At 39.1% G+C, this 72,089-nt stretch overlaps 1 protein-coding gene across 3 annotated transcripts; it reads left to right on the top strand.

The window, feature by feature from the left end:
* The first annotated feature begins 20,782 nt into the window (after positions 1-20,782).
* BOD1L1 (biorientation of chromosomes in cell division 1 like 1) lies at positions 20,783-57,473 on the top strand. 3 transcript variants are annotated; one of them, XM_041459521.1, is made up of 25 exons: positions 20,790-21,332; positions 21,736-21,860; positions 23,088-23,278; positions 24,442-25,047; positions 25,518-25,664; positions 26,976-27,145; positions 28,013-28,136; positions 28,492-28,636; positions 29,261-29,336; positions 30,205-36,331; positions 38,397-38,458; positions 39,832-39,901; positions 42,302-42,447; positions 43,342-43,429; positions 44,498-44,577; positions 45,194-45,278; positions 46,246-46,319; positions 47,585-47,660; positions 47,741-47,775; positions 49,556-49,601; positions 52,457-52,491; positions 52,597-52,681; positions 53,129-53,282; positions 54,951-55,094; positions 56,228-57,473. In XM_041459521.1, exons 1-25 carry the CDS (start codon positions 21,144-21,146, stop codon positions 56,334-56,336), a joined length of 9,189 nt encoding a protein of 3,062 aa, XP_041315455.1. In that variant the 5' UTR covers positions 20,790-21,143; the 3' UTR covers positions 56,337-57,473. The 3 variants fall into 3 exon arrangements, 2 of the variants coding, with proteins under 2 accessions (XP_041315455.1, XP_041315529.1); XM_041459595.1 differs by having other exon boundaries at positions 20,791-21,332; positions 42,404-42,447; XR_005954520.1 differs by lacking the exons at positions 47,741-47,775; positions 53,129-53,282; positions 54,951-55,094; positions 56,228-57,473 and having other exon boundaries at positions 20,783-21,332.
* The last annotated feature ends 14,616 nt before the right edge of the window (positions 57,474-72,089 follow it).

The raw sequence follows: 72,089 nt of genomic DNA, 5'->3' as shown, positions 1-72,089 counted from the left end.
CTTCAAAAGTATTGTTTGCTCTATTGTGGGAAAAGAAACAATTCACTGAGGAATGGAGCTGAGTTTTCTGCCTTGTCTGCTCTGTATTCTTTTCTAGACTGCATCACTCTTATTTTCTTTTTTTAAGTACAGCCAATTCCTTACAGTGTCTCTTCCTTAGCAATTTTTCTTCTGCTGTTTATTGCCAACGGTGTTCTTTGCTATGTCCCTCTAGTCTTATTTACAGCTGGGCTGGGCCAGTGTTGTTCCAACTGTTCTAGCTGAGGTCCTGGGTGACATGACAGATGGTAGTCACACACCCCCTGAAATACCACATACACATACATGTGTACAAGTTCAGTGTTTGGTTTTGGTAGGAGTTTATACATCATCTGTACAACTGATCATGCCTCTTAGACAAGTACAAAGACTTGCACTTGAGGAGGAAGACAGTAGGTTTGGGATTATCCTCATCTGCTGTGGGTTCTTGGTCTAATCTTAGACAGGCTGCCAAGAAACCTCTATTCTCAACACAGACAACATAACCTTTATCTGTAGGAAGTTCTGTTTTGCTGGAGACATAGAAACCTTGTGCGCAGTCCTTATCACAAAGCTTTTGTTAGCTGTGTGTAAACTGAACGCCAGCTATCAGAGGTCAGAAGCATGAGGTCCAAAGCCTTTAATTTTATTTGGACTTCTGCAGGTTGGTTTGCGGAAGAGAAAAGATATTATGTTGTGTGGGTTCATGTTGTTTTCTGCAATGTGCTGGAATGGTCAGAGTGCCAACCCTCTCCACACTTCCTATATATTTATCAGAGATAACATCCTGCTACACAGTGCTTCTTTTATTCTGGGGTTCCTGTATGCAATGAAACAAACAGCAGCTAGGAAGCACAGATATATCTGCCAAATACTGTTTTCTTCTTCAAGTTCTGGAAAATTTTTTAATTTGATGAACAAATATAGATGTGATTACTACTTTAAGACCTTTTATTTCATTTGAGAGCTGGAAGTTTATGTAAGAATGTATTTAGGATCTGTAGTGGACTCTTTTTTTTCTGCATGTTTTGCGAAATGAGGCAGTCAAAACTTCATTTTTTCCCTTTCAGTTCTCCCTATTAAAGTGGATGTGGAAAATTTGGTTTTATGTCTTGTTATTGACAATACATTAAGGTCACACACAATTGGTAGTTTGCTCATGAATACCACATAACTGGTAGAAGCACATTTTTAAACTGGTGTCTTCTCACACCACTGGAATTCTCTTGCAACGCTGGAACAAACTTCTGATAAAAGGGAGGCACTTAGGCAGTTGCTAGACAAGAGCTCACAGCTGTACAAAGTAATGGACCTGTGTCCACAGATTTCTTCCAGATGACAGTAAATGCACCAGTCCATGTGTATTTTTCTTGGAGTTACTGATATACTATTTTTCACAAATGAAAATATCTATGAATCCTGTCGGTAAATCAATCAGCTATAATTTTCAGCCTCAACAGCAGTACAATGAGATAGATAAAATACCTTGCCAATCCAATTTCTTGATCACAGCTGACTGTCTTGGACAATGCTGTGAGGAGTAAGAAAACAAAGCATTCCTATTTCATAGTAATGCCATGGTTCTTTAATGACAGTGAAGATTGTTGCTGAGAATCCTCTTTATAACACTGACTTCACACATCTTTATCTTAGGATATGTTTTTCAAGTCATGATTATCTAATCATGCATTCATTCAAGAACTTTGTCTTCGCACGAAAAGATATAATAATTTTATACAGTTTTAAATAAAATGTGGAACTACAACCATGTATTTTACTTTTGCTTGCAATGCCAGAATACACAGTTATGCTAGCTTTTCAGAGGAAGCACAAATTAAAAATGCATATTATGAAACACATTTCATGTGAACAAATGTCAAAATGGCATACAGTTTCACCACTTGACTAAGATAAAGAATTAATTTAATATATTAAAATGAAACTACATAAATTACAACAGAGAAAATATCGACAGAATAGCAAATTCAGATTATTATCATCTGCTGTTTTACAGAGATTGCCTAAAAATGAAGGATTATATATTCTTGTTTTTCTCCTACTTCAACTCACCATCCATCCCACTCACGGTTAGAAATCACGTTTAGTTTAAGAAAGATATACTGGGGTGGCAGATGTAGTTCACACAAGCCTATGGGTGAGCTGTAATGCAGAGTTGTCAAATCTTAGGAGCAACACTGCGCATTACAACCTCAGCATCACACAGCCCAGCGCCGAGACTGCGGGGATGCTGCAGGGTGAGGGTGCACCAAAGGTACAGCCCTCTTTAAAAGCCCTTCACTGTACTTCAGTAATACAAATTACAGTGAGACAGAAAGGAAAAGATAGCATAGATTACCCTGTGCCACATTAACAACATTTCCTACAGCTGTGGTTTTTTTAAAGGGTAAGCAGGATCTGAAATTGGTTGTGCTTTTAAAGATGAGAAAGGGCTAAAGCATCTGCACACATACAGCAGGTAGCTAATTTCAGTCCTTTTCCCTACATATATTTGGGAGAAACTAACATAATTATTAATAGCAGAATCCCCATCTTGGAAGCTTTTTTCACCACAATGAAGTGTGTAATAACACTGTCTCACAGACACTAAATGCACATAGGACATGTGAAGAAGCTAGAGAAAACAGTTCAAATAGGAAAGCACACTGAGTTTAGCAGCTGTTTTTCTCAGCCTGGATCCCATTCAATCCACTAAATAAGGGCATAAATAGTTAAATAATAGCATCTTCTGAAGGTGCTCAGCTTGCTCCAGGGTGACCCAGAACAGGCTACCCAGCCAATGGCCATTTACGCCTCCCTCCTGATCCACTTACCGAAATGTTCCTCCCCACTGATAAAAGCAGTTAAGCATGATTTTCCTTGCACCTGCTTTGGGGACTTGCACAGCTCTGAAACCAGTTCAGCTACACAGGGGAAAGGCTATAAGAAACTTGGGTTTCATAGTTTAAATTTTTTAAGCATTCATTAGGGTCAGGTGAGATCGGACCTCATCCTAAGAGAGAACAAAAGTAAACAATGATAAGACTGAATGAGATATGAGTATTTAGGAAAAAGAGACTTCATCCTTACAAAAGGGAAATGACAGAGACAGAAACTGCTTTCTGCTGGGAAAAAAAAAATGCACTGCATATGCAAAGCTGGAAGATGCCTAGGGGAAAAGACAAAGTTGATATCAGTGTGAGTGGCATCTTGGGGAAAACCCCAGCTGACAGAAGGAGGCTGCATAGAGGGAAGAGTGCTGGGAACTACTAGACAACTGACTGGCACATATGTGCTTTCTGGTGATTAAAATAAGCCATTTAAAAACAGACCTGCCTGAAAAGCAAAAAAGTAAATTACATTATACTGGATGGCACAGCTACCAGATGGTCCAGTTACCAGCAGCTACTAGATTTTGGGTTTGTTTTTTTAAATGCACACATGCACTCACACGAGCAAAAGCTCATGGGCCAAACTGGACTGTAAAAGCCATCTGGCACTGCCTGTGTAAGTTTACTACACTGTGAAACCTCATTCTCTCAGACATTATTTGTGGTTAGAAGACTAATTCCACTTTCAGCTGGGCAACTAGAATGCAATCTGGAGCATAAGAATCAGAGGGCAACAGAAACAAAGAGAGAGCCGTAGGGTAAATTTTCAGCTGTGAAGAAGCAACTTCCAAAAGGAAAATGAACTTTATTCTCTCAGTTCCTAAAATGACTAATGGATGGTAAAAAGAAAATTGCCTCCATTCTTTGCTAAATCAAATACTGTAAAACACACATATACACCTTTACACATGGCAGATCCACAGTCCTCTTCCAAATAGGATTTGTATTTTTTACAGTCACCTACCGCTTTAGTCACCTCCTGTGCATTAGGACATCACAATATTAGATGAGTTTCTATTCTCTGTTTACTCATCTATAATTCCAGTTCAATTCCATTTCCCTGCTCTGGCATATTAAGGTAATCAATGTGTAATCAAATCCAGGTATGTCCTAAAAATAAAGAAGTATCTGCAACCATGCACAAATGACATTTGATATGTCATCACAAAGCATTTATAAAATATGCTTATAGCACTCATATTAACACCTATGCACCTTTTTCCTAACTTTTAAGGAAGGCATTTAACAATGACTATTCCTAAAGAATTTCATTCTGATAGTAACTAGGAATTATTTTATAAAACAATCAAGGCAATAAGAAAAAGTTGAACATGTACCTATCATTGCACTAGAGACAATATCCTTGCCCTGAGATCTAATCTGGCAAATAACTCAATACAGTCAGAATTCAGCTTCGTTCCATTAAATACTCTCCTTGGCTATAATTTTTTTTTTTTTGTCGTAAAGAAGGAAAAAGAAACTAAATGCAAACAACAAATTTCAGATCTACAAATATGGACCAACAATCAGTATAGAGATAGTTTTCTACCATATTAAAAGCTACATCTGCATCATATGTGTTATGGGTACCTTCCCAGCTGAGGATGTAATACCAGTGCTTCAATACTGATGCTAGACCAATGTCCAGAGCTCAAGCTGAGGTTCAACACACAGTACAAACACAGCCCAAAGTAAATGCTTGGCCCATGTTTATTTCCAGTCCTCAGAATTCGTTCACGAAGCTGTGAATTGTGTGAACATGAAATATCTCTGATCTTCAGAGCATCCTGACAAAGCTTAAAGCACTGCAACCAAGGGACAAGCTATGTGCTCCACCTGTGAGGGCAGAGACTCAGGCTTGTTGAATTCATCTATATAGACTTGCCCTTGCTGTATGTCACAAAGAAAATTCTAATAACCTAAATTGTGGCTGAGCACATTTACACAGGCACTGGATGTAGTTCAGTTTGTTTCCAATATTCTGAGATGGCAGTTTAGAACTCTGAATTAGAAGGTTATAAAATTTATGAGCCTTCAATATAAGAAAAATGCTTGTGAAGGAGATAGTGGAAGCCTCAAGCTCCCCCCCTGTAAGTCTACTAACTCTTTGCAACCAATTCAACCCAAAATTTTCCTAAGAGAGTAGCAAGTCCAATAAAATGTTATAAAAGGCCAATTATCACTATATAACTCATTCTTAAATTAATTCAAGTTACAGATAATGCTCTGGTCAAAAAAGATGACACCTGCAATGCTTCTTAACCATTTTCTCCTCAGAAACACTCTAGAAAAGTAAAGCAAATAACTAATGTGAAAGCTAGGATAGCTCACTGGGATTTCCATAATCCCCTTTCCTCTCCTTCCCATCTTAAAAGCATTGTTTTCATGCTTGAAAACATCTGCTGAGGAGGCTGATCCACAGAGCTTCAACCCAATTCTCTCCAGAGGTCAGGGTAGGCTCAGTCCCACATCTGATTATTGCCTATATTTTAGAACTGAGATATCAGCTATATATAATAAACTAACTTTAAAAAGCAGAAATATCAATATTTTGATTACAGCAATTTGATTATAGTCAGGCTGTAGGTATTTCATTTTACAGCAGTAGAAATACTAAGCTTTCATTATGATAATTCTGTGGAATTTAGAGAGAAAGATCTATTCCCCAAGGATCTGTGAATCCCTTCACCAAATGTTAGAGCAGGCCTCTGAATTCTAAAACCTGAAACCCACTAAGTCTTCACATGTACTTATGATGCCTTTAATGGAATTTCACTGATGGAGGATAGCTCTTCAAAACTTCTTGTTGTAGGACCAGAAGATGACAAAGGTATTTCTTTGCTTGAACTCCTGAGAAGCTGTATACAAAAATGTTCATGAGTCAGACTGGAATTTCTCAGCCCTCTACCAGTCCCACCACAAAAATGTGGGCTGGAGGTCTCACTTCTTCAACTTGTAACAACCCCTGTCATTTAAAAAATACCGTTTGCAGCAGATTTGGTGTATTTTGATGATTTCTGGTTCATTTGTGCTCATTTTCTGATCACACAAACTGAGAGACATTCCTTTGGATTTTTAAGTTTTTGACAAAACTAATCCTTGGGGTGCACTGGTAATCTTTTAGGTAAGCCCCAAAAAATCAGATCTGAGCAAATTTTCCCAAGGAGGACACAATCAGACGTGCCATAGCACAGAATGCTCTGTTCCCATGGTCCTGGAATCCTTGGTTACTCAATGCACGACCTCCTATTTAAAAGCAAATGCTCCCACTAAAAGAAAACACATACATTCACAGTTAACCTACCCTTCTGCAGGCACCTGCCTCATCTTTTCTACTTGCAGCTGCATGCATTTTCTGGAGGGAAAAGAAAGAGTTAAAAGAAAAGCAGCCTAATCTCCACTCACACATTTGTCAACTTCCCCAAAATAGCTGCAGAATTTAAGCATAGTATGCCATTTTCCTCCCTGACAGGTTAATCCATTTATTATTCATCCATTTAATGAAAATACCATGTCTCCATGCTACGAACAAAACAAAACCTCCAACAACATTGGTTCTCTTTAAATCATATTAATAATCTTGCACAATTTGATTTGTCTTTGAATTCAGCTTCATTTTTAACTCCAATTTAGAAGCAGGAAACCTATTCCTTCAGATTTCATATTGCTGCCTCTAGCCACATTTATGGAATGTTTTCTGCAAAATTATCAGCATTTCATTACCTGCTTCTGCAACAGCCATGTATCTACTGTGAAAAGGTCACCCAAAAGTTAATGAACCTCATGCTTATTCAAGCTGCTCTTCTCCGGTGGGACAGAAATTTTTATGAAACTCTGCAAGGCTCATCTTGCAAAGTTTCCTGAATATGCTCTAAAAAAAGAATAGTTAGTAAGTCTTGGAGAAAATCTGTCTCCTTTTCACAGGCTCCATTAAGCTTTCTGGAAAAACATGGGGCTTAAGCTCTCAATGGCATTACTTCTAAAGGGAAGCTACAGCAGTGTTTTGAACCAGTCACAGAACTATTATGACCACATGGCTACACAGAACAATCATACTCCTTTTCAGGATTTAATTCTTCTGCAGGATTCCCTGTCTTACCTGGAAGCACCACCTTTAATACAAAAATGTGGGTTTTTTTACAGATTAATCACATTAATAAACAGGATTCATGATCCACTCAGGTAGTAAGCCTAGAACTTTCTAGCCCAGCTCCAGCCAACCAGCATGGTTCCCTATGTTTCATTAATGAAGAGAAGAAACAGGAATGGCCCCATGAACAATATTTGATTATCTCTCTGGTACTTCTTTCTCCGGTATTGATGACTGTTGCCACGGTCTCTGCCTTCCAGTTCCTTCAGGCAGCCTCTACTCCAGCAGTTTTCACTTCAAGATCATATCAAAAGCTTGCTTTTATCAAGGGGTGACATGAGAGAAGTCCAGCACAATCTATTCTTTCTGAACCTCTTTTATTATACATCATTTGCCTTGATTATGTCCCAACACCAGAGAAAAACCTGTGGTCATTTACTGCATGTTCAGCTGGAGCTCACAATACTCTGAAACATCTTTGTGGAGCCTTACACTGTCTCAAAAGTAAAACACTGCTGTGACTTAGATTTTGAATCTGATCTACTACTTAGACAGAAGATGCATCTGAACAAATTGCTGGGAAAAAAAGACTATGAAAGGATGATGATGACGAGGATGAGGATTATTAAATCTTTTGAAGACAATTTCTTGTACCAAGGATGACATTTAAAAGGAAAATACAAAATTAAGAAGAAAAAAATAAAAGTCAAAGGCAGTTGTTTTGGAATAGTTTCTGCTTTGCATTACAGGCAAATTGCTCAAATAAGAAGAGGGATGTTTTGTCTTTTACTCTCAGAGGAAATGATTACAGCACTAAATGTCTGTAAGCAACTACAAATAGAACAAGACTTGAGTTTAAGGATTGTTAAGTCAACTGAATGCAAATTCTGCTAGACTCTGTGGAGTCTGGATTTCATTCACTGATATCCAGAGTTTCTAGTTCAAGTGAACTGTGATTTCCACTTGCATTGGCCACTCAGTTCAAACAATGTCATTTGCAAAAGAGACTATGTTGTCTAATGCTTTCAGCTCACAGTTAGGAACTGGTGTTTCCCAGCTGGATGAGGTTATGGAATTGAACAAAAGGTATGTTCTGATAAAAAACCAGATTAGCAGCAAGGGAAAAATGTAATAGGACTAGATAGATAGATAGAGAGAGAGAGAGAGATAGATAGATAGATAGATAGATACTTTTTTTAAGGGGGGAGGATGGAGAAAGACAAGTAAGTTTGTAGAAGCTATAAAAGCTTCTGGTAGCCACTAGGAAAAGACTAGGCAAATCCAGAATTTAGGTCAAAAAATCCATGGTGTTTCTCATTAGCCCAGAGATGGCAACCTTGTCTATTACATCTCTTGCCAGTGCACCTCTCAGTTATTGGTTATTCTTGGATCTGAATAAAAGGAAAAAAAAATCCTTTCTCTATCTTATCCTTGAAATGTCCAAATTTCATCCTAGTACAAAACAAGAAATTAATTTGGAGTGGAAAAATGGTTCCTTCTCCAGCTGCATTACCAAATCCCAATCTCAGCCCTCATGGAGGTCTCCCTGGGGCTTCAGCCAGGGCCACTTATTTCATGGTTTTCCTAACAGTAATATGGGACAACAGCACACAGAATAACTGAAGGTTAAGTGTTGTCTGAAGTACAGCTTGGAAATGACTGGCACTTGCAGATGTCTTAGGGCCAGGACTCAGAGGCACAGCAGGGCTTGGCAAGGTTCAAGGCTTGAGGCATTGCAGAGGTCCATGTGCATGATCACAACCACTCAGGCTGGAAGGGACCTCCAGCAGGCCCCAGACCAACCTCCTTAACAAAGCTGGGTCAGCTGTGAGATCACACCAGGGATTTAGCTACTCGGGTCTTGAAAACCTCAGAGGACGGAGACTGTAGAACCACTCTAGCCAAAATGTGCATTTAAAATACATGTTGTTCAAGTGCTGCCTCAGAACAGTAGTTATGCCAGGGCTGAATATCCCACTGGTTTTAAGTCAGCAACCCTTCCTGCTTATCTGTCTTGACAGGAGTTGTCACCATGGCATCCAAGCACCTGAAACAACTACCTAAGGAACAATACCAAAATTGCAAGGCAGCTCCCAGCACAGCTATGAGAACTCAAGGACAACACAATACCCAGTGCATTTGCAGGCTGCCAAGGCCTAACAGGCTGCTCTTATTTCTCCCTAAACATGGGTGACCCCGCTCCTGCATGAAACCTCCAGGTGCCTGTCCGTGGTGAAAGCCAGCAGCGCTCCCCAGGCTGCCAGCAGATGCTCATTACTCATCACAAGCAGCACCACTGTAGGTGGAGCAATGAGACAGGTCATAAACAAAGCAGGTGACGCTCTTAAAAAAAGGCAACTCTCTTTGAGAAGTTACACTAGAAAATGTCATGAACTGCACTTTTTCCTTATGCTGTAACTACAAACTGCATAAAGCTCTTACCTCAGTCTTTAACTGGAAAATAATGTTTCATACTATGCTTTTGACCAGCAGACAGAATGAATCTGTGCAGGTTCATTTGTTCAGGTGGACTGCATGCTTTCAGCATAATTATTTAACTTAACTGTAATATAATTTCCTAATAATCCTCATCAAATTTCCTCAAGCTGCCAGAATACAGACTGTATTTAAATAGCAAATTCTAGATATTAATAGTCCAGAGCAAATGGCAGTTAAACAATGAAAAACCTAATTTTTTCTTGACACTGCCAATAGACAAGCAATCATGGTATTTTAGCTTGCTTATGTATCTCAGACAGAAAGGCTAAGATCAAAATACCTGTTGTGAAAAGACTTATACATATGACTCTCCCAATTTCAAAGAGAAATTCAAATATTCCACAAAGTTAAAGCAAAAAAAAAAAAAAGTATTCAATCATTTTCATATGAATCTATGACTGCTGGTATGACACTTTGGTATGCAAAAGAGGTCTCAAAATGGGGCAGGGAGAGGGAGCATCAGTACTGAAAGAACCTTAGAGCTGCTTTGCAACACTGCACTTACACAGCAGAGAGCTCAAGGACTTGCTGACCTTGGGTACAGTTACTGGCCAATTGTTCCTCAAGGAAAGGACGTGACATTGCTTGGACCTAATAAGCGAGGCAAGCACTTAACAACAGGCATGGAAAAGACCTGCTTCCTTTTTTCTCATTCCATTACCTGTTTACAAGATTAATTTAAAATATTAATAAGTAACATTAAGTCTGGATGTTTGAACATGAAGTTTATGAGGTCTGAGTACTGGCATATTAATTAATGTCTGTGGTTCACAGTAAAAGATGATGCACACAATTCGATTTATATGGCTGAGTTTTGAATTGTGGGAGTTTCTGTCTGTAGCTGAGAGCTGGGAATGGGAAAGGAACAACTATAACTTATAAAGCAACAGGCTTTCTAAGCTCTGCTTTTAGAAATGCTTCGATGACTAAGTAAGCGTTCAAATGTTAAGAGAGATTTGGAATGAGATCTCACCCCGCTGCCAGTCAGAGCACACGACGCAGAGCAGAGGCAGCACTTCGAACAGAGCTGGGGCTGTGGGGCACAACTTTCCCAAAGTTCTCACCGAAAGTAGAGATTGCCACCTCCTGGCCGAACCCAGGGCAGCGCCGGGGACTCGCAGAGACATCCAGGCTCAGTCGAAATTGTGTATGGGGACCTTATAAATGCCTCAACCACAGAGGCAAGCTTCAAACCAGAGCTCCTAAATACCAAAGCTAATCACTGATGGATAATCCGAAGGAAGTCAAGCTACATCAGAGCAGTGCCTCACACTTTAACAGGGAGACCAGGCAGCATTATATTGTGCTAATTCCTTTCCATACTGTCAAGAGGGAACAAATACTCAAGGAAATACTTGCTTTGTTTTCTTGCTGAAACAAAACAGTCTATTCAAAGAGACATGCATTGTACACGCTACTAGAAATATGTAAAAATATAAACCCTAAAATATAAATTTTGGTATTGTCTTTTCTTTTTTATTTTCCCTTTCTCCCCCACCCCAATTTTGGGTTTTTTTCATTCAGGGTTGAATTGAAAGCAAAATGTTACATTTCTCCAATGCAGTCCGATGTGCTCAGGGGCAACTGCAAGAGGCCACTGGACACTGGACTGCGCCTCATTTGTCTCTGAGAACAGAGCCAAATAACACAAAGTTAAAGCACATATGGAGACAGATTACTTTCATATTCCCCCAATATGGGTCTAGCACCATGTCGTCAGCAGCCAAGCTCTGCATGTTAAACCCCAGTGCAGGAACCATACTGAACTGCAACTGGCCAAAGGAGTCCCTCCCTTTCTCCCCCAACTCAGGAGCAGCTGGAGAGCTGCCCTGCAGGAGGGGTCTGGGGGTGCTGCTGGCCAACAGCATCTCAGTGTGAGCAGCAGTGACCCCGGCAGCCCCGAGGGCAAACCCACCCTGGGGTGCACCAAACACAGCACAGCAGCCGGGCAAAACGGGTCACTGTCCTGCTGTGCTCAGCCCTGGGGTGGCCTCACCTGAGCCCTGCGGGCTGTGCTGGGCCCACAGCTCAAGAAGGATCTTCAGGTCTCTGAATGCATCAAGAGGAGGGAAACAAAGCTGCTGAAAGGGCTGGAAGGAATGTCCTGTGAGGAGTGGCTGAGGACTCAGGGCTTGTCTAGTTTGGAGAAAAGGAAGCTGAAGGGCAATCTCATTGCTCTCTGCAGCTTCCTGAGGAGGGGAAATGGAGAGGGAGATGTAAGTCTCTTCTCCCTGGGATCCAGTGACAGGACGTGTGGGAATGGCTCAAAGCTGGGCCGGGGGAGGTTCTCACTGGACATTAGCCATCATTTCTTTACCAAGAGGGTGACCAAACACTGGAACAGGCTTTCCAGAGTGGTGGTCAATGCCAAAAGCCTGTCAGGGTTTCAACAGCCTTTGGACAGTGCCCTAAACAACATGTTTATAAACTTTTGTTCAGCCCTGAACTGGTAAGACTGCTGGAAAAGAGGTTTTTTGTTGATCCCTTCCAACTGTAGTATGCTATTTTAGTCTAGTCTATTCTATTCAAAACTGTATGTTAAGCAAAACCAGGAGCTCCCAAATTGTCAGAAAATAATTTATTATTGTGAAAAAAAATGTTGCTGCAATAATGCTCAAAGTGAAAAGAGCTTTCTGTGCTGCAGGCACAAGCACATATACTGAACCTGCTGGTCTCTCACTGCTAACTTCTATTCATGACTTCTAAGCAAGTTACTTACTTTGTAATTACATTATTTCATGTAGGTAGGTATTGGCCATTCTCCTGCCCTCCTTCCTAGCCAACAGATTATCAACCACTAAAGAAGCTGTTGAAGTCTGTCTCAGAGCTGCCATTTTGCAGCAAGTGGCACACAAATCCCAGACTGGCTATTATATGTGTGTTGTTGATGAGGGCATAAGAATTCTGCCTGATTCAGACTCTTGCCAAAACGTGTAAGTCACACACCAATGCACAAACAAAGTGATTTGTTGTAAAGGTGAATTTAGGGCTGAGGAAAGTTGGAGGCGCTCAGTGGATTACAGCCTATGTCTTCTTACAGAGAACATGGAAACACTTTCCTCAACAACAACAAATTTAAGTTTTCTGGATATTGGAGGGAATGGTATAAATGGTATAAATGTTGGAGAGCTTCTTTCACTGAAGACAAGGTTCAAATATATGTAGCTATTGAGTTACACAGGTGTCCTCAATGGAAGACTTGGACACAGCATCTTGGAGAAGACACAAGGAGAAAAAACTAAGAGAACTGTCATCCTGCAAAAAAACATGTGGAGACCATTGCTACAGACTGGAAGAAATTGAATTATATAGTCCTTGTTTGGGAAATAAAGACATTAGATTGAAAAAAAAAATCAACAGAACTAAGCCTGTACATCAGCAGAAGAAATAAATAGTGGCAATAAATAGACCTGCAGATACTTTTGGTGGAGACAATAGTATGCCTGAACTGTCTAAAGTTTGTCACTTTAAGTCAAACTGCAGGAACTGTGAAAAGGGGGCTAAATGAGAAAGCACAAGAAAATAAACAATTGGAAAGTTTTAATGAGTTTTGCAGTCCTTTAAAAAACATGAAAGACTGCTGGAGATTTACAAATTAACAAAGGCAAGATAGAAAAGGAAATCAGGTGCATGTTAGCAGAGATAAGAGCAGCATGCAGCCAAATAGCAAATACTTGAAGAAAATTTTCACCTCATTATCTTTAAACCTCCAAGAGAAACTTTGCTCTTTTACACTATCACAATATGAAGGCTAAAAGTAAAATTGTGCTTTGAGACTTTAAATAGATCATGACTCCCTAGCAATTTTAATTAGGATGCTTCTGTTTATACAAATGTGTCTTTGGGGAGCTCAAATGAAGAATAGAATAAGCCTACATGAATAAATGGAATAAATTTGGTATCCATAACTTAAATTTCCTTTGTCTGCCCAGGAGCAAAAGGACCCAAAAATGCATAAAATTAATATTTTTAAATTAGCAAAATCCCTGTTCATTTAATACACTATTTGCATTTTCCTAGCTTGCTCATATGCTAGTGCAAATAGACATCTTAAATGGCATTGCAAGTACACACAGAGCAGTGTCTCGACAGAATGTAATTGTGAGAAGCAAATTCTAGCTGCACTTAAACAGGAGTTTAAAATTATAGGGTGTGGGGGGAGAAAGAAAAAAGGAGGGGAGGGAAGGGAAGGGAAGGGAAGGGAAGGGAAGGGAAGGGAAGGGAAGGGAAGGGAAGGGAAGGGAAGAAGCTTAAATGAAATTCTTAGACAGCAGGCTCTCTTTGCTATTTTGTGACAGGATGAGAATCTTGATATTAGTTTTTTAGAGGAAACACATATTGGAGGCCCTTCCTTCCCTATTCACTCTGCCTGGTTTAATAGCAGAGGAGTAATATATAATATACAATCCCAGGAGAATCTAGAAATACTTCCACCTGTGCCAGAGTTTTGGATTACTTGTCTAATAAATTATTTTAATCCTTCCCTCAGGCAAAGTGAGAAATTTGGCATATGGCAAATCTGTCCTTCCCTCCTCTGCCACATAAAGGTAGAATCCCACTCTGATTTACATGAAGTGCTCTACCACCACAACTAATGAAATCATGTCAGAAAAAGTCAAGGCATAATCTAGTGCTACAGATGTTTCTCAGGAATAGTAGATTTCACAAATTTCACTATTACTAGCTTTTATTGGGTTCTGAAAGTTCATGTATCTTTCTTCTGACTCCCTTTCTCTTTTGAGATACTTTATTGCAGGCTTGTAAAGCAAGTTCTGTTATGCTGCATAGGATTTTAGTTTATGGGGAGTGATCATATTTTTTATAATCTTGTCTCTTCAGACTCTTCAACAAGAGATAAATCACAATTTTGGCTAAAACAAGCATGTACAGAAGGACATTTTAATTAGAAATAAAATAAAATAAAATCCAAATTTTGCTAGGGAGATCTTTGTATCAGTTCTTAAATAAAACTGATATTAACAATCACTCAGTAATCAAAGTTGAAAAAAATACCTTCCAAGCTGATACCAGGAGAAGCACAAAATCATGATATAGAGAGTCGTTCTATTCATATGAATAGACAAATTTTGGGACAATTTAACAGACTGATTTGGAGGCAGCAGTCCTAAGATCCTTTCCTCTTTAGCTTTCTCAATGGCTACACAGCTTCATGTTCTTGCTCCTTTTTACTTTAGAAATCAAGGAAGACTAAAGTATTCTAAAAAAGCTACTGCTTTTTTTCATTAATGGACAGAAGTAAATACAATCAAAATTCTGGAAAATTTCAGATTGTTTTCTCACATGAGAAATCAAACAGTCCTGGGAAAGGAATTCAGACTTATGGAGAGTCAAAGAAACAAGTTTTCATCTATTTTCAACACCCAGAATGAGAAAACTGTCACCACTGATCATTTCCTTTGATGCCAGCTGCCCTGGCAGGACTAGAACATTTTGTTATCAGTGATAAACACTGCAAAACATCCCACTGCATGTATCACCTGAGGGTAGCAGAGCAGTCTGAGGTCCAGTGAGAGCTGTCCTCGTTTCTCAGGTTAGACACCTCAGCTACCAGCCTCTGAACCTGACATACATGTTTTCAGCAAGCCAAAAACCACCTTGTCCCCCTGCAGCATGCAGAAGTATTCCCTTCCCTCTACCAAAGCATCTACATTTCTAACTCCAAAATCAATCTACTGAAGTGCAACGCTGCTCTCTTAAGAATTCCTTTTACTGAACAAGCTCTATGACATTAACAAAGCCAGTCATGTGATGATCACTAACACACAGCAATAAAGACAACAGGACAAAATCTGTCCTATTTGTGATACCCAAGGCACAGAAAAGGCTGCACACAGAGCAGTCCTGCCCTCTCGTCTCAGAAGGGGCTACAGCCAAGCTGGCCGGATCCAGCAGCTCTGTGACAGCAGAGCTGTTTCAGCCACTCATCTCTCTTCCAGCCAGCATTATCTATAAAACAGGGAAAAAAGGATCTTGCAAAGTTGTCTTCTTCCTTTACAGCCTCGCTAGCTCCTTTTTACTGAGCAAAAATGTATTTTTACTAATCCCATTGCTGAAGTGAACATGACACTTCTCCATTTCAGGAAGGTTTAAAATCTTGCTAAGAGCAAATGAAAGCTAAAATCCCAAGACATTCAGGAGAATAAATTTTAAAAACACTCTCTTCCTACTGTACAATCAAAATTGGGATGTGTGAATGTTGGGGCTTAGCATTGGTAATACTGTTAATACTTTTTCTTGACTTTCTATTCTCCTCTGGTTAAACAAATTAAATAGGAAACATTGCATTTCTCACACTCCCCAGCATGAGTCTGGAATTGTTTCCCCTTGTCTGACTCCTGTATCAGTTCCTATTCAGAAAGCAGCTGGTCTCTGAATAGATTCTGAGCTGGTTATCTCCACACACAATATATCATAGTCGATCCAGGCTTCAATTATTTTTTTTCCCCAGGAAACAATTATTTTACTATTTGTCAGTCTTTCTCCAACCCCTGCCCCATAACTTTTGAAACGGTTGGCCAATTTTAATGAAACCTGGCAAAAAAGCACAAATCTTAAGGCATTAAATTCATATCATCTTTGTGCAAATCAATAGGTGAGGAGGAAAGATTTTGAGCAAGCATTATTATTTCTGCTGTTTCACTGAAGGTTTTTTTTTCCTCTTGCTTTTCACATTCTTCAGAACAAGTCCCAAGGGCTGTCCTTGAAGTGCAATAGCTTGGGGGTACTCCTCTGGGTAGGCAGTAAATCTCAACTCCCATTCAGACACTCCATCTGGATTTACAGTGGTATCAGCCTCAGGTGGGCAACACACTCCTTTCTCTCTGCCCCTGTGACAGAGAGACAAGCAAGGATGCCAGGCATGTGCTGAGGGATCCAGTGGGACCTGCAGCAGACTGGCAACGGGCGCACCTTTACTGCACCTGAGCCACTGCCCCAGTTTGCAGCCAGACCCAGCAGGGTGGGGTTTCACCTACGGCCCTTCACACCGGCCCCTTCACACACCCCCCCTTACCAGTGACTTCAGACAGCGTTCCCTGAGTGCTCAGCAGCACCAGGAACCAAGCATGGGAGCAACAGCAACAAAATGACCCACCTCCTTCCCTGCCTCCACCCCACCTCTCCTAGAAGAACGCTGTTGATATGTGACTCACCATTCCTATTCCTCCAGATCTTTGGCACTCCCAACACAAGAGAACAAGACAAAAGCCCAAATTATTGGTTTTTATTTTTGTTATTTTCCTAAATAACACTTTAAAAAATTTCCACAGAAAATACTATTTTTTAACTACATACAATAACTCTTATTTTTACTTGAGGATTACAACCAAGGTTGCGGAAATGATGGCATGAGCAATTTTGAGCACCCTATTATTTAGTAGCAAAGTCCTGCTTTGATCCATCTCCCTGCTGACTTCAATGGAACTACATCAGGTATAAATTAAAGCAAAATTCAGTCCATCAGCTCTACTTTAAGCTTCATGCATTCCATTTAAGCAATGCCTCCACCTTGATTTCACCTTGCTGTAGTCAGCAAAGAATGCTGATATAAAATGTGTCATGCTGTTGTGTATCCATTCACTCTGCTTTCATGTTTAAGCTGTGCCATTTTACCTTACCATTAAAATTACATTTAGGCAAAAGTGAAAGAGTGTAGAAAGAATGTAATCTCTTGTGCTCTCTCTGGAGAACAAGCTTTCATTAAGTTTTCTCTGTCTCCCTGTACACAAATAGCAAAAACATGTATTTTCCAGTCAAAAACAAGCACCAAAGTAAAAACTCTATTAAAAGGAGCACAGTAACTCCTTCTAACATTTTTCACCAGAATGGAGAAATAAAGTGGTATTTCTCCAGCATGCAAGAACCTACATTTCAAAAAAGAAAAGAAAAAAGGCAAGGAAAAAAAAAAAAGAAAAAAAAAAAAAAGATATGCTGAGATCATCAATCACATTAGCAGGAATGTGTCCGACTCCCTAGACACCAATAACAATCCAAACAATATTACATCCATTAGTCATTGTTTGCTTGTGAAGAGGTAAGAAAGCTGTAGTGTGCCTGTCCCTTCCCTCATTGCCATGGAAGTGAACAGCACAAACGTTGAATCACCAGCCACAGGCATGGCCACACAGACGGGCTTTCCTCTCACAGGCAGGTCAAGGCTCCATCTGCCCTTGAAGATTACTTTCTTGGTTACAACAGCAACAAAAAATCAAGTAACACTGTGCATTAAAGTTATTTGTGACAGTGATCTTTTTTTGGTCTCAAATGTCACCCTCCAAACAGGCTCTATTCATCTCACAAAACTTGGGCATGCAGAAACTCAATTTCTTGGCTTTGACAGAGACATAAAATAAGAAAAATGGAGAAGAGGCATACCTGTACCTTCAAAATAATGTACTTTAAAAAGCATTATGTGTGAGTTTGGTGTCACACTGAAGTTATGAAATTGGAAAAAATAATCCTAACTTTTCAGATAAAGTTCTACTCAGATCTGTAACTTTAAATGTTTCTACCATGTTAAGATATATAAAATAAAATGAGTTAATGTCTCTGCATATCAATAAAAAGCATTAAAAAATGCAGGTTGATGAAATGCGACTTAGAAGACTCTCTAAGTCTCTCAACTTTTTCTCAAACTTTAATCAGATGATCTTCCTAGCAAATACAACCAGTTATATTACTTACTGAACATGAAAACTTTAGTATTTTTACAAAGCACTTCAGTCTATCTATTTAACTTGACAATTTGAGGAGCCACCAAATGACCATCTCTGCTGAACTTAAGCATTACTGACAATTACCCTGCTCTCCCTGCTGGGAGAACCAGTGTCTCATGGTAGTTCTAGTTTTGCTCAAGGAATCTGTTTAGAAGTGACCATAAAGTTCTAGAGATGTCAGTGCAAGATCATGACTGCCTTCTCCAAATAAAAGATTTCCTTTCATCACTTTAAAATGCATTGTCTAGTCACTGTTTTCATTTCTGTCCTTGCCAAAGGCTTGCCTGTGGAAAACACTTAGGACAGGCAGCCTCCCATTGAAGCAAAATACATTCACTGTTCTACAGATAATTCACTTAAGCCACAAGCTTCACATTTTACACAGGACCTAATTGCCAGCCAAATAAAAAATATATATACCTGTTCAAACAAATAAAAACATGACTGACACCTGGAAGGAAACATGGTTACAAAGCCAGAAAGAGCACTTCACGCATGCACTATTAAATAACAGTTTATCCAAATGTTCTTATTTACATACCAAAAAAAAAAAGGATGACAGAATCATATCCTCCATTTATGGCAGTCCAATAACATTTTATCTACTGCAACTATTTCCACGTTAAGGATATGGACATCACTCCAGTCACATCACAGCTGAAGGTACAGTCCGTGCCTTGGCTACATTTCAGTCTGCAACTACAGCATTTCATGCTGCAGTTTAGCTGGAGCCACATATGCTGTTATTGATGAAGCATAAAACCTCAGCAATGCTGGCACCATTTCTCTGCTGCTCCAAAACACAGTGGACTAGACTGTGATTACTAGTGCTGCGCCTAGGCATAATTTTGCCTTTTTTTAGAAAAATCCCGCAACAGTAAGCACCAGAAAATCTGAGGCTTTCTCTAACTAGAGACATTCATAAAAGTATACTGTTTATGCACAGGAAGAAACAAAAATGAAATATGCATCAGGCAATGCACATTCATACAACAAATCAATTCAGCATCCACAGTTCTGGGGTTTATCGTGCCATAACAAACATACCAATAAGCTACACACTAAAAGATAATAAACCTCAGAGAATGGATGGTAACACAGATGGTGCAAGGCACAGACATGTTACCACATATGTAGAGGAAGAAGTGAGCAATTCATCCAGGACAGATCTCTCGTTGGTGTTGGGCAGCTTTAGAGCTTTTATTATCCAAGAATCTGCTCAGGCATTTCCGTTATTCCTGTTGAAAAGCCTTGATTTTTACTACAGAACTCAAAATGTTACTAAAGAGCTCCCCTTTCTGTGTACCCTTGTCTGTAAAAGACTACAGTGGTTAAAGAGGAACATCACCTTTGTATGCTCAGTACTGACTGCAGTACTTTTAACTCTGCAGAGCACAAAATTTTGCAACAGAGTTCATCACAGAGGAAGGGCATCTCCTATCACTACCAAATTTGTTCAGATTAATCCTCGACTCCCATGCAAAGTGAAGGACTTTTACCTTCTTTTTTTACTTTCTTAATCCAGCTGTCATCTGGATTTCAGATACTTCATAAATTTAGATTCATTATCAGCATACACAGCATGAACAAAGTTTTTGAGAAAAGTGTTTCACTGAAAAAAGGAAACCAGAAAACATCAACTAACCTGTCAAGTTCAGTTACCACTTTTATCAATTATGGTATGAACTGAACTCAAGAGAGTTGAAGTCTATGAACACTCATAGAAGCAGTTGGGCATGTTGGCCACTCTGAATTTGATGCTTGTGGTAGGCATCCAGAGAATAAGATTTCTGCAACATTGTCTAAAAATGAAAGTGAGCTATTGCCAGTGCTTTAATTATGCTACTACAAGTAACAGTATTTCCAAATTCATCATAGTTATTCATCATTTTATTCCTATTTCTGCTTCAGGTGAAAATCATGCTATTTGTGCCCCCAGTTAGACAAAAATGAGACAAAACATGAGACAAAAATATGTTAATCTGAAATCACAAGTTGCATGGCTTGCTGACGTGACAGCAATGGCCGAAATGGGTCTGCCCAGCCCTAGAGTCATTCTCATATTCAGGGACAAAAAGCAAGCCTAGAGCTAGAAAGATAAAAAAAACACCTTCCCAGTCCTAGTAGCCCAGAAAGCAGGCACATTCTGAGCCACAAGCACCTTCCCTGAATTTTGTGACTTGTACTTTCATGTACTTGTCCAGCCTGCAGCCATGTAACAATTTGTTCCCGCAATATCATATACATGTAATTTCTGTCTCATTTCTTAGTATTTCCTCAGCAATTTAAATATTGCTTGAAGTTTAGGAACTGCATCTGGAACTACATCTGCTACTTTACTTAGAAGACATTAGGAAACTTACTGAGACTTCTTGTATTAAATATATGTCAAAAATATTTAAAATATAGACTGTCCTAAAAGAGAATGCAAAAGCAACTTTAGTCATAACCAGTTGGTAAACACATATAGCAGGGGCTACGGGTTAAATTGTATCACACAGCACCAGGTCCAGATGCCTCAAACAATTCCAGGGACAGTGGTTCCACCACTTTGCTGGGAAACCCATTGCAATGCCTGACCAACCAAACAGTGAAAAATGTTTTCTGATATGTAATCTGCATCTTCCTTGCCTCAGCACATTGGACAGTTGTGACCGTAACACTGACAGATGAAAAACAATGGCTAAGGAGGTAACCAGGAAACAAGAAATTGCTTGAAAACATTTCTTTTACAAGAGCACATGAGAATACACTGATATGTAAAGGTGGCAAGCTCAAATTCAAGTTAAGTATCATCTTCCAGCTGTTTCCTCCAGGGGTGCGGCGGCAGCCGCCCCTAAGGCCAGACGGGGCGGGAAGGGAGGCAGTGCCTGTTGTCAGTGAGAAATAGCCCCCAGGCGTCCCGAGCGGCCGATGCCGATGCCGATGCCGATGCCCCCGCCGCCGCCCCCTCAGCAGCCGCCGCCGCTGCCGGGGGCCGGGGCCGGCGCGGGGGGCGGCGCGGCCGAACCCGAGCTGGTCTCCATGATCGTTAACCACCTCAAGAGCCAGGGGCTCTTCGACCAGTTCCGCCGCGACTGCTTGGCCGACGTGGACACCAAGGTGCGGGCGGGCGGGACCGGAGACACGGCGGGCTCCCAGCGCCCCGGGCTCTGGCAGGTCGGGGACGGGCCTGGCCCGGGGCAGCGCGCTCGGCGGTGCGGAGCGGCCGCTGGGCCCGCGCGGGGCTCCGGCTCCGCTCGCGGCCGGGGGGCGAAGCCGGAGCCCCGTGTGCGGCGGGGAGCGCGGGCTGGCCGGCCGTGCGGGCACGGGCATACGCACCTGGTTCGCGCAGGGTCCGGCGGGGCAGCGTTTAACGCGCTGCCAGCGCCGCGGGGCAGCGGCTGCGCCTGCACTGCGCCGGGGGGTCCGACGGGGCTCCCTGCTGTACCAGCCTGGCCTCCGGGAGGATAACCAGCCGCTTACATGATCCTTCCAGACCAACGTCTCTGCTGTTGCTTTCTAGCCTGCCTACCAGAATCTGAGACAGCGCGTTGACAACTTTGTTTCCAACCATTTGGCAACTCATACCTGGAGTCCTCATCTCAACAAGAACCAGCTGAGAAATAACATTAGGCAGCAGGTTCTCAAGTAAGTGACAGCTCTGGGATTTCTCTGAACATGGCCGTGTACTGTGATAGGTGACAAAGGATCTGGGTCAATGTAAAGTAAGTTGCTTTCTTCAGAGAAACCTCTGAAGAAGTTGGGTTGTTTTCCCCTCACAGTGTTTTAAATGTAATACTACTGGAGGTAGTAATTCAGCATCAGTATTAGTCAGAATTAGACTAAAGATGTTCTTTGGTCCAAGTTCATGGCGGGGGGGGGGGGGGGGGGGGGGGAAACCTCGATTTTGACTTGAGATGTAACCCCCTAGCTAAAGGCTACCTTTTCTTTTAAGGGAGTTGTTAATAAAATTGCAATTATCATTTGTAGAGCTGAGGAGAAATATTTCACTGACTAAACTCTGCAAAGTATAAAGCTAATGTCACAGAAAAACAGATTTAAATTTAGCTGGACAGAGAAGAGGTTTTAAGAACTGGTGTTGTGTTAAAATTATGTCAGACACTTTAACATGTATTACATTATTTTATTAAGGTTCCTCCAGTCTTTCTTCTCAAATTTTAGACTCACAAGAAACATTAGGAAATTTCTTCAAAGTGCCATGAGTTTGGCCATTAAATTGGGTCAAACCACGGATTTGGGAACAAACTTAATCACTTGTGCTGTGGTGGAGGACTGTTTGGTTTGTAGGGAGGGGAGCAGCCGTTCTTTCTTGTTAAAGAAGCAATGATGACAAGACGTAGCGTATGTTGCACAGAAGACTACAGGGGTCTAAAGAGATAAGCTTCATAGCTGTGGGGTTTTTTTCTGTTTTATTTTACTGAAGATTAAATGTGTTCTCTAAAGCTGCAGAACTTGCCATCTAACACTGGGCAGAAACTTAGGGTAGTGATGAGTGGTTTACTAGTTTTTTATGCCTCGTGCTATCTATAATTAATCTTTTATTTTGCTATGGTAATTGCTAATACGAGGTTTCCTCTAATTTTTTTTCCAAAATATGGTTTTTGCAGTTTGATAGCACTTGTAAGTTTAACACTAATGATGTAACAACAAGCTGCTTGTTGTATTAATTCTATGTGCTTGGATTGTTTTCTCTAGCACGTTTTTTTCTTATGGGTAAGGCACAGGCTAAGTGCATAGCTATGGGAATGCTCAGAAAACATTGGTGTTTCATTGCAGCACATCTAAATTATCATATTTCATTAGTATGTTCTTAAAAACTAATTTTTCATACTAATTCATGTAACTTTGTTCCAGGTCTGGAATGTTGGAATCAGGAATTGACAGAATTATTTCTCAGGTTGTGGACCCAAAGATCAACCACACATTCAGACCTCAGGTGGAAAAAGCTGTCCATGAATTTTTAGCCACATTGAATCACAAAGAGGAGGCTGGCCCCAGTACATCTCCAAGTGAGGAGAAAGCAGATGCTTCTGTTACAGTACAAGGTATTCCACTATTTCTCTGAGCAGTCTATTAACAAAAGAATGGGTTTTAAGAGAGCAGAATCATTGACTAAGTTTTCTGCTACCATAACGTTGTTAGTATCAGTATTAGCAAGCTGAGCTGCAGACAGCATGCCGAATCACTTGTCTCTTACTCTGTGTGTAAAGGTGGAAAGCACAAGACATGTCACACTGTCATGACCATGTCACTCTTTCACTTCTGCTTGAGATTATGAGGGATCAGTTTATGGTGGGGAGAAAAGTTGGTCTCAGTATTATAGGATCAGATAAGACATAGAGCTGTAAGAGAAGAATGATGCAATTTTATTGTCTGTCAGTAGAGATTAAAGATTTCTTTAAGAGGCAGTTACCTGTGCAATTGCTGTGTGTCATAAAATTGGGATGGCTAAGGTTCTAATATTACCTGTATTAACTCCTAAACACTTCTGCAGGTGATTGTCCCTTCTTTCCTGTTCTAAGAGACTCCACAGCCATCTATCTATTTGTAGCCTTTATTTAAATCCAAGCCTTTTTCCTGTGAGGCCCACTTCCTTTAAAATGGGTTAACAAGCCAGCTGCAGTTCTCAGCTGCAGTTAATGCTTAGTTGTCCATCTTCAGTGCTGGTTCTAAAATGATAGAAAAGTGATAAGGTATTTCTGATAGTCCTGTTGTTATGTAGCCAATATGCTGAGTCAATTTTTCATGACATTTATGGAGATATTAGAGGTGTGAGCTACTGACTTTCTCTTGCAGTGTATATACATATATATACATAGAATGTATATTATATGTGTAGTATTTTAGCCAGGGTCATCATGCTACTGAGGATGTTGGTAAAATTGAACAAGGGCTGTGTTCAGATGTCCCTTCCATTGACAATCCTCACTTTCTGTAGGCAGAGCTCAGGAGCAGTGGTGTGTCACAGAGCTGAGTGGATCTCTAGTAATCATATGGTGCTTGGTGTAGGAATGTCTTGGAGATTTTTGTTTGCTTCTTTTTTTTTAGCCAAAACCTCTCAAGGCAAAATTAGTCAAATATTTTAGTTAGGTATATGTATTTTGTAGAGAGTGCTTGTTTTGTTTCTTTTCACATGTTTAACCTTCTGTCAGAACAGAATTATGGAAACCAGGGTGAAGTAAAACTCTGTTCTTTCTTATTATTCAAGGTGTCTCTGCTACAACTCCAAGTGCTAATGTAGCTAGTGATGCAATGTCCATTTTGGAAACAATAACTTCTCTTAATCAAGAAGCAAGTGCTGCCAGGGCTTCAACAGAGGCCTCCAATCCCAAGAACAATGACAAAGTTTCTAAAAAACTCTCATCTCAGCAGAGTGTGGATGGTAGCACTGATAAAGAGAGAAATGCAGAGGACTTGTCAGACAAAGAGAAAGCAATTTGTGACCTTTCTGGAGAAGGGGCTGAAGCACTTGCAAAGTGTGAAGATTTAAATGAGCTTCCCTGCCAAAGTGAAGAAATAAAAAATTCAGCAAAGGATACTAATACGTTTACATGTAAAGATATTCAACAGGAAAGTGAAGATGTAAAGAGTAAATTATTGGAGAAATCTGACAAGAAACCAGAGAGCAGCGAAAAAAGTGAAAGAAGAAAAGAAAAGAAGGAAAAGCTTGACAAGAAATCTGATCATTCAAAGAAAAGTGATGATACTACGAAGTCAAAAGAAGAAAAGCAAGCAAAAGAGTCAGAACAAGTGAAACACTTAGTTACAGAAAAAAATAGCAATAAACATAAAACAACTGAAAGCACTAAAGAAGGTATGGTGTGGGCAATGCCCTTCCTCAAAAAATGGATAAGGAGTGAGGTTTTTAAGTTCATTCAGGAGTTGAATCAGTATATTTGGAATGTAAGTTTTCTGCTAGTTCTGGAAAACTGGTCTGCTAATGACAATTGGATTTGATCCATCTCTCTTAGCTGAGGTACCTGAATTAGGAGTCAGATTACTTTTGATTTCTCAGGTATGTGATTGGTCATCTTAATATGGCAAGTTCTCTCAACAATTTCAGTCCTCGTTTAAAGTTTATAGTTCTACCTCAGAGTGATTTTTGTTTTGAATAAACCAGACTTAGCCTGATTATTTCATTACAGTGTTATAATTTTGTTTTCTTATTTCTAATTCTTAATATAGTTTTGTTTTCAGTGACAAAATTGATGTTTTGGTAGGAAAAGTGTAAGAGACTCAGTGTGCTGCTTTACAGCTCTTTGTTTTTACTTTTTCCTTTGCAAGAAAATATGTTAATAGACTCAGATATGGATGTACTCAGTGACATCACGGTCAGCTCTGTCCATACCAGTGACCTTTCTTCCTTTGAAGAGGAGAGCGAAGAGGAGCCTGTAATTTCTGACAGTACTGAAGAGGGGGAGATCACATCAGGTATAAAATAATTAAATTGTTAATGAGCAATAAGGAGTATGTAATGCTTTTGTTGAGTGTACCATGTCATAAATTCGAGCATTTGCAATATTGTACCTACCTGTAAGAGAGGCTTTGAATGTGAACTGGATAATATTTGTGCAGTTGCAAAAGATGAGGAGTGGACTTACTTTTTGAATATTTTTATTCATATAATATAGTATATTCTAAACATTGTAAATCTTTTTTTTATGCTACAGTATTACATAGGTGAGAAAAGCACTTAATGGTGAATGTCACTGTTCTGCGGGGTTTCTTTCCCTCCAGCTGCCATGAACTTGGAATAACACTGGAGTGCTTTGTGATCCCAGGGTAGTGGTTGTAGCTGACTTTGTAGATCAGATTGGGTTTAGAGCTTTAGGATTCAGGAGCTTGGCCACAGTAGAAAGAACAGGAATGGATCTAGCTTTAAAAGTGCAGAAACGCCAAGTTGTTTCACTGACTGTGTTGCCTTTTTGTGTTCTCCCTGTGTAGTACAGACTTCAGACTCTGATTTCTGTAGTTAATAAAACTTTCCACTTTATAGTGCAGAATGTCTTAGTACCTGAATGAGTTCTCTCTGGTATGCTCACAACCTACCTTTTCTGCTCTAAAAATATAATTTAGAAGCACTGAATCATTTGTGTATTCTCTGGCTTTAGTCTTACTTTGAAACATGGCAGATTGTGTTCAGTTATGACTAAATATTTATGAAATGAAGGCAAGCCTTAAGTATGTTTGATGAATACGAATAATTTGTACAGTACTGCGCTATTTCTAGTAATATTAATAAAACTGGAATAGATTAATTTATTTTTACTTAATACTTAGATATGTGCAACCAACAGTGTGTTTTGTGTATGTATTTCAGTAAGCCAACTAGTTTTTATGTACTCAAATACTGTACTGTTTTCTTTGGTGTGGGAAGAATTAGATTTTAATACATAGCAGAAATTATATTGACTTCTCATGCATAGCTAACTCCTAAATACTGTGTGTAAAGGGGCAGTGGGATTAGAGGCAAGAGGAATAAGCCCAGTTGTCGTATCCTGGTTTATTACTGGGCTTGTCATGCAGTTTTTTGGCTGAATGATGTACACAAACACATCAATGCACTTTTGATTTTTTCACAATCTAGTGATATTTTGATACTAAGGATTTAATTTAACTGTTTCTGGTTTTAGAGTAAATAATGGTGGATACGTTTTGAGTAGCTTTGCCTTCTCTAAAGTTATGTTGAAAGCACTGCCCTAATTTATCATTATATCTCTACACTCACCAACCTTTCCTTAGATGAAGAGGAGAAGAACAGTCAAAGTAAGACGAAGCCCCACGCAAACGAGCTGAGTGATGGGAAAGCCAAGCCCGTTCGCCACGCTTATGTTCGCAAGCCTTTCCTGTACTCCAAGTACTTCAGTGACTCTGATGATGAGAGAACCGTAGAGCAGCGCCGGCAGTCCATTGTGAGTCCGGGTTTTGCTACTGCTCACACTCTGGCCCCAAAACTTTTTAGAGCAGAAACTCCACTGCTGGTTTGGTGGTGGTTTGTGCAGGGGGAGTCTTCAGTTTCTTCTTCCTTCAGGGTTTTTTTAAATCTTGTACTACAGCTGCTCTTTCTTCATGTTTCCATCATTATGGCATGATCTGCTTTCCAGTGCAGCACTTTGCTCTGCTGGTTATAGTTTGAAGGCTCCTGGCAGTGAAAACAATGACAGAGTTTTCCATCTCCTTCCCCTCCCCCCAAAATACTGTGACAATTTGGATGAAAAAAGTAGCCCATATCTACCTGCAGCCTGCCTTCAGCAGGATTTTTTGGTAGATCAGGCTTGTGTAGAGTACTGCAGGCTACTTCATTACCCCAGCTCTTTACAAATGTAGTCCTTGCTGACCATGAAATCAGTAGTTTGTAGCAAGTCTGCAGCTGCTGAGAATGGAAACAGAGATTTAAGCATGTGCACTCTGTTCTGTGGCAGAAGGGCCAGCACAGAGAAGAGGGAGCAGCAGTTATATTAGATTTTTTGTTAGCCAGATACATATAATAAATATGTATATATTGTATGAACATACTGATAAAACATATGTTCTTTGAGAAGGTTGCATAGCTTCAGTCTGCAGTGTTGAGCAGCAAGGAAATTCTGGAACTCAGCTAATTTAACTCCACAAAAATATTAGAGGATTCCATTAACTTTTATACGATTTCGAAGGTGTATTTATGTTTTAGTTTTCCTTAAGCTATGTTCTGTTTTCTGTGGGGTTTAGACTTATATTTGTAGTCAAAGAATGGTCTTTGACCTAATAATAAATTGTTTTCCTTGGTTTTGTATGTCTAGGCCAAAGAAAAAGAAGAGAGACTCCTCAGAAGACGAATTAACAGAGAGAGACTTGAAGAAAAACGTAAACAGAAGGCTGCAGAAAAGACAAAATCACTAAAAACTGGAAATCAGAATGCTAAAGGTATGAGAAGAAAAGTTGTGAGTAGCCCACACCACCCTGCTCTTGCTTACCCTCTGTAGGAAAAAAACATTCAGCTTTGAATAATGGTCATATAGGGCTATAGTCATTTCCTTCCCTTAATAACCCAACATATCAACAGTGATGTAACAGAAAAAATTATAATGCAAAGAATTAATGCAGAATTTCTTCTTCACTTTTTCATATATCCATTACACTGCTTAAGCTTGATTAACACCTATCTAAGTGCTATTCTCTGCTACGCCTTAGTACTCTCTGTACTGCTTTCTGTCATGTTTATAGCTGAAACACTAATATAATGATGTGTATGTATTTCACCATTTGTGTATTATTTTAGGAAAAAGTGGCTTGCAATCAGAAGAACCTTCATCAAAAAGTCTAGAGTCAAAAACAACTGGTACCAGCATTAAGGATGTGCTTAAAGAGCAGAAATTTTTGGAAAAAAAAGTGGCCCTGAGCAGAAAAAGAAAAAGAGATTCAAGGTATTTATGTATTTGCTCAAAAGGACTTAATGTTTTGAATATTCATTTTTGCAGATTGGAAAGGTTCTTTTCAGCTTTGTACTTAACCTTATCCATTTAAACAATTTTTTCTTAAAATATTTTCATAGTATTGTTACTAATAAGCATGAAATGTTTCAGCTCAGACTGCAGTAGCAGTCTTTGTGGTTTTTCATGGAATGGTAATAAAGGCATGAGAAAGGTGCACAAACATGTAAAAGCTCTCCAAATAGGCAAGTCAGGTTGGCTTCATCTTTCGATAGATGTTTCATGTAGATATGTACCTTTGTACATAAGTGTCTCTATATAGGTAAATATGGGGCAAGGAGAACTTTTACCCATTTTACAGGGACAACAACAATAGTAATGTCATACTAATACCCCTTAAAAGCACTGGTATTCAGGGTACTTTTGAAGCTGATATATATAATTTTAGAAGAGAAAAAAACCTGGGTGCATAGGTTAGTTAGAAGTTTGTTGAGCATGCTCTGTATTTTTAGTGGGCATTTCTTTCTTGCATTCAGCTTTGAAAGTGGAAAGTTTGCAAAGTAGTGTTAGGCTGGTACCAATTAATTCTTTGTTAAATTGTCCAAATACCTGTTGCAGGCATGCTGAAGAGAGCTGCAGAAAGAAAAATGATCCATCTGAAGAAGATTCTAAAGAAATGCAAAAGACAAATGAGGTAGGTGTCTCTTAACTATAAAACTTACAGTCTTCCTTTTAATTCTGATAGTACTCTTTCATATGTCCGCACCAAACTGCATATAATTGCATTCGTTCTCAATCACAAGTTTTTCCCTGCCTGTTCCTTCAGTTGTGTTAGTGATCTGACATCACTGTAGTAATGTTTTCTGAATTCCAGTAGCCACTGAAATGTGGTCTGTGTATTCAGTGCTGGTGCATGTTGTAGTAGAACCTGCGATGCAGTTTGAGCCCTAATCTATGAAGCATGCTGGGTTTTTAAAAAGAGCAGTGTCTTTTATGTGCAAAGACTTGAGCTTGATCTGTTTTAACTTCTCACTGGAAAGTTAAAGGGAAACTGACTGTGCTCCAAACACAAAAGGAAAGAAAATTTTTGTGGTGAGCATTTTATGAATAACATTGTTTAAATTAAAAAAAGGTGGGAGTAGAAGTTCAAGTAGAAGTCTAGATGTATCTTTTATAGGTTTTGGTGTGTTGTTTAGTTTCAGATTTTTAGTTCGTTTTGTTTTACCAGACAGCATAATAGGTATTTAAAGTAGCTTACAGAGTACTTGAAATTGATTGTCTATTCAAAAACCTTTTAAAGTCATTCTAGAAAAATTACCTTATGAAGAAAAAATAATAAAGTTCAGACAGCTTAAGGATAACTTCTGCTTTTGATTTTTCTACTATAGCAGATAGCTGAAAAGAAAATGGCAATTTTCATTTCCTGGCTAAAATGAATTTTTATTACAATGTTAAGTGTATTCCCTAGTGTATTCAAGAATTTGTGCTTGCCAGTTATGCTCAGGCGCGTGAGGGAACTGTGTAATGTGTACTTATATATATTAAAAAAATCTCTTTTGTAGACCTGTGAAAAAAATTCTTCCAAAGAATTGAAGCACAATCATGGAAAAAATGAAATCTGTAAACAACTTAGAAGACTTTCGGAATGGGGGCATTCAGCTGAGGAAAGCAAAAGTGATTCTAAGGCAGAAAAAGAACATAAAAGAAAAACTTCCACTTCTCTTCAGGCTGAAGGAGCTCAGCAGGACAGCGAAACAAGGGATCCAAAAAAACAACTGGATAAAGCAGAAGTCAATACTGAAGAACCACAGAAGCAGAAATCCATATCTAAGAATGAAAAACATCCCAGAAAAGATACTGACACAGATATTCAACATATGAGAAATTCTGCCAAAAAAGAAGCCAAGTCTTACAGAGATAAAAATGAAAAGGAAAGAACTGCTTTAGAAGATAAGTTTCCTTTAAAGCACAAATATAAAGGAGATGGGATTCACAAGTCAGGTGAAGATGTTGAACTTCATTCATTTGAGCGAAGTTTGAAAGGAGAGGATGGTGGCCAGAAACATAATCAACAAATAAAGGTTTCCTCTGATGACAAATGTGAAAGAAAAAGTAAACATCGAAGTGAACGGAAAGTATCAGTAACAGGGAAAGATGGTAAAAACCCTTCTGAATCAACCTTAAAAGCTGAAGAATTGCTGCGGAAAGAAAACAAAAAGGACAGGCATCTCTCAACAGACAAACCAAGAGCAGAATGCAAGACCAAAAGGTCTTTGAGTGATTCTAAGCCACAGAAGGATTCCCTAAGTGCCTCAAAGCAACCTGGTTCAGCATCACACAGAAGGAGTGAAAGCTACTCAGAAGATAAACATGAAATAGAATCAACTAACTCTGATAGTAATGTAAAACTTGAAGATGGTGTTCATAAAGATAGACGAAGATCTAAGAGCCTTGCAGAAGACAAGATTTTATTGAAGTCCAAGTCAAAGAGTCATAGTAAACAGTTCAAAGCATCTGAAACAGAATTACAGGAATTAACAAAACAAGACACTGGACAGAAACTATACAAAGATAAGAGCATGGAAGACAATGATTCAGATAAACAGCACAAATCCAGGAATGAAGATAAAAGTTTGGAAGAGAGTGGTGCTGAGTTTCAGCTTGCAAGTGGCCCACAATCAACTCAGGGATCACAAAAAGACTTTAGTCACAGAGTTAAGTTACATTCTGGAGAAAAAGGGGCAGTAAAAGAGAAGTACAGAGGTGATAAAGATTTAAATAATTCCAAACTAGAAAGAAGGTTCTCTGCTGAAAGTCATAAAAGCAGAAACTTAAAGCACAGCAACAAGGAAATAAAGAAGAAGGAAGAGAGCATCAAATTGGAAGATAAAGATACTAAAGAAATGGATAGTGGGCATGAAAGATTATCTAATGTCACAATGGTAGTGGATAAAAAACAAAGCAAGAAGGTATCCTGTGAAAATAGAAAAGGCAGTATATCAAACCAAGATTTACTTAAGGAGGAAAAGCAATCAACTGGCACAACTGAAAGCAGCCAGGTTCCAGCCCCTCAAAAGGCAGCTATAAATAATGATGACTTACATGCTGGTCATGAGGAAGAGCTGACTGAACTTGATTTGAAAAAAACAAAAGCACAGGAAGCATCTAACATTGATGGAAAAAACATTCAAAACTCTCTCCAAGCCACAGATGCCAAGTGTGCAGTAAAACAAAAAGGATCTCGTTCTATCTCAAATAAGGAGTTAAAACACAGCTTGGCAGGTCCTGAAGCTTGTGAATCACAGTTTCTGCCTGCAGCTGAAAAAACTGTTGAGCAAGAAGATTCTTCTAATAAACAAGTTGGTGCCTTAGACCCTCTGTCCAAAAAAGCTTCCATGGCTCAAGGTCCCAGTAAACAAGGGGCTTATAAAACAAATATTGTGTGTGAAACAAGTGGTAGAACCTTAAAGAATGCATCCAGTAGGGATCAGGCTTCAAAGGATAGCAGAAGACCAAAGAATTTAAAAACTGTGATAAATTCTAATTCAAATGATGTTCCTTTAGCAATTAATTCTTCAAGAGAAGATGCTGCTGATGCAAAGTCCATGGATATGGAGATCTCAGATTCTACAGATTCTTTAGGTACCATGTCTAAAGAATGCCACAATTCAGATGGGACTTCCTTATTAGAAGATGCTTTGCCTTTGAAGAATGATACAGCACAGGTTGTATATATGGAGCAAGACCATGTAGTGCCAAGTTCTGTCATGAAAGCTGATGGTGACAACACCATCATGGCAAACAGTATGGAAAAAGTTAATGAGGTGTCCCGGCCTGATGAACAGGCAGTGGAAGACAGTACAGCTGGGTTACATAGGCGAGAAGATTGCAATGAAGCAGCAAAGTCAGAAAGCTCTCAAAATAGGAAGTTGAGAAGAAAAGAGGAAAACTTGATGTCTGGCATAACTGAAGATCATGGAAATGTAACAACAAAAGAACTTACCCCAAGAAGAAAAGGAAGAGACTGCTTGAATATAGATCCTTCCACAAAGGGAGAAAGAAGCTCAGTGATGGATAGTGTGGAAAAGAACAAGGTGCATAACACAGATGATATGATCCAGTCTTCCTCTGTTTTAGTGCCTGAAGGAGGTCCTGAGGAAAGTTTCAAAGGCTCTGTTACAGCCAATGTGCAAGAAGGAACTAATGTGGTTGGCATGGAAGACAAAAATGAAAGCAATGCTGTAGGTACCAGTGCAGGAAGTAGTAAACTTAGTTTGTTGTATAGCAGCCTACAAAAAACTCCTGCCAGCGTGATAGGAACTAGCACAGAAAAGATCATTGAGAGCACTGCAATGGCAACTAGTACAGGAGGAGAAGGAGCTGAGGGGACGTCACATTCTGGAAAGGATGGTGATGCTACAACCACTTGCTCAGAAGAAAGTGAGGTGACAGTAATCTGCACAAGCATAGAAGCTGATGAAGGTTTCACAACAGGCGTATGGGTAAAACCTAGTGAGGACTGCAGTTTTGTCACAGGAGCAGATATTGGTGACTGTACTGTTGCAGCAGCGGAAGAAGGTGGTGGCAGTGTTGTCACTGAAGGATTAGCAGAAAGTGAAAGCTTCCTAACAAGTACAGAAGGAGAAGAAAATGGTGACTGTACCATGGTTGCAGAAGAGGGGGGTAAGGATTCAGTGAACCCAAGTGGAGTAGAAATTGAAGACAGTGTAAACAGTGCTGGGACAGAAGAAAAAGATGATGCTGTGACTAGTGCAGGCTCCGAAGAAAAGCAAAAGACCTCAGCTTGTGTGGATATAGGCAAATTTGAAAGTTCTGTGTCCTGCTTAGGTGAAATGGAGAGTGATGGAGCTGTAACTAGTGCAGGGACAGAAACAGGTGAAGGGTCAACAACTGGTGATAATTCAGGTGAATTTAGGGGCAATGTGACAGCTGGCCAAGTAAAAGAACATGAAGGTACTGTGACTTGCACAGGTGCAGAAGAAAGAGGTCATAACTTCATCATCTGCTCTGTGACTGGTACAGATACCCAAGGAGAAAACACTGTAACTGGTGCATGTGTTGCAGTGGTCACAGACAACGATGCCACAGCTGGAACTAGTAGTGACAAATCTGAGGATACTGTAACTGGTGAAAGTGCCGTGACCAGCACAGGCATAACCCCAGAAGATGATGCTGAAATTTCAGCAGTCTGTACAGGGCTAGAAGACAGCAACGAGGGATTTGTAGTTTGTTTAGAAACTGAAAAATGTGAAAGTCTAATGGACAGTACAAGGGCAAAGGAAGAAGCCAGTATCACTACAGTCAGTGTAGGTCTGTGTGATGATGAAGGTTTTGTGACTAGTACAGGCTCAAAAGAAGAGGATGAAGAAGGTGAGGACATTGTGACCAGTACAGGAAGAGGAAATGAAGAAAATGAGCATGCTTCTACTTGTACAGGAGTGGAAAGTGAAAATGCACTAATTTGTATAGGTGCAGAAGAAGGTGAAAGTTCTATTATCTGCATAGTTGCTGAACAAATGGAAGCTGAGTCAGGAGTGGCTGGCACAGATGTAAATAAGCTTACTGTTGACAGCATGACAAGTGCAGAGAAAGGAGCTCATTGTGGCACAGACTGCAGAAATGATAAAGGCATTGTTGAAAGCAGCGTGACCAGTGCAAGTGCTGCAGACGAGGGTGCCTTAGCTGCACAGACAGGAAAGTGTGAAGGTACCTTGCTTCCCTCAGATGCTGGGGAATGTGAGGGTCCCATGACTAGTGCTATGGCAGTGCAAGATAAGACACAGTCTGCTGCTGAAGACAAACATGAGAATGCCATGACTTTCTTTGACAGCAGAGGACTTGATGCCTCTATAAGCAGTGCAGTTCCAAAGAAGGATGAGACTTCTCTTACTCCTGCTGACAGAGAAGTAAAGGTAAAAGGTGATGCCATCTCTACCAGTACAGTGGAAGATGCTCCTTTACATTCAGCCACAGATGCTGAAGAAGGTCCGCTTGCTGTTGCAAGAGTAAATGAAAGTGGGGAAAACTCTATGATGTTAACAGACACTGAAGACACAGTGCCTATGCCAAGCACAGCTACAGAGTTTAAAGAGTGTGTGAATACTTACAGCAGTAAGCAGGAGAAAGACGAGTGCACTATGATTTCCACCAGTATTGTGGAGGAATTTGAGGCTCCAATGTCAAGTGCAGCTGTTGAATATGATGGTCAGCTCCCCTCTGTGAAAACAGAAGAAATAAATGAGAATACTATTGTATCCGTAGATATGGAGGTATATGAAGTTCCCATGCCTAGTGAATCCAGTATGGGAGGAGATGAAAATGGTGATGATGGAAGTCACCCAACTGCTAGTGGGAAGGAAGAAAAGGATGAGTGTGCTATGATTTCCACAAGTGTTGTGGAAGAACAAGTAATCCTAATGTCAAGTGAAGTCACAGAAGAGGTGATTCAGCACATCTCAGACACTGAGTCAAAGAATGAAACGCTAATGATCTCTACAAGTACAGCAGAATGTTTTGAAGCTCCTATGTCTAGTGTAGCTGTGCAAGATGAAAACAAACTCACTGCTTCAGAAACAGAGGGAAGATACGAAGCTGCTATGATCACTACAAGCATGACAGAAGAATGTGAGATAGTCCTGATCAGTGCAGCACCACAAGCTGAAAGTCAGCTCATCGTAGCAGGAGATGAAGGTCCTATTCTCTCTCCAAATGCATCAGAGGAATGCAGGGTGGTGGAGACCACTGCAACTGTAGATGAACAATTTGGACTAACTGCTTTCAATGCAGACGGGAAAAGCAAAGGTTCTGTGATTTTTGTGGGAGAATGTGGAGCTCCTGTGCTAAGAGTTGCAACTGACAGTGAAGATCAACACACTGCTTCAAATATAGAAGATAAGGAGGAGGGGGCAGTGATCACTCTGAGCACAATGGAAGAATGTGATAGTCTCTTCACCTTCACAGTCATAGAAGAAAGTCCACTTGCTGCTGAGAGTACAGAAGTAAAAGACAAAAGTGAAGAAATTTTTAATACTGCTAACCAGATTGAATGCATCCTTTCAACTACAGACCCAGAAAAAAGCACAAATTCTTTGCTTGTTATTGGTAGAGAGAACAAGACACATGAGAGTGGGGTGAGGACAGAATCAGCAGCATCTCAGGCCACAGTAGACAGTGAAATCACAGAAACTGATGAAAATGCAGTGAACCTCATGAGTGTAGATGAGGGCCTTTGCGTGGAGATTAGTACAGAGACTGCTGAGAGTCCTTCCCCAGAGGCAGGTGAGGACGATGAGCAAGCGGAAGATGTTTTGCAGGAGGATGTTACATCGGAACTTTCCAGTACGGTTTCAGAAGCAGCGAAAGAGAGTGAAGCTGTAAAGAATGTAAACTGTAAATTAAATTCAAACGTACTACTGGAAAGTGACTTACCTGAAATAAGGACTCCCCTGCCTAAGACACAGGCTCTTCCCTTAGTTTCTGCAGATGAAGTGACTGTAAACACCAGCCATGGTGAAGTAACAATAGAAGCAGAACTAGGGAAGAAAAGGGACCTCACATCGTTGCATGTAGAAAAGCTATATGACAGTGATGACAAAACCAACTTGGTCAAAACAGGTGATACTGGCATTGAAATTACTTTTCAGAAAAGTAATGCAACCTTTAATTCAGGTGAGGATTTCTTTTTTTTAATTCTTTATAAGTTGTCAAACAGATGCATTTTGCCGTTATAGTTAGAAATAACTTGTACTGTTGAAATATATATACCTCACTTCTTTGTTAGTTGCAAAATGGCTGTTAATACACTTAAGAAGAATTGGTGACAAATAAATAAGCATGTGATTCTGGGCAAACAAGACCAACTGAGTGCAGTTACCTGAGCTGTGTTGGAAAAAAAATATTACAGTGCAAGAAATTACTAAAATACATTGACTTAAAGTTGTCAGCCAATATATAAAGTTGTTTGTAAGGGGAAATTATTGTGGAGGTACACATGGATTTTGTTATTAATGTGTTATGAAATTCAAAAAGTTTTTTAGGAAAGCGGATGCATTTCATTTTGAAATATGTTCATCATTTTAGAAAGGTAACTTCATAATAACTTTGAAGGTTGAGATTGGCCGTCCTTAGTCATAACTGCAAATTTTCTCTGGGTTGTTATTTAGTGGTCGTGTTCTGATTCACTGTATTACACTTAATTTTGTCTTATGAATACACTTGAAATGGTTCTGCTTTGTGTTACAAAGGAATCAGCCAGTTATCCTTAATAAGTATCTTAAGTGAGCAATAGATGTCTATTTTAAATAGAAAATGGCATTATTTTCTATATTCATACTCTGTATCCAGATCTATTTTTCTACGCTAACAATTGAAGTGAATCTGCATGGTTGCTGGTTCCTAAAATACAGTGTAATGAACATCCTACTATTTTTGACCTTGCATCTCTTTAACCCTCTGAAGTTGCTGAAGCACCAATTTTTCTAAACATTAATGAATTCTGGAGATGCTGTAATGAAGTCAAATATTGTAAATTTTGGAGAAATTAAACTGTAGAAAAATATGCCACAGGAAGTGGAGTGATGCTGATCAAGTACTATTTTTTACATTTTTTCCTTCTCATGTCTGTCCTTGCTATAATTTTTCTTTAAAAATGTATAATGCGGGTTTAGGTCCAGTTTATTAAAGGCTGACTTTGTTATCCAGTTTTAATGACATTTGGGTTGAGAAAGCTGTCTCTACAGATTTTGGGATTTTTGGAATTTTTCTAGGAAAGGTGCTGGTTTAGTAAGCTTGAAAAATGTTATTTTCTGTTTATACAAGAGGCAAATGAGCCATGAAAGTGTAAAATACTACACAGTAAAGTATTCCTGTCTTGGTGCTTGCCTCAATCCTTGGTGTCCATTGATGTAGCTTTTATAAATGGCAATGGTACTTATTCTGTGGATTGCAACCATAATTTAATCACTTAGCATGCATCATTGGTGAATTATCATGTTGCAACTATTTCTTTTTGTTTAGGAAAAGCTGTCTAAACAGGGTTCTGAAATAGGTTTCCAAAAATGCTGTAAAACTTGTATGACTATGCTGTTGCCTGTATTTAAGATGTTATAAGTATACACTTGTTCCCCTGGGTAATGAAATGGGAAGGGGGTTTATGATTTTCTGAAACTGTGTTAATGCTGACAGGAACTACTGAGTTTTCACTCTCTGTAGAAATTGAACATTTTCACTGGTTATGGTTCTAGAGCTGACAGATTTAGACCTAATTGTCACTTAAAGCAAAATATGTCCTCAGTATTAACTCTTAGCTCTGCATTTATTAATACAGAGGTAGTTTGCTGTTTGGAATTTGATCTAAAAAATCTGTTGATGGTTTCTTTTTGAAGGAAAAGCAAGAAGTAAAAACCAAAGTTAGAATTCCTAAATAAGCAAGGAAAAAAAAGTGCCAAAGTCAGAATTCATAAATAAGCTGTGGTAAATCCTGATACCCCCTACTTTCCAAGCCTTTTGTAGTTAAGGAGAACATAGCAGTACTTGTGTTCTTACAGATGCCAGGTTTGGGTTTTTTTCAGCTGGTTTGCTGTAAACAGACTGGCTATTGTTTCTGTTGTCTGCAGGAAGGGTTTAAATTTATGTGCCTTATTCATGAGGTAGTACTCAGAAATATCATTCTGCTGTAGCATGAGAGAAATGCATAATGTATTCTGATAATTTTAACATATTTGTATTTCATTAGGCAATAATGCAGCCGTACCAAAGTTGACAGAAGAACTAGAAAGTACCTTGAGAACTGACAAGGTATTTATGTTATTTTGAAAACTTTTCCTGCACTTTCTTGCTTATTCATATATCTTACTAGGGTTTCTTCCTGTGCCTTTTGATTTTTGTGCAGCAGAAATGGAGATTTAAAAATTTAAACTGGAGAACTTCGAAAGAGTAATTTTTCAGATTTTTCAGCCATAGTTTTCTAAGCAGCTGGCTTTTAAATTGTGGGCTGTCCATGTTATTCTGTGTTAGGGATAATTCCCTCCTTCAACCATACTCCTGTGACTGAGACATTGAAGTTTATTTTTTAAAAAAATCTGTCATACTGGGTGCATGTTGCTTGATAGTGCCTGCAAAATAGTCGCCCACACCCCAGCTCTTAGATCTGGCAAATGTTGCTTTATTCCTTTGAACCAGTAAACAAACCTACACTGCTGTTCATTGTGTTGCATCACTTCCTGGCCAGTCTTCAGAGTCGCACATCCGTGTGTGTGAGCAGCACTTGCTGCTGCTGTGTTCTGATAGCTGCAGCCCCTTATCTGCTGTCACAGAAGAGTGGGGCACCCTGCATAATCCAGGGAGTTTGGGCTCATGGGCTTGTGTAAGACCAAAGCTGAGTCTGTGTGTCTGGGCTGTGTTCCATAGTAGGCAAGATTCCACATGGTTTAATTCTTCATTCAGATGCAGGAGTGCATTCGTGTATCTTGCCAAGCTCTGAGAATAAGTTTTTGAGGGATAACATGGTTCAGAGATTCAGGTGGACTTCAGGAGAGTGGAAGTCAGCTTCAGTCTGGTGGGAATTACTGATAATTCCACCTGCAAACAGCTGCACTGTTTACCAGCATAACATGGTTCTGGAGTCAGTATAGTCATCATGTGCAACTGTAGCTGAGTTTACAATGTTCAGATCAGACTTCATACACTCAGCTCCATATAGCATTATTTATGCAATTGGTAACTTGGAGCTGATCTGCAACTTCTTTTTTTTTTTTTTTTTAAAAAAGAAAGCAAACCTAAAAAATCCACCCAAAACACAAGCTGAAGGGAGATCATTGTACCTTGTTATACATAGCAGATCCTTTTTTTTCCTTGTATAGATGAACATTTCTAGGCTGTTTGTTTTATTTGGAACTCGAAGTAGTTGTTGCACCTTGAATTCCTGAAATCTGCTTTCTTAAGCTAATCTCTGGTACTAATGTTAACTCTAAGGTCAAATCTAAATACTGTACTGTTAACTTAGCTCTGACTGTTCCTTCTTAATATATCTACTGGTGTCTTAAAAAGAAAGATTTTGAAGACTTTTACAGTTCATGATAAGACAATGTTCATCATGACATGCAGGAGTGGAGTGAGACATATTTGTTCTGAATATCTGCAATATTTGTTTCTTTTGATTTTGTGCTTAGTCACAACAGCCTGAAAGTGCAAGAAGTGAAGAAGGATGTGTGGATCTTCAGACTAAAGAATTGCAAAAAGGTGATTGTTATGCTTGATAGCAACTGAATTTCATACTGAAGGGACTATTACTTACGATGGGAGGGGTGCAGATTCGTTATATATGGCATATAAAGGAATTGAAGAAAGCCTTCAGAAATCTTCCACTGTGTCTAGGAGTTCAGGGGGCCTTGAATTTGGTTTGTGGGAAAGGACGGTCAGACTTTTCTTCCAACATGATATGCTGAAAGTAGGAAAGGATTTTATAATTTGAGATTAAAAAAAAAAAAAAAGTCAACTGCTAATATTCTACTTAAAATCAATAAATAAAGAAAAAACATTTTTCAGGAAAGATAAACTTTCCCAAGGAATGGCTTTCTTCCTTATAGGTTTAGAACATCCTGGTTTTAGGGTGCTGTGACAGGCCTTGTGAGGATATGAAAATAGTAAGTACTATAGGACAAGTTAGAGACTTTACAGAAAATTTCTGTTGTGTTTTTTTTTTCTTTTTACTCTCCAAAAGGTTAACATAATGGTGGCCATTCAGTCAGATTTGAAGAGCAATTATTAGTAGGTAATCATCTAGTTAGAAACCTCAATTAGTCAACTTGGATCTGTGCTCAGTGATTCCTTTTCCATGTACTTAAACTAATCTTCAGTAGGACCAAAACTGAAAAAGAATCCATTCTTCCCAAAACCCAGATTATGCATTCCAATTGTTTGGCTTTCCTGTTAAAGCAGAAACAAACGCCTGCTTTGTGCCCATCTTGTTGGATTTTGTGCTCTAGATGCATTACAATGATGTTTACAGCACTACCAGATGAGAGCTAATCCTCAGTTATTGGAATAGCAAGCAGAACTAAAATGAATCCCAAGAGGTACCAGTGTTACTGCTGCTTATATTGTCCAGGAAGGTTAAAGATTTCCTCTAACAGAAAGTTGCAGCTGAAGGCCTACGTGCTATGACGGGGCACACTGTTAAGCTCATTTCTAAATTTTTAGACATACCAAATAGAAAACAAAAACAGCAGTAAGGTGAAATACAAGCATTGGTATAAAACTTTGAAATTCTTTTTTTTTATTCTCAGGGTCGGTCAGATTCATATACCTGGTTATAGGGTGGTGTATATTTAGCTGAGTGATAAGAGACATGCTCTGCTCACAAGAAAGCAAATGTAAACCCTGAGAATTGCTTAGAAGAATGTAGACTTCAGAACAGCAGATCTAAAATTTGAACAGGTTTTTCTGTACGGTGGGGTTTCTTTGAAGTGCCTTTAAAACTCTGCCACTTCCCATCACTCAGTCACCCAGACAGACAGTACTTAAAATTTTAAATGTGCAGATTGAACTAGCTGAGATAATCTTGTTTCTTGTAAAATGTTTAACAAAAGTCCATTTGTTGTGTAAATCATGTTGGATGTGACATACTGAAGACTAATGCTTTGTAGATCTTGGTAGAGAGGTTTTTTTCTCCCCCACAATAATCTCTCTTATATGTATATATGCTTGCATATATACATACAGCTCAACATACGTAAAAGGAAGTTGTTTAAAAGACAAATGTGTGTCCTGTCATGAGTATGAACAGCAGACACAGTAGTTTAGTAGTCCAAGATTCTTTGGAATGTAAACAAATCATTGCTGTTTGAGTGGGTAGGAACTAGCTCTTAATTTGACACTGCTTTAAAAATTGAAAGATGTGCAGCTCAACAGTATAGCCGTGGAAGAATCATTGCTAAAACACGGAGATACAAGAAACAAACTACAAAATACATAAAGTTCTATGTTAAAAAAAAAAAAAGTGGATTTATGTGATTTTAGGTTTATGTTTTTAAGGGAGAGTTGCTTGGAATGTTTCAGCAGCTTTTTTTTAATCAAGGCATTAATTTGGTGCTTTTGTGAATCAAATTTTAATAACACTTGATAGAGCAGCTTCTTTATAATTCTCTTTGTGTATTTAAAGGTATGGAATTCTTTCAAAACTCCAGACCACTCATCAACTCTTATTATTTTCCCTATTTTTGTGGTGTGGAAGGCTGAGGCTCTACTTCATCAGAGTATAGTGGAGTTTGGCAATTGGACAGTTTCCTTATGTGCATTCTATCAGCTCCAGGTTTTAGTAGTACAGTTAAGCAAGCTTTAGTTTTCTGGAATTATAATGTAGCTTGATCACATTCTACTTCATCCCATGATGCAGAATCTAAGATTGTGATGGATGAAATTCTGATTCAGATGGTAGAAGTATGTTTGAGATTTCAAAGTCACTGTAAATTTGAAAGATGACAGCCCCTTCATTGCCTGTATTTCAAGCATAAAGTGATTCTCAATTATCCTGTGCTGAGGAATTCATACTCTTGTTTCATTTTGTGGGTATATTGTTAAAGAGAAGATTGGCTGTCTGGATGTCTCTTACTTCTGACATTGAAAGTAAGTTTTATGTAGTTTCAGGTTCTCTGGAATCCTTTCAGGGAGGTGAAGTAGAGGATACTGTGATACTTTTCATTTGCTTAGCTTTCCTGATTGTGTTGAAATTATTTTTACTAGATATGCTGCAGAGGAATATTCCTTTAGAAAGAGAAACTTCTCATGTAAGTACTTGTTTTTCAAATTTATTGTCTAAATTTGTGCTGCTTTTCTCATACTTGAATTTACTTCTATTTACATTAAATATTCTCTAAGGAAAATATTATTTCTGTATATGCAGAGACTATGTTTATTGAGACTCTGCAGCTGTGTAGGTTGATGTCTAATTTTTCTTTCAAATCTGCCAGTAAATAAATCTTGCATTGTTATTCCATAGTCTGTGAGTATTTCAAGACTGTTAACTGGCAGAAAAGAGAAGCTTGACTGATCTCCATGAGACTAGAGAAAAAAAATAGGGATTATTCTTGGAGGTTTTGATCACAATTAGAAACCTATTTTAATGCAGTCTGCTGTCTTTCACAAGATTTTATAAGAGGCATAAATGGGAAACTTGCAAATGTGAAGTGTATCTTTTGGAGCAGAAATAAGGCATTTAATACAGGTAGCTGGCTGAAATTGTGTTTGTGGTTAATTAAACTTGGGTAGTAAATATATTTATTACTGTATTGAAATGCTGGTCAGCCACATTTCTGATGCTAATGAGAATTCTGTTATTCCTGCGTGTAGGAGAATGTTCTTTAAATCCAGAAATATTCAGTGTGATTTACTGTGATGAAGTATTTTTAAAACATGTAGTAGGGTGCTTAATTCTGAGACTTCTTTCAATAACAATATCAGTCAAAAATTCTGAAAATACTACTGGTTTGAAGTTTTTTGATCGTGCTGTTCTGTAGTAGGAATGTTACTTGAGTTGTAGGAATAGATTCCTTTGTAATGGCTGCTTTCCATTTTAATGTATGTTGTGCTTGGACGTAGCAAGTAGGGAAAAGTTTCTCCCTTCTTTGTTTATAAACTTCATAGAAAAAAGTAAGTTATCTTTCTTTGTGTTTTGTGTATAGGTGGAAAACTTGGCTACCCAAATAACTGAAGAACATAGATCTAGAGGAATTAAATGTAAATCTTCAGAAACAATGGATGTAAAAAAATGTAAGTGATACAGAAGTACAGGAATTTGTGCAAAACTTTTCTGTGGCAAAACCATGTTCTACTGTGTCTAGGCCATAAAATGGTATTTTTGAGAAAAGTATAGAATAGGGGAAATTCCAAACTCCAAAGCAATTTAAATTCCCAAAACAATTTCTGATATCTCAGTTAATATATTTGATAAAAATATTAAAACAAATTTAATTACCTCACAGAAGAGCATTGTAGTAATTTTTTTCAATCATAGGTGAAGAAACATTTTTTGTTTAGTCTGTAAAATAATTACTAATTTTATCCTTTTAGAATAAAATACAAGGAAGTGGATCATCAGGAAAATCTAAATTTTGTGGGAATGGATGCTTCCTTTTCTTAGGTGGAAAGAAATAAATTTTAGTGTAGGCTTCTGTTTGTCTGGAAGCAAAAAGTGAGAAGGAATTCAGTCCATTGAATGGTATAAACATTTCTAAATTAAATTTAGATGCAGTTAGCATCAAAATAAGTTGGCCATTTTGTTGATATAGTAATTACAAGACTGACAGTGTCATATCTCTTCAAGCTCTGGATTCAACTTCTTATGTCTTTCAGCATCAGAACAATTTAGAAAAAAGTTAGTATCATCAATAATAGCATTTTTTCATAAGAGCTTTTATTCTTCTAAGAATTCTAAGATCTCTTGAAGTGAGTGACTGAACGTCATGTATACATTAGTGTCCCACACAGCATTAAGTGCTTTCCCTGTCTCTGGGTGAGTTGAAGTTGGGGTTGGTGTTGTATTTCTTGATATGTTACCTATCAAATTTTAATTTTGAGCTTATCTTTAAAAACAAACAAGCAAACAAAACAAACCACACCTGCAACATACAAGAAACATGTCATTCTCTTTTGTTATTGTGTTGTCTTCCCATTTCAAAGAGTGGTTAGAATAACTTCCTGTTCATATTTTTGGTAGTAAGAGGCTGCTTTCCAGACTTTGGAATGTCAGTAATAGTGAGATGGTATAAAAGTGACACAAAAATAAGACAAATGCAGAAGACACTTTTTTAACACTTCAATTGTCACTTGCTTTTGCAGGCAAACAGCAGATTGCTCAGGATGTGCTAAAAGATGATGAACAAAGTCAGTGTTCCAAAATGAAACCTGATAACATCAAGGTATTTTCAAGAACTCTTAATGTTCTGCAGTTGTAAATAAGATGAAAACCATAACCATAATTTCTTTAGCAGTTTATTTTGGGAGATGTTTCCATAATTAAGCTACTTTTGCATTGTCTTGAGTTCAAAAGAACTGACTAGCAAATTATACTTTTCAGAGGGGGAGACAATTTAAAAAAAAAAGGCAGGGGTCTGTGTTGACTCTTTGTGGTGTGGAAGACTGAGAGGAATGAATTGCGCAACAGTTGGGAGCTTGGGATCTCACGGAACGTTGTTGGATGCCAGCTCGCCAGTCAGTTCAGTGTCCACATGGGCATTCTGATCTGAGCTCTTCAAGAGGGTATATTGCACTTTACCTGAGTTCTGCTAAATCAAAACAGGAATTAGGACAAGATAGATGTTACTTTTAGGAGTGTATGCAGTATTTTGGGGACTATGTCACCCACTGATTTGTGCTGAAGCTTCTCAGCATCAAAGTTTTTAAGAGACAGTACAAAACCTTGATGAGTAAAATAACTACTCGTGTATCGGGGTGGGGTGGTTTTTTTAGTGTAACTGGCAATGATTTTTTATGTGCAGTAAAACATCTTTCCTCTCTTGTTTCAAAATAATGTAGGAAGTTATTTCAGGTGATGCAGCAGAAGTGTCCAAAGAAATTGATGTAACACAAACACCTTCTAGAAGTACTGTGGAAGAAAAAGGTAATTAAACTGCCCATTATGGCAGATTTTCTGAACCCATATTGAATGTTCATTGCTTTTGTCATTTGAATGATTTTTGAGAGAAAGTGGGAACTTGATCCCAGGAAATATACTTGCATATATTCTCTGGTTGATTTCTGCTCTGTTACTGCTGGCAAATAATGCATTAATCTTAGTTTCTTTAACGGTGAGAAGAGTTTTGATGTTTTTGCTGTTACCAGCCACTGGCTCCATTATTGCTTCAGTATGTATCTTGGGTAGGAAATATAACGGGAAATAAACAGGTAGGTGGGGAAAACAGAAAAATTAGCATTATGTGATATGAACATCTACCTCTGACTGCAAGCAAGGGCTGTCCTACATAAAAATCCATGACACAATCATCACATCAGTTTTGCTTGTTTCTGTAAACAAACAGAAAAGAGTGCAAGTTGCACTGTTGTAATTGGTTTAATTGCACTAAAATAAATAATAAAGATGGTGTGTCCACATAATTAGTGTGGCTTTGATGTTACTTCAGTCTGTCTTTGTGGGAACAGTCTGAGAATGTTCCCTGTTGTTAGTTTGACCTATTAATAGTTTTGTTTCTCATTCAAGCAAGTTGACAAGTCTGAATCTGTTCTGCAGTGTGCTTATATCCTCAGCTTCCTGTTTCATGGAACATGTGAGAAAATGGAATAGGGGCTTGTATTTGTTCTACCATTTTCTAGTGTGTCACAAGTGTGAGCTTTTGTTCTTACCTTAAAATAATAGACTTCCCTAACTCATGTAGCATTAGCAGGAAGCATTATGGCAGACCAATACACTGTTGATACAAGGCAGACAGTGTTGATTTCTGATGGGTGTTTTTAGGGAATTTTGGGCTAAATAATTAAATAACATTTTCAGTGTGGAGGTTGTGGCTTTATTTCTTTTGCCTAATAAAACAAAGCTATGCAATTTCTTTTTTTCTTTTGTATGTGTGAAGATGAATTTAACTTTGAACAGGAAATGTCTGAAAAGAAAAAGCACAGTCCAGAATCAAATGCAAATTCTCCAGAGGTGAGTGGTCTTATTCATGTTAACTCACTGAGATAGTGCAGGTTCACAGTACTCTGTCTTTGCAGTACATAACTACTTTGTATTTTGTTGACAGCCATATTAAAATTGTCTTCAAAAAGTACCAAGGACTTATGTAGCTCTGTCAAAAAGTACAAACTCACAGACCATAAGACATCAATGTCTCATTATGAAGTAGGACTAACTCCCTTCCTAGGCTTAATAGTGCTTACAAAATGTCTAGAAAGCAGTTAGAGTTGTATTGTGTAGAAATAGTACTTTCTGAAAATTTTGTAATTGCTGTGGACAGTTTAATGATTAACAAATACAACTTGCCTTTAAAAAATACTGTCTGTCAACAGTTTCTAAAGTCTTTATCTCCTAGGCATGTACTTGAGATATTCTACAGTATGGGTTATAAACAAATGTCTGATCCCTCGAGATTAAAATTGATGCTGGCCTCTAGAAGTAGACACTGATCTTAGAAAGGTGTTGGATTTCGTCATTTGGGGTTTTTTGCCTCAAATTTGGAAGTAGAAGGAAATTTAAGGAATACATTTTTATATTTGTTCACTCAAGACTTGAGTCTCTAAGAACCATTCTGGGGGAGATACTGCTAAACTTCAGTAAATGCTGAATGAGGCATTTAAGCTTTCCTTGTATGTAAGAGAAAGTCTTATTGGGGATTTCGCAATTCTGAGCATCTGACTTTGTTACTTAAAAGTTCTCTTTCAAAGCTTAAAACTTCAAAGGAAAGGGCCCTTTTTTGCTAAAGATCCTGTTTGTATAGAGAATATCAGCAATCTGTGTATTGGGATAATTAAAATATTAACTGTTTGAAGCACTTGCTCAATGTACAGGATGTAGCCTGTGCTATATGGCTTTATGAAAAGGTGCTCATGGGATGTAAAGTCGGAGTTCTTGTGTGGAGTAAGCCAGCAGCATTTGTGAGACCAAGTGATAGAGATTTTGGGGCTAATGGAGCAGAAGGCACTGCATTCTTAGAAATGTTTTGTGCCTGAGTCAAACCACTGAGAATTGTGTATTAACTGGGAGTTGTCTTGTTTCTTTTCACCTATGTTAGTTGATTTCATAACAGGCAGTGTCTCTTGCTACTAAACTTGCCTCGTCTATTTTTTAACTACTTCTTAGTACTACTTCTGCCACTGTCACATTATTAATTCAGTTAGCAGTCTTTATATTGTATTGCTCAAATACCAATTGTCAGTTACAGTGGGTAAAATATTTTTGTCCTTTATTTTTAATAGGAAAATCAGCCTGTAGTAGTGAAACGCAAAAGGGGACGGCCTCGTAAATACCCTCTTGAAGCAGTACAGCCTGGTGGTAAGTAGTTCATAATACCTGTGTGGAAAAAGAAGGATAATAGTGACATTCAAGTTCTGAACTCATATTTCTTCCCTCAGGTGGGGAGTCAAAAGCTGATATGAGCACTGGGAATGTAAGTGCCTTTATTTTGTTTGGGTGCATTTAAACATGGTATTTGAAGAGCCATTTATCTGTCTAACAGTTAACAGCATTTCAGAAACATCGTATGGAAAACTTGATTTTTGAGTTCAGTCTAAGCAAACAAAACTTATTCATAGTACCTCTTAATATAGCTGAACTTTTTAAGCAAAATATAGTGTCAATTCAGAACGTAGAAAATTACCTATCAGCTTCACACTTAGTTCATTTAATACGAATCTAAGTGTTATTCTAGCTAGCAATATATACCTGTGTGCAGGGTGAATTTTTGGTGGTGTGCATATGTGATTTCTAGTTCATGCTGAGAATAATTTTGGCCTGAAGAGCAAGGGTAACTTTATTTCAAAAATGAGGTGTTTTTTTCTCTCTACTGAATATATCATAATAATAGCACATAGAATCTTTTCATAGCTGTAAAATAAAATATTATGTAAAACAGTTGTTTTACATCTCATGCGAGAGAGAGAGAGACATACTGGTGGGTAACCTAGGAGCTCATGAAACATGTCTGTCTTCTAAATCTCAGTGGTAGTTTTATTTCCTAACCCCTGTGAAGGATATTCACAGCTAAGAAGTGGTCTGCTGCTATTGTTTCTGCAATCCAGTTGGATTACAGCACAGGGCAATGGTGGGTCAGGCATGTTTGTGGAGTACAGCCAGTTGGATTTATTCTGGTTAAAGGCTTCTGTCTAGGGGATGCCTCTATTTCAGAATCAACATTATTGCATAGAAAAGGGTGGATTTTAAAAGTAGTGTTGAAGCACAGGTTTTCTTCCTGCTTGCCTAGTGAGGCACTAGCTGGCATGGCTGTTGGAAATCTTGGGAATTTACCTAGTTTATGGATAAAAGGAATTAATGTTTCTGCTTCAGAATTCCTAGTCTTTCCAGATTGATTTTTTTTTTTTCAATGTTAATTTAATGAAATGTAATTTGAACTGGTGTGAATTTTGGTATCTGGTTTTTCTGTTTTGGTGTTGTGGGTTGGTTTTTGTTTGGTTGGTTTTTTGGGATTTTTTTTTTCCTATTAAGGATTAAAATTAATTTTTAAATTGCCCTCAGAAATAGCTATACCTTGGCACCCTCAGTACTGAAACAGAATCATCTCGATCTGGTTCAAGTGTTTAAAGGTCTTGTACTTCCTAGTGAGGGGTTGGTGTGAGCTGGCTCAGGGAGGGGTGATACCCCCTCCACCTGAGACAGGAGGGCATGACAGTTTTCCCAGGGCTGCTTTGGGAATACATTGCTACCTTAGAGGAACCATAGGCATCCTGGTGTGGTTATTCAGTGGTGAAAACACTGAAGTTTTTGGACAGTCATCATAGGATATATATATATTGTGTAATTACATATAGCTTTTTCTGCATTCTGAGTAAATAAACAATTTCTGGTGACTTGTAGTTCTAAAGTGACTATACTAATGTCTTTGTTGATAATTAAATACTTGGAAATGTGTTTGACTGAAACTGCTTTTATCTTGTGTGTCTTTTATTGCAATGACTTTAGTGTCAGGTTACTGAAGGTGCTGTGATTTGTTTATGGGCTGATTTGACTTGTTTCAGTTATTTATCAAAGTGGAAAAATGCATCCTACTCTTAAGCTACAGTACAAACTTTATGTGTTCGTTAGTGTTCCTGTTTTCTGGATTTACAGATTCATTCTAAATTGAATGTGGAAAAATATCTGTGATAATGTAATGCAATGCTGAATTTTCCTGATTTTCTTTAAATTAAAAATCCCACTTTTTTTAATTTCAGCTGCAGTCTTCTACCTTTGCAAGTAGAGGGAAAACACCTCAAACAGGTAAGGAAATTATACCTGCCTCAACATATAAAATGAAAGATGGAAGAAATAGAAGAGGGTTTTCACAAAAACCACATGGGTCCTTCTTCATCCTAACATCATCTCTGGCAGTCAGTGTTATTCATGAATGAAAGCATCTGAGGAAAGAGATGAAGTGAAGACTTGTCCCTGATTGCTACCAAGTTTTTAGTTCCAAAAAAGGACAGCTTGCTAAGAACTTAGTTCGAAGATGCAGCAGCACTGCTTGGTGCTGAGTATTGCATTGCAGAATGTACCAAATGATTGAGTAGGCTAAGCACCTGACACAGCTTCAGAGGAAGGTAGGTGCCTCATCAGACTGGCTCTTAGTGATTGCTTTCCATTTCTGCATGGTTTCTTTCATACAGCTACTATCAATCATGCTTACTACATTACATTTCAAGTTTTATTCAGTTAATTGTTGTATCTGTGGATATGTATCTGAAGATTTTTGGGGTATCTTGAGGGGATATTTCTTTCCCTTTTCACAACTGCTGTAACATCTTTGGAACAAGGTTGCTTAGCTTGACTCAAAAATGTACTTTAAGTGCTTCAAACTAAAATAGAATTAAGTGAAATACCTTTCTATTTCTCTTTCCTAATTTTTCTTGTGTATAGAGTCTGAACTGCACTGGTTGTTTAAAGGTGTCTTTTTAATTATGGCCATCCATAAAAAAAAAAAAAAACTTTTTAAAGCCATTTTAGGAAGCAGGTGGACTGAAAAGTAGGTTAAAAATTGTTTGTAAATGAATGCAAACAAACATGCAAAACATCTGAGAAACCAAACCTTCAAAACAAATCTTCTGGTCTTTCCAAAACCTTAGGTTTCTACAGATACACTAATCCAGCTGCACTGAACATATGGGCTGTTTCCTATTTTCTCCACATTTGTTAAAATGTCAGCTTTAATCCATATGCTTCAGAATTGTCTCTGGAGGGTTAGCTCGTTGTGTGGTACTTGACTTCTGTGAACTACAAAGAGAACAGACAAGAATGTGAGAATGAAATTCTGCTTTGCTTTTTGTTCAAAAGGACAGACACCTGACTGTGTACTTAAAGTTTGTGTGTTATGTAACATTTCTGTTTTCCAGATAAAAGGCTGTTGCTATCACAGCAATGTTCAGAGGAATATATAAAGGGGAATGAACTGTTAAATTTTTCATCCTGTATTAGTATTCATGGGCATAAAGGGGTTGAGAAACCCTGGTGACTGAAAGGAAGCCAAGTTGAATCCCTCTGTGCAGTTCACTTACTCTGGTACTTTCTGGGTGTTCTGCATAAGGATTTGCAGTAGGGACAGACCCACATATGGAGTGGGATGCGGAGTTTTATTTTTGGTCACTACAGCACATGCAATTAAGAGACACATGTTTTCCGAAGGTATCATCTTCCCGTAACACTAACAATGAACTTGAAACTAATTTCTTAGCACTAATCAACACTTGCTGCTCTAAAATTAGTGTGATTTTTAGATACTATGTCTTACTATTTTTATACTTATTTTTAGGCAAAAGTGTTACATTTTCATATCTTACAGAGGGTTATCTGTTAAAGACATGTCATGAACTTATATTTTTCTTCAGTCAAAAAACCCTTTGCTACAAATTTGCTAAAGTGAACCAGAATTATGAAGTACCTCTTTTGAACACAGTAGAACTAATACATGCTGATTTTATTATGTATGTGTTTATGTTGCGTGTAGAGCTCAATACAGTGGACAGTCTTATGTTTTATTTAACTTATTTTTTTAACACTTAAATATATTTCTGTTTTACTTCATTTGCTTTTGGAAAAGAAGTTTTTCCCTGTAACCTTACAAAGGAGTGCCAGAAAGCTTGTGTGTGAGTTTTAGAATATGTTTCTGCTCTTTGAGATCTATTTTAGATCTTTTGCATTGGCATTCTTTAGTTGGTTTTCTCAGTCTAATTGGTAAGGGTTTTAGAGTTTGTGTCCGCCATTATTTAGCTTTCAAAAATTAGACAGGAATTTTGTGATGGGAAAAAATACATAAAAACTTGCTTTTATTTACGTTGCTTGTCTTTTCTATTACAAAGGATTTATATCCTTGCGGTGTTAGAGAGCATTCTGTTTGACAGAGTTCAAAAGCTTTGTAAAATAATCTCTCTCATCACAGTTGGGGTAGAAGTGGTAACCATGGGAGCCATGTTGAGACATGTGATGTTGAGTTAAAAATCTGTTTTAACATGTACAGGCTAACCTGTAAAAATTACTGAGTTGGAAGTAAGAAGTATTTCAGCAAAGGAAGTCATGTAATTTGCATACTAGAAAGTTTTTATATAGTGTCTTTTTGAGCTTCATCTTAGTCATCTTGATATGAGTACAGTTAAGCACTAGAACAGATCACCTGAAAGGAACCATGTTCTTGGAGACTTTCAAAATTGGACTGAACAAGATCTTGTGCAAGATTAGATCAGTTAATTTAGCCATGCTTTGAACAGGAGATTGGACTAGGTGACCTCTGCAGGCCCCTTCTAAGCCAAATTTTTCTGTGATTGTGTAATTGGTTGACAGTAATTAAAGGGGGTAAGTATCTTCTGCTTTTCCATTAAAACAGAACAGCATATACAACAAAGCAGTAAATACTGTCAGTCATATAAAGCCTTAGTACTTAAAAAAAACTTTAATCATTGTCCCAGTCTCTGTATGTAACAAATTACAACAAGCTATTTTGTAAATTAGTAAGAGACTTGAAATGTTTTTAGAGCTCCTGTGATGCTTACACAAAGTTGAGAGAGTATGAAAGAATTCCCTTTTAAATTGATAGGTGAAAGATTTGAAGTTCAGGATCAAGTTTTCTTCTTTCCTTTTGTTTTTAGGTACAGACATATCTAATAAGAAAGAAACAACAAATGTAAGTGTGATTTTTAAATTTACAAGCAGCATGTAATGAAAAATGTCTGTCTTCTGTGTAAAGTAAATAGTTTTTGACTTACATGGTTCCATTTTGTTTTTTCAGGAAGATGAAGCTGAGAAGGCAGAAATGGTTGTGCGTAAAAGGGGAAGAAAGCCCAGGCGTTCTCTGGTTCAATCAGAGGAAACGGGTAAAAGCATGAGAAGCTGTGCTACTCCTAACAGAATAAGAAAATACTGCTGTGCCTTCTGTTTACTAATAGCAACAAGATAAGCTTTATTCAATTTTCCTTTCTTGAGGAAAAATCATTGAGTTACAGCTAGTGTAAATATTATGTAAATATGTGTAAATTGCTGTAATCTCATGTCAGAATTGCTACATCCCAGATGCTTCTATAAAGCCTCATGAATTTTCTATGAATTCTGGCTAGGAGCTGTGTAAGTAAACTGTGGTGAATGTGTTAGCAAGATTAAGTCAAACAAGTGTGAATTAAAAATGTTGAAATATGAAGGAAATGGAAAATTACTTACTGAAAATGGTATTTGTGACTAGAATACCTTTTCTAAATTAAGTGTTCGTGTCCTTTTGGAGGCCTTTTGGAAAATTATAGCATATGTGTAAAATTTTAAATGGACAGAAACACTGGAGCCAGAGAAGAAACGTCGGAAATTAACGTCTTCTGAAGATGAGCTAAAAGAGCAAGAGGAAGGTGAGGAAGAGGATGGTGAGGAAGATGATGACGCACATTCTGGGGCCACAACTAGATCAGCCACAAGATTAGAGGCTCAAAGGTAACTGTGTAGACACTCCAATAACAAGCTTTTTTCTGCCTTGTTTTTGGTTGTTTTGGAGGTTGTTGCAGGGAGGAGCTTGTGACTTCCTCTTTTTGCCTTTCTCTGTTTGTTTTAAAAATTATAAGAGCTTCCCAAATAACTTTGATTCTAATTCTGGTACCACTCTTCAAGGAATGAAGAGACAAAAGGTGAGGTTAAGGGAAATTGTTAGGGTCTCAAAAGGCATACTTGAATATGTAGCAAGGTAAGAATTGATCCTGTTGGCACTCTTCGTCCTGGTGATGCCGCAGAATTTAAGTCTAAGGACACTTGGTTCTGATGGGTAAAATGGGACATAGGAGTTGATTGTACAATCCACCATTTGGTATTTGGTGTTGGAACAAGGTGAAAATATAATTATCCCTGTCTGTTTCTTTAAGTACTGTCCAAGTTAAATACATGAATCTGCAGTACTGGAGGATTTTATTTCTAGTATGGTGATCTCCAAGCTTGGAAAGCAATCTTGCTGTGAAAGACAAGTGTGGGTAGCAAAAGTTCTATTTTCAGGAAGCCATTCTTCCTCTGCCTTAGCACTGGTCTGCTTTTTGCAGGCTTACTGAATTCCAGCAGAGCTCATCCTCTTGATCTTATTGTAGAAACAGTGAAACACAGCAGCTTTGGGAAGTTTTGATGTGCTGCTGTCTTTCAGAAGAGAATTGGAGTCCAGGCATTTTTTTTATGTTGGTGGTGGGATTACTTTCAATTGACCATATGTGCTTCCTTCTTAAGGATATTGTGGTATATTGTATATATTATATGTTAGCCTTTGGGCAGTACTGGAAGCACAGTTGCCACAGTGCTCTTGAACTGATAATTTCAGAACTGAATCCGAAAGTAGTTACATGGTTGTTCATTTACATAAAAACTGTGAAGGTTTACCACTACCACTTAGTAAACAACAGTTTTGTTTTGGTAAAGGCAAAGGGACTTCCTTTAGTCTCACATAATGGTTAACTCTAAAATTGTAATAAAGGTTTAGGTATTTGTGGGTTTATTCTACTTGCATGTGGAAACATCTACTTTTTTGTAAATTTGGGGTTGTGTCTCAGGTTTCCAATGCTATCTTTCTGGCTCTGATTGTAACAAAGCATCTCTACCTTAAGGTGCTGCATCCAATCTGCATTTTATAAATAGCGTTTGGGAATTATTCTGTGAAAGAGGATGCTTCTTCATATTCAGCATTGCTGGATTTTTTTGACTTAAGTCACTTGTCTCTAAGCTATGAAATTAATCACCAATAACCAGTTTTTCAGGTTTCTGAACTTGTGGATACCAAAGCTTGAGTGAATTCAGACTACAGGATATTCTTTTAAACATAGACGTTTATGTACAAAAATTATTGCAAGATTTGGAATGGATTGGTTTGGGTTTGATTTTCTTTGTAAATACCAAATATTGTCAGTAAAGCAGTCTTTTGGTTTTACACTTGATACAAAAATACCCAGCTTGGCTTCGCAGTGTCTTGAAGCAGGCAAATATGTTTTTTTCACTGTTTCTTTTGGCAACTTTGATTTACTTGTTGCAAATACTGTTCAGTGTTGATTATCTGCACTTGGAATGCAAGAAGAAATTGACTTGGTAAAAGTATTTTGTCATACATAAATTCATCGTTCTTTTGTATTACAGAAAACAGACCAGCAAGCCAACCACACGTGCAACTTCTAAAGGCAGCAGTCCAAGTTCAGTTTCTCCTAGAAAACAACAGAAACTAGCAGCTAAGAAAAGATCTCCAAGTGATACAAAAATTAATAAATCTCCTCCATTGACACAGTAAGTATTAAAGTTGAATCTACTTTGAGGATTTGTTCTGGAAGCCACTACAGTGATCCTTTCCTTGTATGCAACATACCGCTTCAAAATCTGAACAGCAGACTAGTTTTGTTCTGTTCTCATGTGAATTATAAAAGCTTTTAAAGGATTTTCTTCTGTTTACATTCTTCTTTTTCTTCCTTTATTTGACACTTGGAAGACTAGATTTTTTTTTTTTCTTATATCCTTGGAAACCTCTGAAAATGCTGTTTATGTAGTATTTTAACTTCAGCTGTGATTCTTTCCTGGGTGGGGAGTAAGAGCATCGGTAGTTCAGGTTAAAGCTAAATATACTGGCATGATTCTAATGCTTCAAAGATCTAAGATCAGCTGATAAAAAGAGGAGAAACTCTGAGAGGCCTTTTACCAAGTTTTGAATATATTTCCCTTTCCCTCCTTTCCTGGTATACTTTTTAGTTTGTAAAGGTGAGATCATAGTGCACAATCCCAAGGGAGTAAGTAACAAATGTGATGCACAGTTGCTCTGCATGTTGTAGTTTACCTGTAAAATGTGTTGTGTGCCAAACACGTGTAGCTGTCATCCTTTCTGAAACGTGTCAGTGTCTTCAGGCTGAACCTGGAGAGCATGTGCATTGTGCACTGATGGCTGTCACAGTACACCTCAGCTCCATTATTTTGTGTGGTTGTGAATGGCCAAGAGTTTAAGGCCATTTACAGTTATTTGCAGCTGAAATATGGTGAGCATATGGATGGGTGTGTGAATGCACAAGGTACAGGTACCTGGTGTGTGCCCTTTACTCCCTCTTGTGTATGCTGGGCTTGAGACACTGTTGCTGCTATTCTGTCTTTGTGAGACAGGGGACAGGGTAATGAAGTTCATTATGTTTTGTTATAAATCCACAAATCTTTCCAGAGAAAGAGAAGGAAGAAGAATAATTCTAGCACCAAATTCTACAAAGGGAGCACTCTCCAACATACAGAGTTAGTACCCTATATCTTACTAAGAAGTGGGTTTTAGTAGTAAGCTTTTATATAATATATCAGAGATGTATGGTTTACTTCAGCCCTCTGAATAGAATTGTGCTTGACCACTCTTCATTGTGGAAATAATATGCTTTTAATATGCTTTTCAGGTTAAAGGTGCAGTCTGCCAAGCGTAAAAGGGAGGACAGCCCAACAGTGGTACGGAGAAAAGGCCAGCAGAAAGCAGAGGAGACGCCATTAAAGAAAGCAAAACGATAATCTTTACCAGCCAGTACTGTTCTTGGAAGAGTCAAAAGGAAAACAAACATCTGTGCTTCTATTTTTTTTAAAGCAAAGGGATTTGCACGTGCTTGTTTCAGAGCTCTAAGTTAAACAATGCAGTACTTTTAAGTTACATTTTAAACAGCTTTATAAACTATTGTTTATACAGAATATTATGTACATTTATTTCAGATGAAAAATAAGTTTACTTTGTATCTGAATGAAAAACAAAGTAGTTATATATTTTATCACTGACTTGGAAAGTTGGAGTTTCCCAATGTGACATGCTAATGCAGATGCTTCCAGCCCATAAGGCACCCATGTGCCTACTAATACTTTGTACATAAACTTGTAAAAATAGGTTGTATTTTACTCTGTGTATGAATCTGATCAATGATGGACATTTTATTTATTATATGGAAAGCATTGGTCTGTAAACTTTAGTATATATCTTAGGGTTTTTTAATTATATATTTTACATTCTATGCAGATGTCAGTAGGAAACTTCCCCTCTGCTCCCCCAGGGCTGTCTAAAATCTGAAGTTCTCTAAAATATGCTCAGACAGTTGGTGAAATACTTTTCTCGCATGCATTAAAGTAGTTTAGCATAGTGAAAGGGACTTGGCTCCTTTCTGTTCACTTTTGTGGCAAAGTACGGCATTTAAAATGTAATCTTACTAGATTATATTTTCACTTGGAAATTTACTACCAACTTCAAGAAATAAATAGTACTAGGTTAGATTTATTCACAGTCAACCAATACCACCCTGAAATGAAAGTTTTATTTTGCAACTAAACACATGTTCTTTCAGTATTTATCTTTTTCAACAAAGAGGGACCCATTGAAATCAAATGTCACTTCTCCTACCTATAGAGCTTCAGCATTTTATGTTACATTTTATACACAGGTATTAAAAACAGAAGCTGGTATTATTGCCAGAATCTTTTTTTAATGTATATTAACTCTGGTAAGAGCAAATGTTCAAGTGAAGTTGTATATAAAGTTAAACTTTTCTTATGATCAAATGTGTCTCTTGTTATGATGTGATGAATTGCCAAACAATCTGAGATTATTTTAAGTGTTTTGTTGATATTCTGGTTTATAATTAAAAAATATTTTGGGGGTTGGATTTTACTTTTTTTTTTCTTTATTTCTCTTTTTTTTGTGAGGGGTTTTTTTTTTTTTTTGTTTTTTTTTTTTTTTTTTGAACTTGTTGTAAGGCAGATGTTTCGGTCAGATATTCTGCTAGGTTTCTTACTGAGATTTTTGTATAAAAATATAAAATGTTTGCCAGAACTCTTGAGTTGCCATATTTTATTTTCCTTTAATTCTTTTACTGGGGAACTTGTCTTTACAGATGTGTCTGGTTGGAGCCATGTCTATAAACTTTACCTGGTTAGTGTCTTTAAAAAATGTTCACAGGTGCTTATATTTTAGATATGTAAACAGTAGGGAAAGTCTGTTTGCCTGCCTTAGAACATTATAAAAGTGCTCACATAATACGTTTCTAAGTAAATTCATCTGAAAGAAGAAAATATCTTAGCCCTGAAATATCTTAGCCCTTTTATTTTCTACCTTAACTCTGCTGCCATATTAGTACATGCCTTGCTAGCATACTGAAGGATATATTCCTGTATGTTACGAATACTGATGTTTATGCATAGCTGTAGGATAAGTTGAATCTTTTCCTTTTTCCATTTTTTTTTCCCTTTGCCCCCTGCAGTATGCATGGACCAAAGTTGTATATTTTGTCTCAGCCTTTGTTCTGTAAGGCTAAACAGGCTGAACTGCTTGTTTTTCCATGGGTGCTTTCCAGACTTTAGGTGGGATTTGGAGTCCTTCCCTGCACCTGTTCCATTTGTTACCTTACACCCAGATTCAGTGGTGAGGTTGCACAGGGGATTCCTAAAGAAGCCTTGCCACTGCACTGTACGTTTTTATCTTTTATTCTTTCTGCTGGTAGTACCTGTCCTGCTCCAGGACAGTTCATATTTGCCTCTTTCACAGGCAGAGCTCTTCTGATGGATTATAATGATTGACAAGCTCTGACTTGTGTCAGATCCTTTTGACTGGCTCTTGTCTGATATCTCAGTAGATAAACAGAGCTCTGAAGATCAGTGTCAGTCTCTCAAAGCTAAGCTCCTAGAAAGAGGTCCTTCCCCTAGTGATGGATAACATTTAGGAGGAACATCTCATGTACGGAATGTATCTTTGATCATTAAGTTATTCGGTAATATGAAAGCATTAAAGGAATTACCTTTCTGCAGGACAGCCACTTTTACTTAAAGAGAGGGTAAAAACGGCCAATTCCACAGACTTTCAGCTTATGCATCTTTCACTTGCTGCCACCTTCTTTCTTGTCAACAAAAGAGATATTTATGCTAGGCCACATCACTCTCAATCCCTATTGGGAATTTTTTTTTGCTTGGTAGTTTCAAAGTGTCATCTAAATTACTATTGCACTTCACAGGAACAGTACTGGTCTGCTGTAGTTAAGCAAAACTTGAGAGGTTCATGTTTGCCATAAGGAAGGGTTTCTTCACTGAAAGGGTAGTTAAGCCTTGGAACAGGCTGCTCAGGGAGGTGGTGGAGTCACTGTCCCTGGAATTGTTCCATGGCACTGTGCTATGGTTGAGTTCACATGGCAGCATTTGATCAAGGGCTGGACTCAGTGATCTTGGAGATCTTTTCCAGCCTTGCAGTTCTATGATTGAATGTTCACAACGTCCAACTCTTTTGTACCTTCTGTCTCCCAGAGCCCTTCTGAGCACAAGACAGGGAGGGGAAGAAGAATCTGTTTTCCTTGGGTGCATGCAGCAGGAATCACATTAAGGCAGAGTAGTAGAGAGATGAGTCAAGCACAAGAAGTCTGATGCTGGTTATGTCGATGATTATAACTGGATTTATTGCTGACACAGTATCTAAGTATTGCCAATGTAAGACAAGCAGTTCTAAAGGGTTTATATATAAGCAGGAAGAGCTAGAAGTGTTTAGTCTCTTTGACTTTGCAGAATCCACAATTATAATACAAGCACCTCTGGAGCTACTTTAGGGTTTTATCTCCTTATGTGACAGTTCCTCCTGCAATTCTCACCTGGTTTTCATCTTGGGACGAATCATATTGCCCATCAAAGACAGCTGCAAAGTGGGAGAGGGAGGAAGTGAGGAAGACTATGTTTTGCCACAGTCACACACATCCATCTTCAGAAGTGAGGTTTGTACTCCAGCCTGAACCTTGACATATGTATAAAGCAGTGACACTTTCCTAGTCCATGCAAATTTAGGAGAAAAATTCTGTCCTGCACTGAAACAGAATGTTCTGAAAGCATTTTGTGGAGACATTTGCTCAGGGCCATTTGGTGCAATAACATGGCTAGGCTTCAATCCCAGTAAATTTCTAAACCACTTGGCTGGTTTTTATGTTTTAGTGGCTGTTTGTTCTTCCAGTTCCTTCTCTTGGGACAACTTCGTTTCTCTGAATATTGAAGTACTGAGTGTGCAGAGATGTGCTGGTGGAAGACTGAGTTCAACTCCTCCCAGAGTTTTACAGAACAGGACCTTGAGTCCTGTTTGCCATACCTCAGCTGCCTGCGTTACCAGCTGGCTATTGGCTTGTTCTCAGGATCTCTTCATATTTCTGATGCATTCTTCTTAAAGGCTATTTACACCTCTTAACTCGCTTCAACTTGAAATACTATGGTATTATGTACTGCATAGATTTTAAATCACATTAATGGAAAGTTTTTTGGTTGTTTTTCTTTGTGGTGGATTTTTAAATCAGAGGCTCACCAGTTACAAGTTTGCAGTTTTCACTTTTAGGTGGGATCTGGCCAGCTTTTAAGGCTTGCAACTGGTAAAATTTCCCTCTAGAGCCTAATCCAAAGTCAGTAGGTGCACTCAGCAGTTGGGGCAAGGTTTTTGCTGATGTTGGCAGATCTGAGTGCCTCAGTTTTCTATTCCAACAGCTTCTCTACTTCTCTCTTAAGGGAGGCGGGGGTTAATCTGTGACATCCATCCCAAATACACATCTACTGTTTCTTCTCTCCCAACCAATGTTCCAAAACTATCCTATACAGAACAATCTCTGGCCCCGATCCCTCAGAGGCTGGATAAGGTCCTGAGCTGCTTTAATCTCTCCAGAAACTCAGTAAAAAATTGTCACATATCACTTGGCAACCAAGAGCAGCGGGTGCTGCTGGTCGTAGTGACAATCAGCAGATGTCCACTGTGAAGCAAGTCCAACACCAGCTGGGGTGTCTACACCTAAAAGTGGCTTAAGTCTGATGCCTGTATCAGGTTCAGCATTAGGAAAAGACCATTTGCCACCACAGACTTTCAGTACTCCCTTGCTCTTGGAAGAGGTGGTGGCAGCTCTGCAACTCTGGTCTGAAGAGAGAGAGTTGCTGCCCTGAAGCTGGGATGCACTGAGTGCCTTTACAGATCCCTCCAAGGTAGCATTTAATTTCCTTGAAGCTGTATCTGTTCATATTGTAAAGAGTGAAAGTGACTTGTATACTTTTATTCTCTTCCCAGTAAAATTTTCAGTCTTAAGGTTTAATGGGACCATCTTGACAAAGGTGACTGCACATTCATACAGCATACACCTACTCCAGACTCTTGGTAACTCCAGTATCCTCATAATTGCCTGCTGATTCATTTTGTATAGAGCTCAGAAGACTCACACCTTCAATTTCAACAGCCTTCCATCTATTTCATTTGCTTGTAGCTTCAGTTTGGAGGAAATTGCCCATGTCAGCCTTCTGCAGGTTTGGCAACTTCTTAAAGACACTGTGCTCACTTCTTCCAGTATATTCCTTGTCCCAGCTATGTACGTCACACTCCATTACTTCCATCAGCTCCTCAAAAATTTGGGGCCTGTTTCAAACAAGGTGGGGTTTTTTTCTACTAAAACATGAAAGTTTAAACACCAGGGAAATTCTATTTCCATTCTAGTCTCCATATCAAGATGTTTCACCAAATTCCTTGAAAGGGTATTTCTCATTTAAACCTGCTTCCTCTTTCAAATCTCAGCTTTTTAGTTATCCTTGCTGGCTTTGTGAATAAAATCCAAAAGGAAAACATAATAAAAATAAATGTCTTGCTGGGAGTCCCTGGATAGCTGTATTTAAAGCTAGGAACATAACACTCTTGCCAAACAACCGGGGAATGAAAATATGATTTGAAATGGCCGTAACTTAGTAGGGCACGAATAGATTTTTGGCACTGACTGTCAGAGGGGTGGGGTTGCATGGTCAGGCTGTGACTGCAAGACACTTTTCACCTTCCCTTTTCTGCCCCTCTGCCAGTGCCTTTCTCCATGCCAGTGCTGAGTTGTACAGTCACAGACTGCTGGATCAGGGAGCTTGAAATTACCTCTGCAAAACAAAACTGCAGATTAGTTTTTAGTGTTATCATTTTATTAAACCAGCTGCTGATGAAACTGGGCAAATACTGCTGCCTGCACAAAGAAGATGTCATGTGGCAGAGAGGGGCTGTGAAATCACCTTCCCATTGTGCCATGGATTTGAGTGCCCTTACATTGTTCATCCAGGTGCACCATTAACTCTCCCATTTATGGCACCTCTCTATCAATAATTCATGTATAAATGAACAGTGAGGTAATTTGTGGACTTTATCCTTTCTAGTGACAAAACAAAGAGTCTTCTTGAAAGAAGGATAGGTTATGCATCACCAAGGATAAGATTTTTTATTTTGTGTATTTGTTTAGGGTTGACACCAAACTATACTGACTAATTGAAAGGTGTGTATCTCTATCCTCACCATCATCTCACATCAGCAAGCTCAGGTCCCTTGAAATGTAGGAAAGCTGTCCCAGAGCTCTGGTTCCTGATGTCACCAAATACACTGAAAATATCTATGCTTTCCACTGGGGAAACATAAACCTTTCTGTCAGTTCAGTTTGGAGATCAAGTACCTGCTGCAGTCCTGGTAAGCTCCATTTGCGGGTTTTCCTTGTGGAAGGATAGTGCTTACATGTGGCTCCAGCTAAGCCATACACAAAGTTCAGCTCTTATCCAGCTTAACTAGCTGGTGGGAATATAGCTAAAGTAGAAAAATCTCTATAAAATATTTCAGAATAATTCGGATCCTCGCAAACCACATGAATAGACCAAAACTGAGCTATATTTTTAAACAGAGCTCCTTTGCTGATCACACAGCTGGACAGCACAGGCACTGGCTGTACCTCTGTACGTGTACTGAGGATGTAACTGAGAATGAATAACACAGCAGTATCAAAGCTATCAGTCCTACTGTCAACTGGCGAACTCAGCCCTCCAATGGTGTCTTTTTCTTTTCTAGATTTCATTGTAACATGTCACACATGCTGTGTGATGATTTATATAAGTCAACATACATTAAAATGAATGAATAAAGAGGAGTACATGAAAGAAAAATGCTCTGCGATCACATTCATGATACTCCAGCATCAGTTCCAGTATATAAACTTGAAAATGTTAAAATTAAATAGTCATTCCCGCTTTGGTGCCCAAAGCAAGCAGAGATTTGGAATGTGACTTTCCTTTCAGACAATGATAGGTTCACTCTGCTCCTTTTATATAAACAAGAGCTAAGGATTGCTCAGTAATATAGTGCTTATTTAACTCTATTTATTCAGGATTTTTCATGCTAAGTAAATAGGCAATATAAGGCCACTTTAAAAAGAAAAATAAAACTTATGATAAAACTTATTTCAACTAATTTTGAACTTAGAACTCTATGTGGCCCTCAGTGACAGGAAATATCCTCTTGGGGAAGCCCTAATCAAAGTAAAATGGTCATCATCCATTCCCATCAAGATGCCACCTCCTTTTCTGGATCAGAGGAGGGCCTGGGGACAGAGACTGGCATGAAAGTGGAGAAGAGGAGCCACCAGACATGAGCACGAAGGGCCACTGAGCCCAGGGAGGCCCTGGAGGTGATGCCTTTTCCACACCCTGCTGCCAACAGCGCTGGGTGGAGCCAGAGCACCAGAGAGGGGCTGGAGGCTGTGAGAAGTTGGTCCATTTCTTTGTGAAGGTTTGGCACCAGCACCTCTGGAAGTCAGCCACACGACAGCCACTCCCATGGGGGGAGGAAAAGACTGGCTGGTCCCTGGGCAGGTTCTCCAGGTTGTTCCTGGTATGTGATGTCTAACCAGATCCCACAGTTGCCCAGTGATGGCAAAACACACACCACCCCCATGTCACTCAACCCTTGCTGATGATTAGATTTAAATAATTCTTTTCTAGCCTGAAATTCTCTGTTGCAATTTTTGCCTTTTATTCTCTGTATGACAATATCTCTTTACAGTGGAGATGTAAAGAGATATGGTCACCCCCTTAAGACCTGCATTTTACTTGACTTAGTTTTGTTACTTTTCTGTTTTCAAAAATCAAAGCTGTATTTGTTCTCAGCTTTCAGTGGCTCATGTATTTTCCTTCCCACTTTTCTACTGGAAAAAAAAAAAAAAAGGCACAACAGCATGAAACCCTCAATTTAGGCAGAAGCATAGAGCAAAGATTTCATCTGTTTTGAAATAAACATATGAAAAGAACAGAGTTCTGCATTTAAGAAATAAATAAATAAAAGGTTGGGAGCTTTTTTCATTATAAAGCATTATAAAGTGGGGGTTTTTTCATACAACAGCTTCAGATTTTTGCCCTGCAGTCATGCTTTGCAGGAATACCTTGGTTTGCCTTAGCCTGGAGCTAGCAGACTCAAGGATCCTCTTCAAGTGCATCCAAGAGAGAAGAACGGCAGCTGTGCTGTGCAACACATGCACAAAGCTTTGCTGTTGCAGACATAGTGTGAGCTTCTTTTTTCTTGCATGAACAAAATACTGTCCAGTTACCACTATCACCTCGTGATGAATGTTCACACAGTTTTGTTGTATTTCCAGAATTGGGGAAGTTTTCCTTCTGAAAACAGCAATAGGCTCAGTGTGTAAGTGATAAGTACTTAAAGAACAATTGGTTATTATTTGCTGTGATGATTATACACCACAGTGGCAATAACCCAAAACTGAATAATCTATCACAAGTGAACACAAAGCCAAGTAGATGCTACCCCAGTACAGGATGTGGGGATGTTCTGTACCGAGGCACTCTATGAGACAGAGAAGGAAAATTCTTACATTCCTTCATAGTGGTCTCCCTTTCAAGGGCAAGGGAGGTACTCCATTTTTCCAAGTTCTCTTAATTCTTTTCTTAAGACTGTTCCACTTGATCTCTTGAGATAACAGGATTGTTCAAAGACACCAGTGAATAGAGGGCATGCTTCACAGATCTCATTCCTTCACTCCTCTCCCTCTTTTCCCACCTTTCTCAAATTTTCTCAGCTTTTATCATCTCTTTTCTTCAGAGAAAAAAAATGGAAAGTGACTGGCAGCTCTGAAAGGAGAAGGAGTGCAGTTACTTTGTTTTTCACTCAAGGGCATCAGCCTTAAACTGTTCCTCTTAACTCTCAAGGACCAGGGGAGAGGAATGGTCTGGAGCCAGTGCAACATACCCATTGGACCAATATTTCCTCTGTGCTGGCCCAACAGCTAGAGCATTTTGTCTTGGTCCAGTTGGGATCTATCAAGGGTGAAAATACTAAAATATACTGACAAATATCTTCCGGCCTATTCCAATAATCTGGCCAGTATCATCAAAAGTGGGAGGTGAAGATCCTGGCACTGCTGAGTTCCCATTTGCCAGCAAGGGAGCCAGTCCAGCAGGGCTGAGGTCTCATTCGGCTGCTTTTGAGATTTTCCCAGACTCCTCCTTCTGTAAAATGCCCACCTAAAAGGCAGGTGAATAACGTGTCCTATTGCAAAGCAAGGCCAAACTCTGGGCACTACAGAAAGGGAGTCTCCACTACCAGCAGCAGACCCTGTGCTCCTGAGCAAGTCACTCAGGAGATTGTGGGGACAAATTGTGCAAATCTTCTCCGGAAAAGCAATTGCTGGGCTGCAATTCTGTTGGGGAAAAACTGTTTTCCAGGCACAGAGAGTCCTACAATAGCCACTAGATGGCAACGGGTGCCTGCCAGGTGAGCGGCGGGCAGGGGCGCAGGCAGGCACAGGCAGGATCCCGCTCCTGCCGCTGGAGCGCCCGGAGCCCTGGGCAGCTCCAGCAACACCACCAGGGCTCCAGAGAGGAGCAAGGCAGGGCTGGCGTGCTGTGCTCCTGCGGCCACCGCTCCTGGATATCCTGAGCCACCCATCCACTCGCTCCTCCTGAGCTGCTGCTCTGCACAGCACAGGCAGGATTCACCACTTCGAGCAGAAACTCCTTTCTTCAGCTCTGCGTCCGTGAGAAGGCTGTGTAGCATACCATGCATGAGTCCAAATCCACCAAGTGTTTTCTTTCCAGATGCAATATTCAATTCTATATAATATGGGTCTATCTTTATGGGCACATCAAACTGCTTAAGGAACAGTGCATTTAACAATTTTTTTCTTAAGTGTAATGAGTTGGACTTGGTGGTTCGATAGAAGCCATCCATTCCATTCCATTCCATTCCATTCCATTCTGTTTCCTTATTTAGGTCCTTCTCAGTTCACTAATTTTCTAGCCACCTCTTCCTATCACTTTTCCAGTCTAATTCCCACCATCCTCACTTTCTCATTTGACTTTCTTTCACTGAATGTCCATTTGTTCCCACCCAAACACTTCAATTCTCCCACAAGATCCCTCTAAGACCTCATTCTCCTTTGCTTTCTGCTTGTTCTTTTCCTTTCCTTTTCCCTTCCCTGTCATCATTTTGTTGCATACCCTTGAATGAAAGGGTTATATGAAACCCATACATATAATGTAACCTCTCTCTTTGCCCTTGTCCTCCTTTTATTTCTTAAAAAGTGCTTTCTTCAGCTTCATTCTTCCCTCATCTCAGTCTTCTTGGCATGACAAAGAACTTTTGTGGATGAAAAAGTACACGGAGGTACTGACATTGAACCAGGTTAGCCTCTACCTAGGGGGCCTTTGCCTTATTTGTACTAGGTTCAGTGAGTCAACATGATGAAAGAAGTTGTGCAAATACCAAGTAAAGCAATCATAATCCCCTTTTCCTTAGCCATCCTTATTCCTCATTTCTTTCAGTTAACTCTGATGTAATTGGATTTTGGGCTTCCAGGATGCAGAAAACAAGAACTGGGACAGACTCAACATCAAAAAGCAGCTGACCCAGAAGTTTGGAAAATAAAGCCTGTGTTCTTCAAGGAAATTATTGAACACTCTCTGGCTCTTGGGGAAAATGTACAGGGGATTTTTCTGTCAGCTGGGGCCCAGATGCTGGGATACATGACAAGGAATATGTATCTAAGCAAGCTACAGCCTGTAAACAACCCATTATATTCATAAGGTGGTCTTATCAGGAATCTCAGAATCAACACTTTCTGAAAAGCATTTTATTAAATGCAAGAGTATGGCACTGCTCACAGGCACCACTACCACATACCATGTCCAAAGGGCTGGGACTATTGGAACAAAACAACACACAGATCCCTACCATGACACTGATTTGTCTTTTCAGCACTACAGCTGCTAGACTTGCCTCCTCCTCACTGAAAGGATCTCGCCATGTCATTATCCAGGTGTTCTGGCATTTAACATATGCTCTGCAAAAGCAGCTGTTACCTTATACCAAAGCAGGTACCTGAACTGCCCAGGCCTGCTTCTGAAGTCACCATGAAGAAAGCAGCTCCAGGAGATGTAGGGGTGCAGCTGGCTGTATGCAGGCCAAGGAGACATTTGGGGTTAAAAAGTGGAAGTTCTTCCATATCCTCCACAGACTGCAGGATGTCCACTCTTCTCTCCAGCACACTGCTCTTCCTGAGCCTGCCAACAGCTCACAGGGATTCAGGGTCAATATTCAGGTCTTATGCTTGCAGAGGTTTGTTACAGTTAGATGTTGAGGAGAAGCTAAAATAGATAAATTAAACCCTGTGAAAGAAATATTATTGTACATGAAGGTCCTTTGCCCATGGGAGATTTTTGTTCCCTGCATGATGACTATGGGTGAAGTCAGAGGTATGGACATCCATGACTGATTCAGAGACATATATACCATCTGTGTTTGGAAAGCTCAGTCAGCCAGACCAACTCATCACAACAACACAAAGATCTTGGACTACAACAGCTTTGTTGCTTATTTTGCAGAAGACTATACTGCAGGCATCTCTTTTTGGAGCTATAAAGCATAACAACTTTTTTTGGAGTTGTGTTTCCTGATGAGGGAGCATATCTGGTGCAGAACCGTCTATGAGAGGTGCTGCACAAAGTGTACAGTGTGTGAAAGAAATATAGACACATCTGAAGTCCTCCAGATATGTGTAAGGAGAGTTGATAGCAACATTTTTTACCAAAGCCTGTGTTTTAATGCTTCCTACAGGCGGCAGTTTACCTTGGTCCTGTACAGGGTTGGAAACCTAAGAGTACATGGATAAAAGTGTGGCATTGTTAATCAGCTCTCATAAAATGCAGAGGATACTACCGAGCACCAGAAGGTCACACCACAGACTACCCTCCTTCCAAAGCAGGGAGAGCAGAAAGCTCTCATGTGTCCTGCCAAAAATAACCTCATCCATAGTGCAGGATATCACAGTTTGCCGTCTTGGAAATATTCCTTCCAGACAGCACTCCTCTACTCCATTTCACTTGCAGGCATATTGCTGCATCTTTCATTGTGAAAAAGCTGGAGAAATAAAAGGATTTTCTTGGTTTTCCAAGGAATCCATAACTGATGTTTTGTCCGCCTACATTTCTGTCCATCTCCCATCACAAGAGTTTTCCACTAAGTCACAGGAATACTTTTGCACTGGATGCCTTTCCAACCATCTCATTTACACTTGGTCATGTAATGGGTAGGGTACAAACTGCTTTTTTCATATTATACGTTTTTATTTGTCATCTGTCACCTGCCTTTTTTTTTTTTTTTCTGTTAGGTAAATCCCAAAACTATATCTGGAATAAATTCTAGAAATGGCTACTTCTATGACAGGAATACCCTGAGAACCTACTCAGGAGGCAACCTAAAATTCAGAATATTTAAATTAGGCAAAAAAAAAAATAGCAATGAAGAAAGAAATTCTGAGAGGACAGAATTTAACATCATAAGGAGAAGACAGGGTGCTTATTTGTAATCATTCACAGCTGACGTGCTCAAAGTCTCTTTCCTTTAAGAAATATTAGAAATATTAGAAAAATTAGAAATTCCTATAAGAAATATTTAGAAAATAAGAACACCTGTATTGCAGACAACTGTGTCATGTTTGATTTTTTTGGTTTGTAATTTTTAGGCAGCCAATTAAATCTGCAGGTGTACTGAACAAAAGAGAGTCACTATTTTATTTGTGAAGTTTATGTAAGTATTTGCATTCTCACTGAGCAAGCCAAAAGAATTAGTGATTTAATGTAAAAGCTGTGTTCAGATGAAATCTACAGTCACTGTACATACAAAACCATTGCCAGTGGAAACAACTCACACAGTGAACCTGCTAATTGCCCTAACTTCATAAACTCGACCCTGGATCCGAGCTCTCCGTGCTCAAACTGCTTGGCTTGGCTGCTCCACGGCAGGTCACTGGGCAAGGCCAGCAGGGTGAGCTTGCAAGGCAGCTGCAGGCAGGGAGCCGTGTCACACAGCAGCCAGAGCTGGGCTCTCCCCTGCAGAGGGGTCACAGTGCTCCCAAGGAGGCACAGGGAGTGAGACTCTTGGTCTGAACTGCCTGGCTTCCCTCTGCTGAGCAGCACAAAGGGCACTGCTGGCACCAGCCCCATCACTCGGTGAGCTGCTGGTGCTCTGACACCTCTGATTGCCCTTCCAGCCCAGGAGGGCAATCACACCGCCCTGGGTCCAACACAGGACAGATATTCCACAATTCTCTGTCCACAACACACCATGCTGAGATACTTGAGTCAGTACAGGAGCTCCTGAGCCAAGTCTGCTCCTCAAAGCAGCATCCCAACAGCCAGCACTGCATGCAGGAGACTGCCCAAAACACACAGAAATGCCACATCCCGTCTCCACAGTTTGGGCTTCCTATTCAGTGGAAGAAGGATGTGAAACAAACAAGTCCTTGATCTCAAATTCTGAAATTTTTGAGCATTCAGTGATCTGTGTAAATTTGTAAGTCCCAAACACTCCCAGATTTTACCTTTGGTGGGTGTCTACTCCTGATATGAATAATAAAGAGATGGGAACATTAATATCAAATGACTATTGACTTGCTGTCAATAAAGAGATGACTGCTAGACAAAGAGGTAAAATCACTTTAGAAATGTAAACGGTGCCAGTATCCTGAGAGGCTCATTTGATTTACCTAAGCACCAAAAGCAATAAAAATATTTAAATGCTAAATACCCCAATGCAGTCATTGATTTAGTTACCAAGTTAGTCCATCATATGTGAAAAGTGAGCTCAACTACTTCAAACAAAAAGTAGGAAAGGTTATTATTTCTATATAGGTGGAAGAGCAGTGGTAAAGGAAACCTTGACTTCATATGATGTACCAAATAAGCATCAAATGATTAATCTGTGCTAGGAGTGTTCTTAATAACCTAGAGACTTGCACACAACAAATGCATATACTGCAATATGGTGGATAGTCATTAAAATGTTCTACTAAATAATAGGGAAAAATTCAGAACAAGTTAATATACTGTATGGATGACTCACACATACATGACATTTCTACTTCAATTTTTCTATCAGGGACTGCAAATAAAACAGATTAAAAGCTAAATACAGTCTGCAAAATCTTTACTTAAGGACTGTGAGAAGCACCTGGCCATTTGCATATGCTGATTTGGTTTTTGTTAGTAAAACAAGCTAATCTTATCCAGGTTGTATTGCTATCCTACAGGTAACTACATCAGAAAATAAGGAATACATAGCCATTTATGTCTTTAGTAGGAAACCTAGCATAGAAATAAGGAGACAGTCAAAGAGAAGATTGATTTCAAAGGCTGGTGGTGCCTGCAGGCAGTTGTGGGACAGTGTGTACAGAACTTGTTGCCTCCTGACACTAAGCATCAGACACAACAATGCAGCTCCACTCCTTCCTGAGAACATTAAGTGGTTAGACAGCCTGCATGTCTTTTCCTTTTCAAGGTCTTGCAAGGAGGAATAATTCAGGAGAAATTGCCATGCAGTGAAATGAAGTGTTGGTAGGTTTATTTTCATGCTCGGTACTCTGCATGCCAAGCCTTCACTTGTTGGCGTAAAGATGAAGCAAGAAGAGGGAGATTTGGGTTGGTTTTCCCAGAAACAGCATCTCTGAGAAATAAATCTGGGAGAAATGTTGTCGCTGTATATATGCAACCAGCAAAATTCAAGCATTCTTTTCAGTTTGGTTGTAAACTCCTGTAGAAGTGTTTTTGTTCGAGCCTCCCAGCCCTAAAGGACATGGGCTTTTCCCCATATAAGGAATGAAAGGGATTGTAAAGCAGCTATTAAAACCTACTGAGCTAATTTGTTAAAAGGTTGTCACACTAGTGAGAATAAAGTTCTCATTGTCAGCATTATATTTGCACATATTCAGTTGAATTCTAAAAATCATTCAAATTTTTCTCTTAATTGTGGAAGGTAAATCCTTTTCTCACTCAAGTCTGGAAGCATCCTACAGTTGACATCTCAGCAACAGCACAGGATCCTGATGTCAACTGTAAAAAGCAATTTGAAGACTGAGTGTTGCAGCAATTACTTATATGAGATCCCTCATGAAATACATGGAGAAATCTTGACAGGAAAGTAGTTTAGAGATGTACAGCTGTCACCTACTGTGTAGTTACAGTTGCATTTGTTGGAAATAAATTGGTATTATTCAAGAAATAGAGTCAAAACCCGTTCAAAAGCGGATGACATAAGATTTTCCTGCAAAACCAGCAAGTTGTCCAGGATATGTTTGTGTGCCTTTGTTGCACAGCCAGAGAGCAGCACAGCTGAGGTAAAAGCCATGAAAGAAATCTTCCCCATTACCTGTGATTTGAAGTGATTCAAATTCCTTACAGAAGGAAGCACTGTTTGTACCACTGCCATCTTCCACCTAAGTCCCTGAAAGACTCAGCAGGAGACTCAGCAAGGATTTGCATTGCTCTATCGGAAGGAAAACTAGTTTGGGGAGACAGGTTGTGTCTAGAAAAAAATCACTTCTAATAAGGTATGGCAAAAGTAATACCTACCACCATGCAGGCTCTGGGAGGTGCTGCCAAGAGGGCTACAGTGTGTGGTAGCCCCTGGCCATGAAACTCCTTGGCCTGCCTCAGAGCCGAGAAGAGCTTGGAAGGCAGAAGTGGTACTGTGCTAGCTTGGCTCTGCCCCAAAACTGGCACATGGAGATTACACCACTAATTATTTTCCCATACTGGACAAATCCTGCCCTGAAGGAAAAGCTATAACGTTTCCTTTTCCCAGCGCAATGTACTCCCGCCCACGGGATCATCTGGGTCTTTTTATACAAAGTTATATATTATGGAGAAAGTCTGTGCTCTTTACAAAGGCTTTTTTAAGGTTTTGCAGCCACCTTTCCTGGTGCTTTCACATGTGATAAAAAGGCTTTTATAAGCAGAACATATCTTCCCCCATTTCATCACCCCACATGTCGTATGCACTGCTTCTGTGAGAGGGCTGCCCCTCACCTGGCAAGCAGAGCGGCTCCGCTGGCTGGGAGAAGCCACCTCGCAGGGCAGCCAGGCAGGCTCCCCTCCCGCCGGGGTCTGTCACTGGATACCGGGCAGCGGGGCTGTGCCTTGGCACCCGTGGGTCCG

Source organism: Pyrgilauda ruficollis, unplaced genomic scaffold, assembly GCF_017590135.1.
Source record: "Pyrgilauda ruficollis isolate IOZ18807 unplaced genomic scaffold, ASM1759013v1 scaffold1, whole genome shotgun sequence".
NCBI classification, from domain to species: domain Eukaryota; kingdom Metazoa; phylum Chordata; class Aves; order Passeriformes; family Passeridae; genus Pyrgilauda; species Pyrgilauda ruficollis.
The sequence above is the reverse complement of the archived record's forward strand: the minus strand, read 5'-3'. Positions and strand labels throughout refer to the sequence as shown.

Coding starts and splice junctions, on each gene's coding strand:
- BOD1L1 (XM_041459521.1), top strand. CDS start 21,144: ATGCCGATGCCGATGCCGATGCCCCCGCCGCCGCCCCCTCAGCAGCCG. Junction 28,637..29,260: donor AAAAGAAAAAGAGATTCAAG/GTATTTATGTAT, acceptor TACCTGTTGCAG/GCATGCTGAAGAGAGCTGCA. Junction 49,602..52,456: donor AGGGAAAACACCTCAAACAG/GTAAGGAAATTA, acceptor TTTTGTTTTTAG/GTACAGACATATCTAATAAG.